Below are 72089 nucleotides of genomic sequence, written 5' to 3' on the forward strand. Positions count from 1 at the left end.
CTTCAAGTCTTCTATCTTTACCATGGCTAACTCTATAGATATTCTCTTGATTTTGGAATCTTCAACTTAAGTTCCACTTTGATGACTTCAAGCTCCATGCCATCATGCTTTAATCCACTAACTTTGACATTTACAGAAAATTCTTAGATGACATTGGGGGCATTAGTATAAACAACTAATGTAAAGAGTCAAATTGTGTTTGTTTTCATCAAAACAGGAATTGAGAAAGTGATCAAGGTTGAACCGTTGGGCTAACAATCTCCACCTTAATTTATGTTTTTTTCCGAACAATTCTGATAAAAAAAATTTCAACATTAAGTCAAAATCATTAAATTTCTCTTCCCCTTTGGCACCAACAAAAATATGGGGTAAGCGATATTTTTAATTAAAAATTGATTTCTCAAAATGAGGTTCAAGATCAAATGAGTATCCAATATTAAAGCTCCCCGTAAATCAAAATTTGAAGTAAAATCTAGCTTCTCCGTTTTTTTATTGAAAATCATAATATTATAGGGGTTTTCTAATTTGCCCCTAATTTCCAAGGGATTTTTATATAATATTCCTTTACGGTTGGAAACTTGGGCTGTGTCACTTTTTCTAGAATGATTTTCAATTTTATATTTCTATTTAATAACAGTTTATTTATCAAATTTAGTTTTAAACCCTAAATCTAGTTGGATATTTAAGATATGCTTAAATTAATGTTTTTGGAACCCATATTTTATTGGGTCCAATTTCATTTGTTTCAAAGAATAATTTCTTTGCTTTTCACATGAAACTATTATCATGAATTTTTTTATTTGTAGTATAATTAAATTGATAATGCCCTATTTTTCCACAATAATTATATTGAATGGAAGGGCTAGCATGATAATCAAAAAATACATTTTAAAGTAGGGAAGTGATACATCCGCCCCTTTTGATTACCAGGGACACCCACAACCAATGTATCAATGACTAAATTGGAGTTGATGTACTTGACGACATAAGAATTCAATGGGCCTGATTGCCACATACACCAGCGCTGGGTGTCCCTAGTAATCAAAAGGAGCTGATATATCACTTCCCTTTAAAGTATTTGTTATATGAATACCTTGTTTTCCTAAGAATTGTGTGCACATTTTGTTCTACACTAATGAATTTATCAAGATAATTTTAAATCTTTATTCATAGAGGCTAATATTTAATTTTCTTTTCTTAGGTTTTGAATTTGGTTAATAAAATCATTACTTTCAAATCTGAAAACTTTGTTTGCCTTAATAAATTCATCATTTTTAGATATAATGCATTATTTTCTTCTTTTAATAGATTGATCAAATCATCATTTCTTGAGATATTCAATTCATAACCTGAATTCAATTTTTAATTTTTTTTATTCAACACATTAATTTGTTGAATATAATCAATATTCAACCCATTATTTCCTTCTATCAAAGTTTTGTATTCCTTTTTCAATATTTCATTTTCTTGAATGAGCAATTCATAGTTAGAAGAGAACTTTTCATCATTTTTCGAACTAATTGAATAATAGTCATTTTCAAATTTTCAAACTCTTCTGAAATATTAGCAAGAGATTTTTTAATAGTTTTGTTTTTGAAAATTTGTTTTTCTAATGCTTCAAATAACCCATCATATGAGACTTCATCGTCATCATGAGATGTACTAGTGATATCATTTCCACGTAATCTCACAAAACAAACATATTCATCATAAATATCTTCAAGTTTAGTCGAAACTTCCTTAATATTACAAATAGATATTCTATTAAATTCATTGAGGGACAAGACACAACACAAGGCGTTCATAGCCTTGGAGTGGGGTGACCAATTTTTTATCTTCATTATTCCACTTCATCTTGAATTTTTATAGTTAAAAATAACCTTCTTCAATTATATCCCAAATGTCATAATATATGGATATGAGATCTTTTTATCCCATAGCAAACGTTTGGTAACAAAAATACATGAAGATGCATGTTTGAAACCTAATATAAATCTCAAATATCGTTGCTCAATCTTTGTATAACAATCATTTGACAATAAAAATTCAAACTTGTAGTCATTGCTGATAATCGATTATCTGCGAATGCCTTATGTTATTTTTGATTTATTGCCAGATTTTCTCGATCAGCGTGCTTTTTTCTCCCAAAATAATCTATAAAATAAAAGAAAATCTAGCCTTAAAGAAAAATGGCAAGCAAAAGCCTCCCTTTTTTTAAAGTCAAAGGAGAAATTATATGGTGTAAGGGCTTACAGCATTAAAGCCTTTGTACGGTGGAAGTACCATCCTTGATACTGTTGGATCACATATCAAGGGCGGTGCCCCTACTGTATTGTTGTAAGCCCTTACACCATATAAAATCTCGTCAAAAAGAATAAAAAGAACATAAGTAGAAATGAAAAAGAAGGAAGAAAAAAAAAGGGAAATGATTTCAGCACAAACATGCTTTGATAACATGGGCTCATGTATCTTATATTCTAGTATCTAAGAGCTGTAAAAGGGTTACTACGTTCCCAATAAGCACCTAAGAGACAATTATATAGTTGTTGTGTAATCATTTCGTCCCCAAAAAAACACAAAGGTTAAATCAAAAGAAGTGAGACAAAAGGGTCACAAAATAGAAAAGGACCTTTTTCTGTGAAACCCATATGTTTGTTTATCTCTCGTGGGAAAGGGGAACAAAAAAGAGAGGCTTTTTTTGGAATCAGAAACCACCTCTCTCAGTGACTCAGTCTTTCATACTGAAACAAAAATCCCTACCCCGATTTTCCTCCTTTAAAATTTCAGTAGCACAAGACAACCCATAATCAAAATCCCAGGTATTTTTCCAGGAGAGATCATGGAATCTAATTCTAACTAAGTGGTGTATTGAAGTAGCATTTGTTAATGGCGTAGAGGGGATCTCTTTTTTGTCATTCTCGGTTGGATTAAAGGGAAAGGGGAGAATTGTTAGTAGAGATGGAGGTGGTAGAGATTGGAACCAATTTTTCGGCCGATTTCAAGCTTCCCTCTGACACACGAGGTAAGTATCGGATTCTTGCGGAATTGAAGAGTTTGGAACAGGAAATCAAATTCTTAGAGGTTAGTTCTATCATTTTGATTCTCTTCTCTTCTCTCTTTTGTTAATTTTAGTTTCTCTGATTATTCTCTGTTTCTAGTGTTTGAATTTATTGTAGTTGATAATTGGTTTCTGCTTACATCCATTTGATTCCAGGAGCATGAAAGTGATTTTTTTCTTGTCGTTTTCGATTTTGAAGTGGTCTTAGGTTTTGTTTTTCTGATAGATATAGTGAGAAATTGCAACTTGATTAGGGCTTTCACAAAGTGTTGTACTTCAGGTAAACTGATAAAATCACCAATTGGAATGTACCCACTTCAGAGTTTTGAAATCTGGGACTTTGTAGTGAGGCTATAATGAATTTGGTGACTTGGGATTTTGGGGACCTCGGGTTTGAGTGATGCAAAGTATATATGTATGTATTTGTAGAGTAGAACATGTTAGAGGTAATTAGGTCAAGCAAAGAGTGCTTGAAGCATTACACCCAAGGTATCTAGTTTGGAATACCAAATTTGTTGCCTCCGGCCCCTATATATAGCGATACACTAGGGTTATTGACTGGTTAATGGACTCTAGCCCAAGTAGGCCCACTACACCGGTCCATTATCTTATTGGGCTGATATTAGAACATATATGGGTTATATTATATACCCAACAGAACATGACTATCTTGGGTTTGGCAAATGGAGTCTTGTACTTTTATGGGAGGTAGGTAGGGATGGACTCTTGAACACCTCATTGCATATGTGAGGTTGGGGATGGGACATTGTTTGCTTTCATCCAAATGCTGGGTTTTCTGAAGAATTTTTATCTGTGCATGATACCTTTGGTGATTTCTGGGACTATCGACCCTCTAATGTGGAGTCATGCTTCCTTTTAGAGCCTTGCAATTTCTTTGGATCAAGTTAGCTCTTATGGATGTCTTGATAAAAGGGATGAGATCAAAGTAGGGTTTAGGAGTATTGGGGAGGTATATAAATTGTTCTTATGATGTATTTGGCTAGTTTTATGCTCTGAGAAAAAGTATGTTCCATCTTTTGATCAACACATTGTGGTGTGATGCCCCAAATCCAAATGACGTGATGCTAGTAAACATATGAACAAGTACGTATTTAGAATATTATCCTGGAGTTACTGCAAGCAGGGTACATGTCTTCCATCGTTGTGTATCACCAGAATACATGTGTAGAGTGGTTACTTGAGGGTCATGTCATACAAATTTTTCATGGGTTTTGGAGGAATTAGCAATTTATCAAAGAAAAAGAGAACATCATGGATTTTACATAGATATAGAAGACATGCCATCTAAAATCTTGGATCCAAACTCATGAGATTTCATGAAAAGGACTTGCAAGAAATAACGATCAGTACGTAGTGTCTAATCTTTGGATCCAAACTCATGAGGATTTATGTAGAGGAATTGCAAGAATTAAGGCTGAATCATTGATGACTAAACCTGACTGAAATAGTGCTGGATTTTGATGATAAATGCATCCCTAGTTTTTTATTGCGGGGTTTTTTTTTTTTTCCAAATGAGCACCCTCAACATGATCTTCTCCTTTACACGATCAAGACAAACCATGGCGTTGTAGATTACAGTTAAACTTATGGATTAAATGCCAATTGGTTGGAGGAAATTTGCTAAAAACCATTGGATACATACTTTCTTGGTTTATATTCTCTAGCTCGATGTCAGCAGATTGGATACATGTTTCTCTTTTTTCTTGTTGGTTGGTGTTCAAATCCTCTAGAAGCAAAATCTTAAGACACAGCATGCAATTGTATGCCTAATATGTAATAAATGCTTCTATAAGTACTTGAGTTTGGACTTGAATTATATGCTGGTGCATGTTCTTGATGTTGGATGCTTGTATAGAGATGATCAATAATGAATATAGCTAATGTCCCGCTAGCATGACTGCATTAGATTGTAGAATTGATATAATTGTTGAGGAAGCATGAGAGCCTAAACAGCGTTGAAATGAATATGATATAGGAATAGTTTCTAATCATGGGGTTTATTAAGATGAATATGATATAGGAATAGTTTCTAATCATGGGGTTTATTAAGATGAGCTCTAGAACCTATCATTCTTTTTTACAAGAGACTCGGATACTAGTCCAAACTAGAACACATTGTATCCTCTTGTTATGATAAGCACATTAAGTCGGATGGCCTGCTAATTAGTGGCCCACCATTTCTTTCCATTTTGATTGAGGAAATTGGGTATCTTGGTGAAACTCAAGGTCGAAAGTATTTCCATAACCAATGGGAGGGACAAGCATTAGATAAACGACTTCCATTATGTTTGAGCTAGTGCACATAAAATATTTGATGGATAAGATTGGAATTGAGATTTATCAGTGATGGAGATGTTCTATTGGCTCCGTTTCTTTCGACGTAAAAATGGATGTAAAATTTGTTTTATGTTCATTTTTACAACATAAAACAAAATTTACGCCCATTTTTACATCGAAAGAAACGGACCCATTATGAAAAAATTTCCTTGCAGTACTTCCATATTCTTCCACATGGATAAACAGCATTTCAAGTAGATTGTCACCTTTTAAGAGAAATTTTATAGATGAGGTTAAAGTTCATTAAATATATTGACATTGAAAGTCCATATCAGCTAGCAATTGTATATTCCCATTCTTGGAAAGCAAATCTTTAAGATGTTTAATTTCAGTGTGTGATGACTGATAGATTTTCTAAACTTGAGGTGATGGATAGAGTTGTTAAGCTATATATATATATATATATATATATATATATATATATATATATATATAATGTTTATCTTCATAATCATCATGTAGGTAATATCAGTGGCTTTGCAATTTTGTTTCCTATTTTATGTTGCATCGCATGTCAATACTAAGCTAAGAGAGCTTATGTTGTCCTTGTGTAGTTGAGATGCCATCATGAGTGTTGAAGATTGTGGTAAGATTCAATGTATAGCTCCAACAATTAGTTATGATATCTTGGGACCTCCTCTTTCTTGAGTTGGGAATCACCTGATGGCTGGCTAGGAAAGGAATACAAGAAGGGTCCCTATTCAAAAGGCTTACGTGATTGGGTAGAGTGGATTGTGATGCTTCCATAAGCCATTGGCTTGTGGGACTCTTAAATGATATGGGACTCATACTTGTGTTGGACCATGAATGTTGTGATTATTGGTATGATTTTGTACCCCGAATTTAGCAAAATTAATACACATGTTGTTCGCTTTCTAATGAAAGGTGAATTCACTTTCTTTTTGAACACTAACAAAAGCTTCACCAAAAACCGAAAGGTACAAATTAGTAAGCCAAGGACGAGTGTTCCCGGATTTCATAGAAACTCACACATTACGACCTGCATGGTCCTATCTTTATGATGAGGACCATCCACGATAGGAAGAAGACAGCCCAAGGAACAATTGTCAATTCCAAGTCAAGTGGGACCCGCATGGCATCGCCAACCCCAACCAGCTCCAATGTGAAGCCGCAAGAGGAGGGGTAAATTTTCTCTTTTTAACAAATTGACTTTGGTCAAACAGTCAAAAGCTAGCATATTCTCTCTTTTAGTCATAGGTGGGGGCTCACTTGAGTTGCTGGGTATCTGGTTTCGATTTTTGGTTTGTTTATTTGTGTTAAGAGTCAAGTCTAGCTAGGTTTTTACTTTGGGTTTATTTCTGTTTTAAATAAAGAGTACTTAGATGATTTTTATTTTGTAGATGCTGCTACCTATTCCTTACCTTTTACCTTTTCTCGAGTTTGGTTGACAGGGAGTCTGTTGACCGCATTTTGCATTGCAATTTTATATGAGAGATTTGGTGTTTCATTTTCAGTCTTTTTGATGTGAGTTGGGTTTTTCATAGTCTGACAGAGTCATCTGGAATTCATTTCTTTTGCTACACTTTCTAATTTGGAAGCGCAGAAACAATAAGGATATTAAATGGAAATATGAGAATGTGCGTAGCATCCACTGGCATATTTTCTCCATTGTTACCCTGTGGGTGGCTGCCCTTGCCATCTTTAGTGGCTTTTCGATGACCTTATTCAATAGATTTTGGTAGGAGATCCTGTCAGCAATTGTAATTTGGATCACCTGAAACCTAGATGGATTCCTACTCTTGGGAATTTTGACGACTCAATTTTGGGTAGGCTTTTCTGAAGCTCTGACAATGAGGTTAGATGAGTGTTCTTTGGCAATATTGGTTACTTAGACAGATTCCAATGAGGATGAGGTCCAGGTATTGTTGCTGAGGGGATTCGTCTTGTTGAATTATCTCTGCTGGATCCTCTTTTAATGAAAGATGATTTCAACGTGATTCATTGGGTTAGAGATGGTGGCAGATATTCTTGCAGGTTTGTCGATGCCATTGAAAAGATTTTTAACACTGTTTAGGATCATTGGATGATTTTTCAACACATACACTGGCTGGCCAATGGCGAGGCCGATCTTCTTGCTTGATGTGTGTGTGTGTGTGTGCGCGCGTGGTGGTGGTGGTGGTGGTAGTGGTGGGGGAGTGTTAACCATGAGGTTTTTGAGACTTTTGATCACATTCTCCCATGCTGGCTCTTGTTGCTTGATTTTTAGTTTTTTTGTTTCCGTTTTTCTCCTATGGATTTGTATTTTGACCACCTCAATCATGTTTTCTTGGCATCTTTTAATATATCTTCACCACAATTTTAAAAAACAATGCAGCATGACTAAATGTGTGAAAAGTTATTTTTTCGTAGATGTACAAAATTTAAACACTCCCCCTCAAGCCGAACTATCTCTGAAGATGTACAACTTTTCGGAGAAATGGGCTATCTCACCTCTTCCTACTTCAACAAAATTGAAGTCAACTTCATTTATTTCATTATGGCATGAAACACTTTATTTTTTTCGTAGTTTAATTGCACTTTGATTATCACAATATTGCTTTGCATGTCCCGTTGGAAACATATGTATCTCCTGAAATAATTTTCTGACCCAAATCATCTCTGCAATAGCAAAAACCATGGCTCTATACTTTCTGCACTAGGTCCTACAACTGTGGTTTGCTTCTTACTGCTCCCTGCAATCCAACAATCATTCCTTAGGGCTCAATATCTTGTAACTAATGTCTTAGTGTCAGGATCTCCTAATATCCAATCAATTTTACTTCTTTCTTTGAACCAAGACCATCTAACAGACAAATTAAAGGTTTCATTTGAGAAATCTCATGATTCTTTTTGCAACTTGTAAATGTTTTTGCCTTTAAGCATGTGAAAAATAAGGCACTTGATTCACTGTATAGGTGATGTTTGGCCATGTAAAAATCAAGTAACAAAAAGCTTGAACCATACTACTGTACATCTGAGGATTTGCTATATTTTCTCCATCTCTTCTATTATCATTCTTATTATAGAGTGCATTTATTGCAATAGGCTTGCAGTTGGACATGAAATCCGTATAGAAGATCCATCGCATACTATTTTGGGGTGAAGATCATCCCTTTCTTTGTCCACCCTCTACTTCAAACCAAGAAAGTAGTAAAGTTCTCCCAACTCCTTCATGTTGAAATTTTGTTTAAGACTACTATTCAGCTTATCGGTTTCTGAATTATCAATCTTAGTATTGATGATGTCATTAACATGTACTAGTGTGACAATCATACCTAATTCAGTCTTTAAAATAATGAAGTATCACATACAGTTCTTTTGTACACTCTTATCCGAAGAGCTTGTTTTAGCTTGTCAAACCTAGGTCTAGAAGCTTCATTCAGCCCATAAATGGCTTTCTTAAGTGATGCAGATAATAGGCCTAAATTAAATAAGTGGCATATTTGCCAATTAGTACTTTTATTGGGGATATTTTAGTCATTTATTGTTTAGAGTTCTTATTTTAGTAGGCTTCTTTAAGAGTTCATGTTTAGGTAGGTTACTAATTGTTATTTGCCTATTTATAGGCCTTCTTTACAGCTTTTGAAAAGAGAACTTTTGATGATTAATAATGATTGATTGGCTTCTCCCCCTAATGGTTTCTTCTCCTCCCTCTAATTTCGTCTCTTCTTTTCTCTCTTCTTCTATTCTCTTCTCTCCCTAAATTCGTCTCCTCTTCAGGTTATTTTCGTCTATTCTTTCCCTATTCTTCCATTTCTCTCCCCTTTCGTCTATTTCTCTCCCCTTTTCTCAACTTTTCTTCAGGTGCTGCATCAATTTCGTATCAAAGCCAAAGATCCAAGTCTCCTAAGATCAAAGACTCAACTTCCGATCACGCCACAAAATCTTCATCTTCAACCTTCATTCTTCGCTTAGAAACCAACTACTTTTATTTTTTCCATTGCAGCAAAACACCCTCTCCAGCCCGCACAATATCAGGTCCTGGTTCAGCCACAACAACCCAGCTAATAGATCTTCGTTAACTCCTTTTATCTCATCCGAGACTTCCCTTTTTGCGGCTTTGGCTAGCCACCTTAAATTACCCGATTGAATTGCCCAGATTTTTTTGGGTTGCCATTGCAAAACCTAAATTGATCCTCACCCATCCATAATCAATCCCCTCCACCTTTAAGCCCATCAGATCCCCTGTCTTTAAACCAGTTTCAACAGCAGCCATCAAGATAATCCAAACCCACTTCCATCACTATTTTGTTTCTTGCAAAATCATTCAATAGTGAGTCCCAAACCCATTCTCAGAGAACCCAAACCTATTCTTAGTCCTTTCCAAACCCACTTGTATCTCCCTGCACCCAAAACAGCCACCATGTTCCAGCTCACACTCATCCAAAAAAAACCAGCTGCAACCTGCCCTGCAAAACAGCCCATAAAACCCCAAAACAGATCCAACAAAACTATTCCCTCCCATCTCCTACCTTGAAACTCTAACTCAAAGAGCCACCAGCCCTTTTCATACCTCTCATCCTTCACCTTTCTTTTCCAATAGCAGCCCCTTGCTACCCGTACCAAACTCTGGAAGTTTCGCCAGATCCGGATTGCCATTTCGTGCAACCTTTCTATTTCTCTGGAAGGAGTCGTGAGGAGAAGGAAACATGAGTCTCCTAGAGATTTTGCTATCACTTTGTTATTAGCAAGTTACCATGACTAAAAGTAAGTGTTTCTTACCTATTTTTGGAGGCTACGAGAGTCTGTATGTTGAGAGGAGAAAGTAAAGCTAAAGTTACTTTATCTAAGTAACTTTCTCAACAAGTTACTTACAGTAAAAGGCAAAGGTATATTCCCCCACTCACTCTTTCCTCCTTGGGCACCCCACCTCATTTTGGTTTTTCTTTTAGTGCTTCCGGTGACTGAGTCAGTCACGTGACTGAATCTCAGAGAATTAAAAAAAAAAAAAGTAAGCTATCTTTCGACCCCCCTCTTTTTCCCTTGGACCACCCACTTGCATATAGTAGACTTCTATATTTCCACCCCCCTCTTTCACCTCAGGCAACCCCTCCAAAAAAAATAAAAAAATTAAAAAAAAAGAAAAAGAAAAAGAAAATCTTTTCTTTTCTCTCTCTCACCCTACCTTCTCTCTCTACCCATCTCCATTTCTCACTCCTCACCCGAGCCTTTTCTGCTCAAAATTGGGTTTCACCATCAACTCGAAAGTTGTTCGTGACAACTTTTAGAGCACATCAAGCCTATTTTCAGCAGCGAACAACAGTCTTCTGCATCGTTTCAGGAGCAATCCAAGCCGTTGATCGCGCCCCTTGTTCCGATCATTAGCTTTCACTCATCCGATTTCAGATCCGCGACAGACATTGTGCTTCTTTCGACATGCCAAACAGATCAGACAATTGATTTCAGTTTTCGCCATAGATCCCTATGGCTTCGTCAGCTGTTCCATATTGTGATAGATATGATCCTCGATATTCTTCTGCACCACAGGTTCCATATTTCTACGGTTATGATGACTGCACCTATACCTATGGAGATGTCGAGGATGTGTGTTTAGACTGGATCTAGGCACTTAATGCATATCATAGGTACTGTGGTTATGATCGTCAAATAACAATTCGCAAAGTCATGGATACAGTGTGCCGCGAAGCCAATTCGAAATGGAATTTCTTCATTAACGAGCGCAGTGAGTTTTGTAAGCCTCCATTTCGTCGATGAGAGGATGTTCGTTATGAGTTTACATACCACTATCAGAATCAACAGAGATTGAAACGTGAGCGAGCAGCGTATGACCAAAGATTGATGCGTGAAGAAGCTGCTCTACGAGAAGAAGCAACTCACCGTGAATGACAAGCCGCAGCAGGTCGTGCACGCGACGCTGAAATTGCAGCCGAAAATCGATATTTCGAGCGTCGCATGCGCGAGTCATATTTGCAGAGCCGCTTCACTACTTCATCCTTCCCATCTAACGTTGTTGCTATTCTTACGGAGCCCGATGCTAATATTGATGAGATCATCGATGTTGAGCCTTTGATTCCATCAGATTCATATTTAGAATCTGCGATGGACGATCGAGAGCCAGAGACTCCGTTGATTTCTGAGGTCGACATCATTGAGCATGACGATTCCGGGATTTCTGCTGCACCGATTGCCGAGCATCCAGCGAACCAGCTTCATTCTTCTGAGTCAGATATTGTGGCAGATCCACGTGAGGCTGATCCATTGCCTGAATCCGAGCCGAGTGACCTGACTGTTGAGCCATTACTTAAGATGGATGTTCTAGAGCATATTGTTGAGGATTGCACTATTTTTGAGCCGATTGATCAGATTGTTGATCTTTGTGCTGACACCAAGGAGCTTGTTACGCAGATTGATCAGGAGGATTGCCCATCTGATATCACTATACCGGATACGATTCTAGCAGATGACTTTGTTGTTGATTCCATTGCACCCGATGTGATATCAGTAGATGATGACCTGGACCTTCTTGAGGCTAGTTATGGATTGGTACTGCCCATTGCTGTTATGCCGATCCCACCGATTCAGGAGGAGTACGTTGCCATTTTCCCCGCTACATTACTTGTCAGGAGAGGTTTGCGCATTTATGGTTCTACATCGGCGATTTCTTCCCTCACTCTGTCGGCATTTCAAACACTTCTCACAGTTGTTACGAGCATTACACATCAGGAGTGTCGCCGAAAGATTGCGACTCATGCTGCTTGAGTGGGTCGTCTACGTATTTGATCCAGGCGGACTAGAACTCGAGGGCGAGTTCTTTTTCAACTGGGGGAGAATGATGCAGGGCCTAAATTAAACAAGTGGCATTTTTGCCAATTAGTACTTTTATTAGGGATATTTTAGTCATTTATTGTTTAGAGTTCTTATTTTAGCAGGCTTCTTTAAGAGTTCATGTTTAGGTAGGTTACTAATTGTTATTTGCCTATTTATAGGCCTTCTTTACAGCTTTTGAAAAGAGAACTTTTGATGATTAATAAAGATTGATTGGCTTCTCCCCCTCAAGGTTTCTTCTCCTCCCTCTAATTTCGTCTCTTCGTCTATTCTCTTCTCTCCCTAAATTCGTCTCCTCTTCAGGTTATTTTCGTCTCTTCTTTCCCTATTCTTCAATTTCTCTCCCCTTTCGTCTATTTCTCTTCACTTTTCTCAACTTTTCTTCACGGTGCTGCATCATTAAGCCCGCACACTATTTTCTCAAATCCTTTTAGCTGCTCCATGTAGAATTCTTCCTTGAGATATGCTCTGAACTCCGGTTTACCTTGCCTTTTGCCTGACGGCTCTTCCTTCCCTTCCTCTCCTCTCATCCGCCCTAGAGACCGCTTATTTCTCCACATGGTCCCAGTTTTCTAATGAATTGTTGTCTGATCCTTGATGTTTGAATTCCCTAGAATGTAATGAAGCTCCTATGCACGCCCTAGCTTTGCCTCCAGTTCTTCCAGCTTGTCTCCCATGGTGGCCTTGAGAGTGCACATGTACTGCTGATTCTGATTAACCATCCCTTTGATGGACAGGTTTCCTCCATTCCTCTCCTTTCCCCCACTTTGCGTCAACATCATACAATCCAATGTGCATATGAAATGCTCTCTTATTACAGTATTAGGACTTTCAAAATGCTTGTCTCAAGTCTGCCTTCTATGTTAGCTATCACATAATTGTCATCACTTGGAATGATGTGCTCCTCTCTGTGGAATCCAATAGAAGTGCAGATTATTTAAACAGAGGCTTCCTCTTCCTTGGGATTAAAAAAATGAAGCTGAAGTTGCAAATGAAGAGGGTTCCATGCATCAGTTGTCATTGCAAGGCCACTGGTTCCAACCAGTTGATCTCATGTCTCTGATCTTCTAGACTAGACTAGACCTACATGTCTCATTTTTAATTAATATGGATGAAGGTAGGTCACTTGTTGCAACCAGTTGATTTCATGTATATGACCTTGTAGCACTCCCTGTGCTCCCTCGTCTTGTGAGCAGAAAATTTAACTAACATAACTGTGTGTTCAGGTGTGTACTAGTAGTAGGCTGCAATCAGAGCTACTGAGCTACAAGTTTTGGAGTAACTTTAGATTTGTGTGTGGTCGAATAGTGATACATATAAATTGTGATCTGATTTTTTCATCAAAGCTTTCACTCATGCGGAATTACAATAACACAACTGTGTGCCAGCCAGAATGTTTTACTGCTTAAATACGTGCCCCAAAAAAATCGCGTCTCTCTCTCTCTCTCTCTCTCTCTCTCTCTCTCTCTCACACACACACACACACACACACATACAGACACACACACACACTTGAGGCCAGTCACCAGTCATTCTGAACTTTAGTTTATAGTTGTTGAACTATTTTTCTTAAAAGAAAAAAAAAACTGTAAGCTCGTTCTAGAATTTACACGAGACTCATTACTTGAAATAAACGTGTATGCAGGACGAACTGGAAAAACTGGAGAAATCAGAAAGAGTGTCAGCCGCATGTGAAAAGTATGTAGCCAAATTTGGTAGAGCATACCATCAATTTTTTCTACACTAGAGATGGCTTGACCATAGTTAGCAAAACTTCGATTTAAATTGAAAATATGCATCTTGTTTGTACTTCGTTTCAAATGTTTAACAGCAAAAAAAAGACGTGTTAAATTCGTTTTTTGGCAATCTTTTCAACTTACTCCGCTATATTCGTAAATGACAAAAAAAAAATTAACCTGTTAAACGCATTTTTTTCATGTTTTGATTACACATTTACACGAGCATTTTTTTACTATTATTTTTTAAACCAATACCCTATTAAACATGAATTTTTTTTTTTCATTTCTGCCTTGTTACGTTTTGCTAGTGGCTTGACATTGATTATAACTATACAGTATAAATTCATTTTTAGGGACTAAATTTCATTTTGTATCACCAGATTGCTGCTTAAGGTAGAATCCAGACCAGACCCACTACTCCCAGTGTATTTACTCTCTCTCTCTCTCTCTCTCTCTCTCTCTCTCTCTCTCTCTCTCTCTCATATAGATCATATATGAAAAACATTATATTATACCCATAAAAAAATGAAAAACATTATATTTTTTTTTAACGAGAACTTATGTGATGCTTAACCGTGAGATTATAAAGGCGCAGAGAGAGAACCATCTCTCCCTTGGTTTTTAATTCAAGAGAAAGCCTTTTTTTTAACCTTTCCTTGGTTCAAAAACCAAGGCAGCAGGTTTTGTCTCTTACCGCCCTTTACATTCTCACGGTCAGGCATCATATAATTTCTCTTTTTTAACAAGTCTGCTAATTATTCCTTTTTGCTGTTTTGGCAGAACGAATGGCCCAGTAAATCCCTCCTGGGATCGATGGTTCGAAGGGCCCCAAGAGTTGCAGGGTTGCAGATGCTGGATTCTCTGATATTCACTACAATTCCAAACTTCAGCCCTTAACCATTTATATCCAATTTTCACTCTTAACCGTTTATATCCAAAGGGTTGGGGAAATATTTACTTTGACTTCTCTAACATTTATACAAGCAAAAAATGTATCAGAAAATGCTCCAATTGTTTCAGGCCAATGTAAAATTCAAATGTGATATCAATCTGCTCTGATCCGGGGAAAACCCATATGATGCTTGGCCCTCTATTTCTTATCTCATCCTCCAACAAACACACACACACACACAAAAAGAAAAAAAGAAAAGCCCCCACTGTTCAATCACTCGATTTCTCGTCAGTTCTCTCGTCAAGTTGTGGCCTTATCGATAACTCGCTGGGCTATCCAACCCAAAGTATCATACAAACCATCACCTGTAAGAGCACAACAGGACTGGATGTGCCAATCGTGGTTCGCCATGGAGTGAAAGCGCATCTGTGATCTCGGCTGGGGACATAGTGCCCTTAATATCCTGGTTGTTTGCAAATACTAGAATGACAGTGTGCTCCAGATCTTCGTGTGGAAGTAGTCTGAAGAGTTCATCTTTCATCATGTTGATCCTGGCTCGATCAGTGCTGTCGATCACTGCGATGACAGCACGAGTCCCATGATAATATGTTGCCCACGAGGTTCTTAGTCGATCTTGCCCTCCCAGATCCCAAACCTAAACAGAGAGATTAGGTACATGCATGTTACGCGAGGATTTTCTAGATACCAGAAAAGGAAAAAACTGCGTACATGCTGTCTGATCTGTGAAACTAGGAAGCTTAGCTTATGCAAGTATAATCTAAGCTAAACATAGCAAACAAATCAATGTCATTGAGTAAACACACCAAATCAAATCAAGTAATTAACTGATAAAAATTATAAGGGAGATGATTTTTTCGCCCCCAGTGTAGGATAATGCACGCCCCCCCCCCCCCCCCCCCCCCCGCTTTCAATGTGAATTTGGGGTAGACTATTAACATTTTTTGACGTCAAACCACGTTAGAAGTGGGGCGCATTATCCTACAGGGGCGGCGAAAAACTCATCGCCCAAATTATAAATTTACAGGAATATATGCAAGTGAGTACGCATAACACAGACCACAAAGAAAATGAGATACACTAGTTGCGAGGAATGATGAGATGACCTCACATCTAGAGATTCTCTCGCGCTGGCTGAGCTGCTATATAGTCTTGGAACTGATAACTCGATTGACTTTCAAAGAATATGTGATTTGGGAGTAAGGTTTCAAGTTCCACTGTGTGTTTCGGTTGTGACGGAAATGAAAACGTTAGTTTCAGAGGATTTTAAAGTGGATATCCATTAAACCATAGAAACAAATAGAAACTATTCAAATGATGGATATTTAAGATGAACGTGGTTTACGGGTGATTGCATGCCTCCGTAGGGATTAGTCCTGCCCTAAATGGGGTGGGGATACCCTATGTCATCAACCCCCCCAAAAAAAAAAAATCCAAAAAATGCTACCATTCAAAGAAAAAAAAAAAAAAAAAAATAGATATATATATATATATATATGCTAAAATAAGCACAAATATATACTAAATAAATCATCGCATAAACAAAAGGAATACCCAAATTTAACATCGAACATTTAGAAGAGTTGGAGGCAAAGCCATTCCAAAAAAAAAGATTAGGAGAATGCAATGAAAAAGCTTGTGCAAGGCTTTTCCTTCCAATTCATGTGAACATCCATGATGATCATATCGAGAAAAGCCAGAATTGGTGAAGGGACACCCACCAGCCAACCTCCAACTAAACCCATCAGTTTACATGGAAACCCAGACATTCTACGGAGATACAGAAATTGACACCAAACTTCTATAGCCACTTCAATGAGTAAGACTGGCCTGCAGCCCCCACCCACCTGTGCATGAGCACAGATTTATAAACCTGAATTTCTATGGAGGGGCACAACATGTGAACAAGAGTCTTACCTGCAAATGTTGCCTAGCAGGATGCATTTTACTGTTGGGCAACGGGGCTCTTCCCCACACTAAAGCACAAGAGAGCTTTTCTCCTTATGTTCACGCACTAAAGAAAGATCTAGAGGATATCTCTCCTTGCTTATCCCATTTCCAAATTCTTTTATCTTGTGGAGTACACCCTGTACGAAATAAACTTGTTCGAGTGATTTCCGTTCCTTTCATATTGTTTTGAAGTTTTAAGAGCTTCTTTTGATACCTCAAAAATTATTTGTATATAATCTTAGATGCACATGGTTTTGAAATTAAATGTTATGCGCAAATAAATGTTAAAATGGTTTTTTAAATGATGGTATTCAAAGAGGCCTCAATATCCATTCGGAAATAAGATGAATTTAAATTAGGGCCCGTTTGGATACCTCATGTTGAGGGAGACAGAGAGGGAAGGGTGTAATTCCTGCTAGAGGAGAGAGGTTGAGGAGCAAAGAGGGCAAAGGAAACTGCTAGATTTGTGGATTTCCAATTACTTATTTCCACAGCATACTTGGAAATCTGACTTTTTTCACTGCCAGTTGCTACTTTGGAAATCAAAATCTTCTCGGTATATATCCAAACGGGCCCTTAATATATTTGCAAATACGAACTGATTTTGAAGGAAACCAAAGAGCTCCTAAAGTCTCCATCTTATTGAAAAACTTCCTCCATAATCATCCCTTCCAGAGTAACCCCCCATGGCGAGGGAAATGATACTAACACCACGTCCCCACATCATATATCGTGAGGTTTCATGTAAGAAATATAAAGAAAACCAGTAATTAATGCAATGTGGAAACCAACAAGCCCAGTGGCAGGGCCGACGAAAGGCCACGCATCGGGCCATCCACTGTAGAATGTACGTTAACATGAAAGGGAGGATTTGACATTGAAGAGTGCTGTGGTAATTGATGTAGCAGAAAAGCATGTAGAATGCCACAAGAAAAGTAGGCAGACTAGAAGATCGACTGAACAGTAGAAAATGAAGAGAACCATTCTAACTGACTCAGCAGAAGAGGATGTATAGAACATAAGAAGAAAGTTTGCTGACTGCTGGAAAGTCCAAATGCAGCAAGATGAGATTTAAAAGTTAAATTGATCCCTCACTTCGCAAGCTCTGGAGAGTCTAAAGGAAAAACACTTATTTGATCATGTTAATTCTTAAAACAATTTATTCCCAACCTTCATAGGAGACTTCCAATGATCAGAGAAACATAATGCCTCATCAACCGAGCAAAGCACTGAATCGAACATGTTAGCAACCCCCTCCCCCCCCACACACACCCACACACCCACACACACACCCCACCATGTTTTAATTGTCCAAAATCTATTTGTAAATGGGGATCTGAAAACTTCTTCTCGTCCATAAATATTTTCTACACAACCAGCATCTTTTATGGCAAACTTATATATGAATTCTACACTTCATTTTCAGACTCAATAATTGACCAAAGTCAGCATTCCATGTAGTGGAATGATATTTCCAACCCCACTTTTCTCCATGCCACCCCTTTTTTTTCATTTCTTAGGCCCTTCTTCTTCGGAGGTGAATTTGGAATGGAGAGTCTGGCCGTTCAATCATGCATACTCTAGCTGCTATACTTGCCTACTTGCTTCAGAAGGAAGACAGAGTGTTCCAATTCGAGAAAAAGAGTTTGATCCAATCCGATTTTTCTCTCGCGGGGTTTTCTTACTCTTTCAGCTATACTTGCCTTGCTTTCGAGTAAAGCTTGACTTTATCTGCAGTGCTTCACGCCCCACCACAGCCCTGTTCTTCACCTCGCTGAATTTGGTTGACAATCCATCTTCTTCACTGTTTCACTAACCAATCATTGTGTGAATCATCGCCTTGATGCTTTACTTAATCTCTCGAGTACAGTCCATGTGCTATTTTTCTTCTCTACCATGAAAAATCAATTGATTTAATGCACGCATCACTAACCAATCATTGTGTAATGTGTCAGAAGAATCTGTGACTGTAAAACAATCATTCCCAGCTTAATAAAATGTCCAGTGACCATTGAAACGTAATGTCTCCTCAACTAGGAAAAGCACTTATTTGATCATGTTGATTCTTAAAACAATTATTCCCAACCTTCGTAGGAGACTTCCAATGATCAGAGAAACATAATGCCTCATCAACCGAGCAAAGCACTGAATCGAACATGTTAGCCCCTTCTCATCCATAAATATTTTCTACACAACCAGCATCTTTTCTTGCAAACTTATATATGAATTCTACACTTCATTTTCAGACTCAATAATTGACCAAAGTCAGCATTCCATGTAGTGGAATGATATTTCCATCCCCACTTTTCTCCATGCCACCCCTCTTTTTTCATTTCTTAGGCCCTTCTTCTTCGGATGTGAATTTGGAATGGAGAGTCTGGCCGTTCCATCATGCATGCCCTAGTTGCTATACCTCTACTTGCTTGAGAAGGAAGACAGAGTGTTCCAATCCGAGAAGAAGAGTTTGATCCAATCCGATTTTTCTCTCGCGGGGTTTTCTTACTCTTTCAGCTATACTTGCCTTGCTTTAGAGCAAAGCTTGACTTTATCAGCGGTGCTTCACTCCGCACCACAGCCCTGTTCTTCACCTCACTGAATTTGGTTGACAATCCATCTTCTTCACTCTTTCACTAACCAATCATTGTGTGAATCATCGCCTTGATGCTTTACTTAATCTCCCGAGTACAGTCCATGTGCCATTTTTCTTCTCTACCATGAAAAATCAATTGATTTAATGCACGCATCACTAACCAATCATTGTGTGAATCATCGCCTTGATGCTTTACTTAATCTCTCGAGTACAGTCCATGTGCCATTTTTCTTCTCTACCATGAAAAATCAATTGATTTAATGCACGTATCGCTCTTTTCCTTTGTCCTTCCCTCCAAGTTTAGCCCCGTCACTGGTGGTCACTCCCGATCCAAAGTCGAGCAGCTCAATTCTGAGATTGTGGCACCCCATCAAGCAGCTCTTCAACAGGAAGCACATCAATAAAGCTCAAAAAGGAATCAAGAGGGATAAATGGAAAGGTGCTAATGCAGCTGTTGGGGAGTGATGGTGCTAATGCACATTAATAAAGCTCAAAAAGTAATCAAGAGGGACAAAATGGAAAGGTGCTAATGCAGCTGTTGGGTAGTGATGGTGCAACAACCTGTTGTTAATAAAGTGTATGGAATGAAATGGAAGACTTCCACTCGTGCTGCTTGTGCTTCTGCTCGCGCATCAGATCCAGCTGCTCGTGAATTAGATCCAGGACCTGCTGTTCGACCATGTCCAGGTCATGTTGTTTGACCAGATGATGCTCGCCCAAGCCTTTCTTCTGCCCGTTATCAACAGCTGGAAGCAGATGGGGCACACGCAATACGACGTTACCAGTTAGAGTGGCCTCTAATTTGTGTTAGGAGTCTGATATTTAGAAGGGTTATACCAGTAATAGGTTTTAAACTTAATAAAGAGTTTGTTTTAGAAAGTCCATGTTGACTTGGACTCATAGTCGCTGGAAATGCATTGGGCTGGTGAGAAACACGTTTTTTGTTTCACCGAAAAAGTATTTAGGAAACGTGAAAAAAAAAATTGAGGAACATTTCCAAAATGCATGAGAAACTTACGTAAAATATGTGTGAAGTGCATGAGAAACATATAGGGAACAAGTAGACAACAAATATTAAATGTGTGTGTGAACCGCATTCAAAATGTTTTGTAGCAATCACATTCAAAAAATGGTGCAATAGATATTAAAAAGGAAAACAATAATAAAGTATGTGCAGCTGCACAGATAAGCTTACCTGTGCATGGCTCACAAACCATAGGGGGGCACTTTTTTTTTTTTTTTTAGGGGGGGGGCAGGGGCGATGCCACATGAGAGGAAAGGGGGGCAATTGCCCCCCTTAATTTTTTGGAAAAAAAAAATATACCTTCATGTTTTAATATTTTTTTTATCTTTACCCCTTTTTTTAAAAAATATGCCCCCCTTTCCAATCATCCCTAAGATAGAAAATAAGTTTAAAAATTTAATTTTATCATTTTTATCTCCTTTTTTTGTGCAAAATTTACTATAATTTTTGCCCCCTTGTGCAAAATTTCAGATAGAAATTTTTTCTATCTTAATTTTAAGATAGATAAAAAAATTACTATAATTTTTGCCCCCCTTGTGCAAAATTTCTGGCATCGCCCCTGGGGGGGTGTTCAAAGCATTCATTTGGAAGGCCCTTCCATGGATAGGGTGTGTACCAAAAATCAGCCCTATAGGATCATCCTAGTTCTGCCATTTGTGGAGGGAAAATAGGCAGAAACATGGACACACAGTGTCTATCCATTTTCCCCTCCAACTTTCATTGGGTTAGGATGATCCTATAGGGCTGATTTTTGGTACACACTCTATCCATGGAAGGGCCTTCCAATTGAATGTTTTGGATCCCCAAAAAATGTGCCTCTCCCTCCCCTACTATGGTTTGTGAGCCATGCACAGATAGCTTATCTGTGCAACTGGTTTGTGTGCAGCTGCACAGATAAGCTATCTGTTCATGGCCGCACAAACCATGGGGGGCCACATTTTTTGAGGGGTCCAAAGCATTCATTTGGAAGGCCCTTCCATGGGTAGGGTGTGTGCCAAAAATCAGCCCTATAGGATCATCCTAGCCCTGCCATTTGTGGAGGGGAAAATGGGCAGAAACATGGACACACAGTGTCTGTCCATTTTCCCCTCCAACTTTGATTGGGTTAGGATGATCCTATATGGCTGATTTTTGGTACACACCCTATCCATGGATGGGCCTTCCAATTGAATGTTTTGGATCCCCCAAAAATGTGCTCCCCTCACTACTATGGTTTGTGAGCCATGCACAGATAGTTTATCTGTGCAACTGGTTTGTGTTCAGCTGCACAGATAAGCTATCTGTTCATGGCCGCACAAACCATGGGGGGCCATATTTTTTTAGGGATCCAAAGCATTCATTTGGAAGGCCCTTCCATGGATAGGGTGTGTACCAAAAATCAGCCCTTAAGGATCATCCTAACCCAATCAGAGTTGGAGGGGAAATGGACAGACACTATTTCTGCCCATTTTTTCCCTCCACAAATGGCATGTTTAGGATGATCCTTAAGGGCTGATTTTTGGTACACACCCTATCCATGGAAGGGCCTTCCAAATGAATGCTTTGGATCCAATGTGGCCCCCCATTTGTGAAGGGAAAAAATGGGCAGAAATAGTGTCTGTCCATTTTCCCCTCCAACTTTGATTGGGTTATGATGATCCTATAGGGCTGATTTTTGGTACACACCCTATCCATGGAAGGGCCTTCCAAATGAATGCTTTGGACCCCCCAAAAAATGTGGCCTCCACTATGGTTTGTGCAACCATGCACAGATAGCTTATCTGTGCAGTCAATGTTTAAAAGGCGATTTTGGCAAACATTCCCATCTATCAGCTCTCTATGTTTAAATGTACGGTGAGTATTATTAAGAGTTTCAAACAAATTCAAAGGAAGTTTTTGTGGGGAGGATTAGAGGCGAAGCGTAGCATCTCTCTTGTTAAGTGGGAAGAGGTATGCAAACACGTCAAAGCGGGAGGTCTAAGGATAAGAAAGATAAAAGAAGTGAAACAGACGCTCATGGGAAAATGGTTGTGGTGATTTAGGGAGGAGATAGAGAAGCTATGGGCTAAAGTAATTGTAAGTAAATACGGGTTTGAAGCAGAGCATTGGGAGGCAACATATGGGTTTGGTCACTCGGGAATGATTGTGTGGCGAGATATTATGCGATATAAGCACATCGGGTTAGATTTTGGTTCAACAAGTGTTGCTCCATGATTCCTTTAAAAGATCTCTTTCCAGACTTGTTTGTAGTGTCTGCAAGAGGGATTAGTTAAGAATTTCTTTGAGAGAAGGGAGGATCGGGTGGAGTGGTTCCGATTTTTAGAAGGAACTTCTTTGATAGAGAGTTGCGGTCAGTGGCTAGGCTTTTCGAAATTCTAGAGGGTTGCTACATAAAGAGAAGTGGTTCAAATAAAAGGGTATGGATCTAGGACTCTTCGGGGAAGTTCTCCGTAAAATCATCTACCTCCACCTTGTGTCTTGTCATGTTGTTGGTATTTCCAAGCTTTCCCCCAGAGTGTGTGTGCTTGGATGGGCTGCGCTTGTTGAGCGGATTTAGACAGTGGATTTCTTGCGAGAGCGAAACATGTTGAACATTGACCATTGATGCCTCTGTCTAGAGTCGGAGGAGACTGTGGATCATTTGTTGATGCATTGCAAGATAGCTCGAGAAATTTGTAGCGGTATTTTGGGTAGATTCGGCATGGCTTGGATGTTCCGTTTGCATCTTATCGATTTATTGGATTGTTGGCGGCTAATTGCTCTAACTATCTCTTGGGTAAAGACGATATCTAGTTTCAAGTTTGTGTCAGCCTTTGACCGTTGGTACGGGTGGAGGGAGGTTTGCTTCGGTTCTGAATCGCACCCCTCAATTGTACAAGGGTGGGAACCGCCGGCTCAAGATTTCTTAAAGCTTAACTTTGATGGGTCTAGTTTTGGAAATCCCAGTCCGGCAGGGATTGGGGGTGTACTTAGAGATGACTCGGAACTTGTGAAGTGGGCATTTGCAGGTCCTTTAAGCATTGCTGACTCTGGTGAGGTGGAGGTCTGGGAGGCTCACCAAGGTTTCAAATAAAGTGGTTGTGAAAGGTGACTCCCTCAATGTGATCTAACGGTTGTGCGATTCTCAAGCTTTCCCGTGGCGCTTTGCTCAATTCTTCGATGAAATCCATAACCTAGTGGGTAATTCGACCATTTTCCCCCATGTTAGAAGACCCGCCAACAGGGTAGAGGACAATTTAGCTAGTGGGGTTGGTGGGGGGGGGGTGTTCCATTTGGAGGCTCTGGAGCAAGACGATGTTCTTCCGCCTTGAATTATTTTCTATTTTTGCATGGCTTGTGATTATGTTGTTATCCTGTACATTTCCAATATTTTCCATCTTTGCTTCCGTTGTATTTAACCATCTTGGTCTTTCTCTTTTAATGAATTCTTTACCATTAAAAAAAAACAAAAATATATATAGTAATAAAAAAATAAGTAAAAATTATGCTAAAAAGTAAAATATGTAAAGAAGGAAAATGTTTGGCAAAAATCAGTCTAGGGGTGTCAATGGATCCAGACGGTCCGATGGATCGTCCGAATCCGAACGTTAATGAACGGGATCTAAACATATGAATAGGATCCATGGGCATATTTCGGAGCATCAAATCTGGGATCCGAGAAATTTTGGATTGTGTATGGGCACCATTGGATAGTCACGATCCGAAATGGTTTACAAAAATACCCTCCATATTTTGTTAGTGCTAACCGTTCTATGAAGGGTATTTTGGTCAAAACCTCTCTTATCACTTAATGAATCATATGGGAATGCGATTTCACTCATTTCAGTCGTTTCATTTCATACTTTCACAAAGGAAAAGAGAGACGGGTTTTGTTCTTTATGCATCATATTCTTTGATAATAATTATAAATTATATTTGTGTATGCAATTTTGCTTAGTTTTATGGTTTACAAGCATTATTGTACACATAGATTAAACATAGATAAATTTTTAATTTATGTGAAGAAAATGCATAGAGACATACTAATAGTGGACTGCCATTCTATATCTTTAAAAAAAAAAAAAATTGTTTACTTAGCTTAGCGGGACATAATAGGACACTCCGATGGACACTCCGAATTAAAATGGATCGTGATCATGAATTGGAAAGTAGGATCCGAAGAACAATCCGACTCCGACTCGACCGATAAGGAATTTGAATGGATCGTGACTGTGACATAGGTGGATCCGACCCAAAGTGGATCCGTTGACACCCTAGAAATCACATTCAAAACATTGTCAACACATATTAAAAAGCAAAACAATAATGCATATAGTAATAAAAATAAAAATAAGTAAAAAATTATACTCTTGGGCAAGTCGGCAATGACGTGGAGGAGTTTCAAAACTATGGCCACGATATCCTAATTTTTCATCCGAGGAACCAGAACTCTGTTATGGCCTCTTCTTACCTCTAGAACAATCCCGAAAGTTGCTTTTATAAACTAATTAGAAGTCCCAACTTTAAGCGAGAAAATTATGTCCTAAAACAGCCTCAATAGAATTTCCAATTTGGATTTAAAAAAAAAAAATTAGCACTATAAAAGTCATAAAAATGTCCAGTAATCCTAATAATAGGTAATATTCATAATAAGAAACTATCATTCTTTCCAAATATCAACCCAAACACTGTGTTAATGACTTCTAAAATTTTGAAAGGAAAAAAATCACTAATAGACTTCCAAAGTTAAGATGAATGGACTCGACAATTTTTAACCCAAACAAAGCCTTCAAGAATCTAGACACCAGTTGATGTCAGCTATGCAGTCGACTTCAGATATTGTTTTTCTCAACGCTTCTTCATCTGTTCTTCACTAGCATATCTCAGAGCTATTGGATCAGCACCTGCATAAGATTGGGAGATTTTCTTCTTTCGGACATCAACATACCATCTCTTAGTCCACAACTATAGGATCTACTTTTAAATGATAAATGTTTATAGGATATATGGACTAGTGTTCCATCAATTCTCTCCCCATTTGGAGAGAATTAGACCCTAGTTAATTCATGGCCCTGAAAGACCATTTTTGGATAATGTGAAAACACTTAAACCGAATGCGGCATTAATAAAATTATTAAGAACAGAGAATGATACCTTTCTTTGCAACCATGAATGTAAGCCCAAAAATCCTTGTTCATGCAATCAAAGTCTTGGTGGAAATTTGATCTTGCATAGCTTAAAATGCAATCAAAGTCTTATCTTGCTTTGTTATTTGATTTAAATAAATCTAATTCTTGAAATCCCAAGTCCTCGATGTTGTCATTATTGGAATAGACTTCATCCCCTTTCTGATCTCCGTGAAAACAATTTAATCAAAGATGGATTTGTCCGAATTTCCTGAGAGATCGGCTCCATCATTAATGCTCATTTTAGACGGTTTCTTTTCCACACTCCAACTGATCAACTTCATCTTTAAGATATGTAATCCTATCCATCAAAGCCTTCCAATAAGTACTCATAACCTGTATCATTTTCACTGTCTAGATCTTGAGTGATCTTTCCCCCAAATGTTCTGTCGTATTTGTTCTCTTTTATAATTCATGCTTGATTAAAAAACAAAAATAAAACCTTCCTATCAAAGTCCAGTCTCCCACTCTTTGGTCTTCTTTCCATGTCTAATTGTTTGAAAACAGAAGAAGAAACAAAGGTATTGCCATCTGAAATACAGCCATCCAAAGATCGTAGAATCGAAATTGACATACGAACAAACTGATTGGCTATTTAAAGTCTTACCCATTAGGTTTAAATATTCATTGAAAGCTATTCTGACATCTCACCTACCCTAGTTCAAAACATCTACCACCTAAAGGCATCAGAACAGAAGAAAAGAAAACCTTGATCAATTCAAAATTAAAATTCCGTAGCACTGCAGCAAGTTACAAAACCAATCCATCTATTGTTGAGTTTAAAACATAATTGTAAGGCTATGTTTCTTTCGAAATAAAATGGGTGTAAAATGGCTATGTTTCTTTCGAAATAAAATGGGTGTAAAACAAATTTTACACCCATTTTGACACTTAAAAATGGGCCTAAAATTTGTTTTATGCTTATTTTATGTCGAAAGAAACAAAGCCTAAGTGTAAAAGCAATGTATCAGATTCATGGACAAAGAATATCATAAAATTCACCCATTGCAAATTAAAATTCAACAAGTCTCACCTCAAACTGAATGTTCTTGTAAACGAGCTCTTCGACATTGCTCCCGACAGTTGGATGTGTCGTTATAACCTCCCCGAGGTGCAATTTATAAAGCGTAGTTGTCGTCCCAGCATTATCCAATCCAACTACCACAATCTTGTACTCTTTCGCGGGGAACAACATAAACCAAAATCTTGATATAAACGCCCCCATCTCTACCAGATCGAGCAACAAGGCTACAATCTAGATTGTAAACATCCATGAAAAACTCATTAGAAAGAATGAAACAAAAAGAATAAGAAAATCAGAACACAAAAAAAAAAAACCCCTCAGTCCAAGAAAGCATGATTTCAAATTTGGGCCGAAATTTGTCGGTTTCAGTTGAATGCCAAACTAAATTCACATTGAATTGGAAATTTACAAGATTTCGCCAACGAAATTTCATGAAATTCTGAAAGTTTGGCGTTTTCGCAAGGGGTACAAACTATATACAAGATTTCCACCGAAATTTTTAAGAGCCACCTAATTTTACAAGTTTTCGGCCGAAATTTCCACCAAAACCGAAATATTTTGACTTCCAAGAAGGCCGAAACTGAAATTCACTAAGAAAAATACGTCGTGTTCAAGAAAATAACGGCAAGATCAGTGAAGAATGCAAATCGGAATGAAAGATAAAAATCTCCTAATTCATACAAAAATAAGAAAACCAGAATAGAAAGATGACGCAGGGTCGACACAACGCTCTGATACCAAATGATGCAGGGGGAGTAGCGGAAGCGGAAACTGGGGTACTAAATTATGTAGGTTAGTTAAAAATATCAAGGGATGGGTTTTCTAATCAAGGAAGGTAGGTGGTTTAATAAAGCTATGGGCTGTTTGGGGTGGCAATATCAAAAGGTGGTAAGCTGGTTGGGAGCCTAAAACTAAGAAAAAAAAAGTGATGCAAAGGGCGGCCAGGATGGGGGTGTTGAATTGGCGCAAGTTTTAAGGGGATTTGAAGAGATTCGGGTGAGAGGAAAACAAGAGTCGAAGCTACTTTTGTGGGCTCCTAAAACTAAAGAATTGAGAGTGGTGAATTAGGTAATGGATGGTTTTAGAAAGGTTAAAAAAAGGTGTAAAATCGGTGATAGATTCAAGGGGCTGTTGGGCGTCAAAACAAGGGGTTTTAAATTGCTGAAAATAAGAAGATGGAAGTGAGATTTTGGGAATGATAATCTAACCTATAGCAGATGATTGATAGTGCAACAGCAGCAACTCGGGACCAGGATTAATTTGTGAAGATCTCTTTCAACAAAATTGAATTTCCATTAATCAGAAGCTTTAAATAATTTACAATGGTGGAGTATTTAAAGGGACTTTTTCCTAATCCTACTGAAACTCAAATTTTCATCCACTTTGGACGTCCAACTCCTAATAAAACTCTAGCTCAATCTACTAGCTATATCTTTTAAAATCCTAGAGTATCTTTAAAACTTCCTAAAACTTCTCCTCTAAAAGAAATTCGTTCATTCGAGACTTTTGGCCACTTAAAAATCCTACCAAAACTCAAACACAACCTAATTTTTGGCCAATAAAAAAATTGTAGAAACCTTATTCAGCCAAAACGTAAAAAAGCCCAAAAATCCAGAAGATGAAATAAGAAAGAGGGAGAAAGATAGTGGAAGGAAAACGGTGTCGGTTTTAACGGAAAATTTATTCTCTGCTGTTGGTGACTTGGTGCTACTGTGGCTTGTGGTCGTGGATCAGATGGCGCCCTCCCTGGCCTTTCTCTCTTTTAATTTTTATGTTTGGAAGGCTAGATTCAGGCGCCCTTACAAAAAAAGCGGCAAAGGCGCCCCATTAGTCAAATTCCATTAAAGACAGTTATGATGTTGGATCAGATGGCGCCCTCCCTGGTCTCTCTCTCATTTTTTTTTGTTTGGAATGCTAGATTCACATGCGCCCTAAGAAAAGAAAGGGGCAAAGGCGCCCCATTAGTCACATTCCATTAAAGACAGTTATGAACTTATGATCTTAATATTATCTGACATCTTTAAATGAAATTTCACCAATGAAGGCACCCTTTGCCCATTTTTTGGCAAGTACTATTGTGAGTCTAGCACTCTTCCTTTTGACTTGTAAACACTCACTCAGCCATTAGGTTTTGCCGTCCCATATATTTGGATGTAGGTTTATTTTTGAGAAAAGTACGGAATGAGTGTGATACTTTCGAGAAATTACAGATTTCGGGTACTTCTGAAAACTAGCATCAAATACGAGTGATTCTTCAAAATTGGGTGGTAAAAAGACCCTGATACTCTTTTGACATGATCAGAGTCCTCGTATGTTGCCCTTCCTGATGGATGAGAACATCAATCATTTTCTTTAAAAATTTTAAAGAATGAGAACGACAATGCAGGGGGGAGTGAAAATATCATCAAAAAGCGTTAAAGTTGGCCCACTTTTCATGTCAAATCATGTACGTCTCTTTTGGCTTAGAACGGAGATGTTATTGAACATTTTATTTTTTCCCACGTCTCTTTTGGCTTAGAACACTTCCGGATTCTTGAGTACACCGCCGGAATATCAAGTACTCCACCGGATTCAAGAGACACCCATTGTTCAAATATATCAAGTACACCGCCGGTATATCGAGTACATTGCCGGATTTTCTGGGTTCAAACATGTGTTCCAAACGTATCGAGTACGCTGTCAGAATATCAAATACGCCGCCAGATTCTAGAGAACGCCGTCGGAATATCAAGGGGTACACCAGCGGTAATAGGGTGTAAGTAGAAATAGAGTGTATGCCGGCAGAAATAATGGGTACGCCGGTGGAATCATACAGAGAGGCGGTATTATTAGAAGACGCCACTGTTCCATAATGATGTCCACGTGTCGTGGATCTGACCGTCTATGCATATTGGAGACGGCCAAGATTTAAACGAAGCCAAGGGACTCAAGGTTCAAAGAAAGATTTCAAATCCAAACCAAACCGGCTCGGTATAGAGGCGTCAGCTTTCCAAAAAGTTTTTCAACACGTGTCAAGCATCCATCCGTTTCTAGTTATTTCTGACGGCCAAGATAGAAACGAACCGGGTACCGAAGGTTTTGTCGGTTCAAATACACATTTAGATGAACCAATAGAAGCCTTGTGAAGCGTGCAATTTAATGGGCAGTAATGAAAAAGGAGATTTTTGTTGATGTCAGAAGGGTATCAGGGTCATTTTTCCACCCGTATTTGATGCTAGTTTTCAAGAGTACCCAAAATCCGAAATTTCTCAAAACTATCACACTCATTCCATACTTTTCTCTTTTTTTTTATGAAAACAATTCTTTACAAAATAAGTTTTCTATGATTTGGATAACTTGAATAATGTTGACCATAAATTTCTTCAGCCAATGAGGAGTTGACACAGGACACTTAAAAAAGAGTTAAATGTGGTAGGGCAAAAGGGTAATTTCACTACCAAGCCCTTTCAGAAACTGCGAACCACATTAGTGGGAATTCTAGGAAACCTCTCTTTCCTGAAAAAAATGCCTTAAATATAAACTTGGAAGGAGATATTCTAAGAAATGAGCCTAATAAGAAAAGAGCCCCAGAGAGGCAACATTCTTTAAAGGCTCTAGAATCTAGTCTATGTAAGGAAGACAAACTTTGAGGTATCTATGAGAGATCTCATAATCACATATTCTCTATTTCTCTCCGAGCTCACTTCAGCTCGTACAATGCTTGTCGTGTTTGACTTAGGTATTGGAGAGTCGTTCCGGAGTCCAATTCCGGACTTTTTTTTATGCATTTCTGTGCTCGCAGGTCATTTCTCTAAAGCCAACTCAGTGCGGGTCTTCTATTGGGAGTTAGTCCGGATTTCAACAGTAATATATTGGCACCATCCGTGGAAAGTGAAAGAGAAAGACCTAAGCATGGCACCGAGGAAGATCAACCACGATACCATGCATTAAGACTCGCACTCCAAGTGCGAGGCACGATCTGTTTCAAGACACGGTTTCCAAAATTGGCCTCAGCCTGCTGACAGTCGTCCAATAGCCTCTCATTCAGCCCATCATCAAGAGGTCTTAGGAACTGTGGACTAAGTCAATGACTTAGCTAGGCAAGTTGCAATGACTGACTTGATTAAAAGTTGGCAAAGAAGAATACTAGAAAGCCATTGGAGCAAGGAGATCCAAGACCACACCTCCTCTAGGGGGAGCAAAAATAGCGGACCATACTTCGTCTAAAGTCCCGACAAGTTAGTTCGACCAAGTCAGACCCCAGCTTGACCAAAAGAGCTGGCCTTAAAGAATGCTGATGTGCACAGGAAGATCGAGCAAATGAACAAGAAGATCAACACAATAACAAAGGAGAAAAATTCCGTGGAGGAACTTCGGGTGGTAAGCGAGCCACCCCTCACGAAGGAAATCATAATGGCTCTCTTATCGGTATGAAGGAACAACAAATCCTGTTTGCCACTTGGAGACCTTCAACACTGTGATGAGCCCTTAGAATGATTGACGAAGATGAGGGGCTATATTCCTATGCAGAAGAGCAAGAGGGCCTCCACTGGGAAAATTACATTCTTTTTTTTTGACTTGATTGGATTGCATGCCAACTCGTATATTAGCGACCCGAAAAGGCTAAAGACCTATTCATTTATGGACCTACCGGCTCCCAGCTAAAACTTTTCTTTGAATTTATAAAAAGGGTACTTCTTATCTATTCGATTGGAAAGAACTTCTCTGGGGTAGACGACCACTACGATTTGTGGACATTTGAAAAAGAAAAGGAGCCTACGAGTCGATGTCAAATTCGAAGATTTCTTATGTCGGCAACTCAAGAAATCATAGAAGAACTTTCTCTACACATGACTACTGCATGGAGTTCTCGACGTAGTCATGTGTAGAGCCTTTCCAGCCACACTCAAGAAGGATGCCTAAGTTTGGTACAATAAACTTTGCCTAGGCTCCATTAGCTCCTTCGACCAACTTAGTTGCTAGGTCGCGAGTCACTTTTTTAGTAGCTGAAGGCACCAAAAGACCTCAGCCACATTAATGGAGATCAAACATGAGAGAGACGAATCCTTCAGTGACTACATCGACCACTTCAACAGCGAAGCCTTGGAAGTGCAGAGCCTGGACCAGTCAATGGCCATCGTCACGGTGGTGAATGCCATGAAAGCTTCATGGTTCAGCTTCTCCTTGTCAAAGATGTCACGGCAGACTATCCGAGCCATTGACACGGGCAAAAGAATACATCGATGCCAAGGAGACCATGTCAGCTCGGAAAGAGACAAACGAGAGCCGACCTAACGACAAGTAGAAGAACCGGGAAGAGCAGAGGTCCACCGCTGAAGCTGAACACATCGTTGCATACTATATAACAAAGGAGGTAGTATGACTACAGAAGTTCCTGGATGAACTTGGAGTTATTCCCTCTACTAAGAGGCCCATTGGGTTGTATTATGACAACTGTGGAGCCACAGCTCAAGCAAAGGATCTAAGGTCTCACCCGAAGTCAAAGCACGTTCTTCAAAAGTATCGGGTGATACGTGAGATCATCAGTTGAGAAGTAGCCGTTACCTAAATAGCTTCAGCGGACCAGGTGGCAGCTCCCTTGATCATGTCCCTAATGTGTTTGAGAAATACCTAGAGGAAATGGGTCTTGGATGTGTACATAACTGGCTTTGAGTGCAAGTGGGAGATTGTTAGAGAATATGCCAAAAAATCAAGTCATTGAATAATGCATATGAATAATTTATGAACTTCATAATAGTTAATGGGTACATAAAAGGTATGTGTAATGTGTTTTTCACATTGACACATGTTTGTCCTTAGCATCAAAGTAGGAATATCATGCCCATGGATTCACAGATCCTATGGGGCAGGGAGATATGATATTCCAGGTCTTTGTAGACCTTCAAAGCTCCCAGTTGGGTTTGAGAATGGACATCTCTTCTTGTACAGAACCAGCATCAATATATGCATTGGGTTGCCTTATCTCGGCCACTGGGCTAGTGGACCCTAAGCAAGCAGAATGGGTGCAGTGAATGGTTTATGCACTAAACGAGATCATATTTTAGAATAGCTTGTGGACAATAAATAAGGATAAGGCTATTCTACCCAGACATGACACTTTATATATTCTTAGATTTGAGGGGTCATATTCGTCTGTGGGCTTGCTCCATGGATTTGGTCTTCCTGATAATGGTTCTGGTTTCAGGATCACCTTCGAGTAGTACTAGATTATAGGGTAACCCATGAGGTCAATAGAGATGCCCGACATGGAATCCTCCACCTCTAAATAAGCTTGGCCAGGCAATTTTATAAATTCTTTATCAAACGGTTTTCAAAATATATATGACATACATTATGTTTTCAAAAGAATTCGAAAATGCATTTGTAGGCTTAGTCATGTGGAATGAACGGTATACCTTGGTGCTGGCCAAGGGGGTGGTAAGTGTCCACCCCCAGTGGGGGCCCAGCCCAGTCTGTGAGGATATAGAGGAAGGACGAACACATAGGATGTGATTAGGGGTATTTGAATGATCTGGCGGTCATCTTCAGGGCAATGTCCTGGTGGAGGCCACTTACCTAAGTCCGACTTAGGTGTATATACCATAGTAGTGGTGTATGGAGATTAATTAAATTAATTAATTAATTCTCATTGGAAGATGAAGTTTCTAATTTTGAAACTCTCATTTGGATAATTTCCAAATTAATCAATGTGATTAATTAATGGAGAAGGGAAACTAGAAATCTCTATTTTTGAACTTTCCGTATTTACATTTTTAAGGGAAATATGTTTCTTTTGGTTAAAATTCTCTTCAAAGAATAATATTGATTAAATAAGGAAACTAATTAGGAGATATTTTTTAGGATGATTGCAGGTCCAAATTGAGTTGGCTCCGAACTCGAACTCTCCATGTATTGTTGAGAGGAAGGGAGAATCAGGGCTTAGACATTTTTCTCTCCCTCTCCCTCAGTCCCTCTTTCCCCAAGTCTCTCTCTCTCTCTCTCTCTCTAAGAAGCTTTATTTTTCCTCATTCAAAAGAACAAAAGTTCTGCTAAGAATCTTGCATACTCCAAGCAATTAAAGAGGGGACATCACCCTGACTTCTAAGTCGTACATTCTTGGTAAGTGTCGAAGTCAAGTGAGAAGTAGATCAAGCAAAGATTACCAATCGAGTAATCATTTGGTATATTTTCTAATCCCTATTGTATTTTATTTTGATCCCCATCGAAATCTAGTAACTAGGGCTGCTAGAATTTGACAAGGGATGCAAAAATTTTGTTACATGTATATTCCGAGGCCTTCTGCTATGATTGTATCCCTTGATCGAACCAATATTAACTAACACTTTCTGCATCAGGATCAGGACAAAAAAATTGGGCTCTTGCCAGAATATAGCGTTGTGGACCTAAAAAGGGTTCTGGGCCTACAAAACTCTTCTAGGCTATGATTGAAAAAAGCCCTACAAGTGGCGGGGACATTTTTAAGCCCGGCCCAAATGGGCTTTACACGACATTGGGCTGAACAGTAATGGGCCATGCCCAAAATCGGGGCTGCCAAACAAAGTCCAAAAATAATCCCCTTGTGCACTTCTTCAGAAACAGAGAAGAGAGGGCTTTTTTAGAAGAGATATAGTCAAATTCTTTGCAAAAGCTTGCAGCCCCTCCACATTACTGGTTACTGACGGAAATTTATCAAATTAAGAAAAGCACCAAAAGTTTTTCACATGGGTATTGCTAGTTGTCCGCTAGCATAAGGCTGACAATGTATTTGACAACAGCCCCACCATGATGTCCGCCACTTTCTCGCAGCTAGTGGTGGCCAATTTTTTTTTTCCTCTTCTTATGCATATTGATGTAATCAAAAGAGAAAATCAACCAAGTAAATTTCGATTCATGGCAAATACATACATACATACAATCAACACAAATTTTACTCCCCGATTCTTTCATACCACTTGCTACATTTGATTATAAGTTCAATCACTTACATGAACCTAGAGCAAACATCATATACAAATGCAATAACTGAAAGGCGGAAGCTAGATCTCAGCAAACCTTCTCGAAATCAAAACAAGAATATGACAGTTGGTCTTAAGATTCTTCCTCTGCTATTGTACGATGAGATAAGGACAAAGGTTCTTCTAAAGAGAGCTACCAGAATAGAACTTTGGGACCCAACTCCAAGATGTTAAGATATAGGTAGTCAGCCAATCACATGAAAACCTAATTAGGGTTAAACCATGTTTCTTAATTAAAACTGGAAGATGGGACTTAAAGAACTGTAACTTGATTAGTGTTAATTGATGGGGCACTAAAACTCGGGTACTTGCTATTTGGAAACCCAGTTCGCTAAAACTCGGGTACTCGCTGCTTGGTTCGCCATGGCTCGTCTCCACAAATATCGGGAGCCCACTCCTGGTCCGGAACCAGCCCGGATGCAAAAACCAACGCCTCTTGGAAACCCAGTTCACTAAAACTTGGGTACTCTGGAAACCCAGTTCACTGAAACTCGGGTACTTGCTATTTGGAAACCCAGTTCGCTAAAACTCGGGTACTCGCTGTTTGGTTCGCCACGACTCGTCTCTGCAAAGATCGGGAGCCCACTCCTGGTCCGGAACCAGCCCGGATGCAAAAACCAACGCCGCTTGGAAACCCAGTTCACTAAAACTTGGGTACTCTGGAAACCCTATAAAAACAGCCACCTGTAACAGGTCGACACCTGTCCAGGGGTATTATTGTAATTACCTCAGAGTAGGTGAACTCAAACCTATAGCAGGCCGCCACCTGTCCTGGAGTAGGTGAACTTAAACCTATAGCAGGCCGCCACCTGTCCAGGGGTGGGTAATCCCACGTCACCAATTTTCCCCTATAAAAGGGGATTCAATGTTCAAACCAATGGGTAATGCAATACCCTCTTCTCTCCCACTCTTAAAATTCGCTCTGCACTCTTGCACATACTGACTTGAGTGTCAAAGGGCCTGTCCGGAGTAACACCCCGGGTTGGTCTTCTGACCTCGTTTGCTCCTTGCACAGGACTCAGCTCCTTAGCTCCTTCACTTCAGCTCCTCGGGTCCTCCAGCCCAGCCCTGACGTCACTGCAGTACATGTTATCGATTTTCGGCCTAACATTAATATAATATAAAACTTATAACGTATTTTGGACCAACTTGAGGGCATTAGTTTAGGATGTAGAAAGGAGAAGAGATATTGTTGTATATATTGTATTGTAAGAATCATATTTTAATTATTATCTTGAATCATAAAAGGGAAGACCTTTTGTTTTAACTCATTGAAAAATTAAGGGAAGTGATATTTAGTCCCCTTTTGATTACTAGGGACACCCAGCGCCAGTGTATCAATGACTAAAGGGGGGCTAATGTTAACGTCAGAAGAATCCAGTGGGTTTGATTGCCACGTACATTGGCGCTGAGTGTCCGTGGTGATCAAAAGGGGCGTAAATATCACTTCCCAAAATTAAGGGGGAGGGATTGTCGCCATCATTGTTGAGCACTAGTTTCTGTTGCCAGTAATGGCAAGAATGAGAGTCCCTACCTTTCGTCCTTTCTTCAAATTCTTCCTCTCTTTCCCCATATTTTATCAAACCTCTCCATTGTTGTAGTAATGTCTTGTATACTAAATTGCACCTCCCGAGAAAAATGGAAGGGAAATGATATCCCCCCCCAGATGAAATCTCCCCTTTAAAGTTATCTTTTAACTTAATTTCAAAGGTAAGAAAAAATGTTAAAGGTCGTGAATTTATCATAGTGAACCATTCTCATGGAAATCGTTAAAGGGGGAGATTTATCCATCAAAGGGGAGGGGGATATCATTTCCCAAAATGGAAACATAAGGGAAGAGAAAAAGATGGGGAAATGATATCAGCACAACCATATTTTGAAATTTTCATAAACCATCTTGTCATTTAGTATTTAAAGAGCTGTCCAAAGGTTAAACATTTCCCAAAATGCTCCCAAGAGCCAATTAAAGAAGAAGGGTTTGTGCAAATATCAAAATATGGTTGTGCTAATAGCATTTCCCAAAGGATATTATCTTAAGTAAAATATGCAATTAGAAAACTAAGAAGTTGATCAGCCACGAATTGGTAGGTTAGGATCATCTGAATAGATTTCATTATGATGAATGACACATCCATAGCAAGGCCTCACAGATAAATGGTTTGGAACATTGAATAAGTGGGCCCCAGTTATACTTCTACCCACTCATGTATGTTGCAAAATGATAAATTCGGCCCTTTTCTTTACATGGGACGGCCAACTGCAGTGTACGTCGCAATCAGGCCTGTTGAATCCTTCCCGCTTGAAGTACATCAGCCCCTCTGCAGTCATAGATACACTGAAGCTGACTGTCCCAAGTAAAAACAAGAGGTGGATATATCACTTCCCAAGTTGAAAAAAAATACAGGCATGCATCACAATAGGAAAGGGAAAGAATGCCTCATGCACCACAACATAAAAAGTGGGTTAATTGCTAGCAAAACGGGATTACTTTTGGGAAAAAGAAAGAAACCCTCATGTTGTGACACATGCGGTCAAAGATAAGTAAGTGAGCTTGAATCCGCACAAAATGCCAAAAAAAAAAAAAAAAAAAACATAGTGGAAATGACCAAATAAAAGCTTCTTTACATTAAAACGAATTCCTATTTTGGAAGTGTTTTCCATATAATTTAAAAAGAATTCATAAAAGCTTCTTTACATTAACTTTCTCTTATTCTTTTTGGTGGTTTTTTCACGGTGGGAATATATGTTAGTGTATTTTCAAAATAAAAGGCCTTGAAAATGTATTTCCATTAAAAGGTGCTTCTGTTTGGTAAAAATGGTTGCTTTTTTGAGAAGAGAGAAAACGGTGCTTGTAAAAGATAGTCCTACATTGGATTAGAAAAAAGTTGGAGAAGAGTTTAAATAGCTTTTCCCTCTTCTCTCTTTTGTTTTCATAGACTATTGGTTTTAGCCATTGAGTTGATCCGCGGGACGGTGCGTTGCACCATTCGCACACGCGCACGAACTAGCGGTGGGGCCACTGCTATAGGGCGCTTTTTAAGTCGCCCTTTGCACTTCGCAACTAGCGGTCACTCCAGGATTGATCTGGACCGTAAGTCGCAAACCCGCTCTAAAGAAGTGCCCTGTAGTAAGAGTGTGTTTTCAACAGAAAAGACACCAGTAACTCTATAAAAAGAAAACATACTAACCATTGCATATATAATTCGAAATCCACTTGTGGGACTTGAAATTTGATAAATTCAAAAGCCACAAACTCTCTTAAAAAGCCTTTCATCGGGCTTCATTGTATCTTGGAGGCAAATTCGTGGTACCCCTTGCACACTTACTGGTGGGGCCGAATAAAGCGACATCGCGCCTTGAAGCATCTCTTTTTCTTCTCTATTTCTCCCCATCTCCCCACCTGTTTTTCAAAAAATATAGACAAAAAAATTGAATAATAAATTAGAATCATTGACCAAATTAGACTCATTTTCGTTTGTCAAAACCCGGTAGTGGTTTTATCGATGGATTTCTGCTAGTCAGAATATTCTGAAGTATAATGTTGTGTTGGTAAACCTTTTACTGGCGGATATGGCTTAGACAAAACTAATATCCACCTTGAAAATTTCTGAATTTAAAATCGAATGATGGAAAATAGTGAAAGAATAGAATACCTCATGGGGAAGGTTGGCCGACCAACAATAGAGAGATCATTGTTAGGGATAGTATGGTTAAAAAATTAAGCTTAGATAACAACTTCAAAATATTAGTGATATATCGGTGTTAGTGATTTTTTCTAATACAATGCGTGTGGAGCTTATTGACATGGTGATGGGGTATGAAAAATAGCAGCCTGTTAGCTGTCGACACGTGGCCCGATGATGGCCCACCGCAGATTCCTCGTCAGCAGGGGTAGTTTGGTAATTACCGCAGAGTAGGTGAACTCGAACCTATAGCTGGCCGACACCTGTCCTGTGATAATAACTCCCCAACTACCCCAGGTTTCCCTCTATAAAAGGGCTTCCAAAGCTCATAAAAAAGGGTAATAACTTCTTCTCAACCACTCTTAAAAACTAGCTCTGCACTCTTGCTCATACTGACTTGAGTGTCGAAGGGCCTGTCCGGAGTAACACTCCGGGTTGGTCTTCTGACCTCGTTTGCTCTTGCGCAGGGCTCAACTCCTTCACTTCGGTTCCTCAGGACTCAGCTCCTTCACTTCGGCTCCTCGGGTCCTCCAGCTCAGCTCCTACGACACTGCCGTATCTGTTACCGATTTTAGGCCTAACAGATTGGCGCCATCCGTGGGACTCAAACTAAAAGTTGTTCAAATCCCTTTACAAAATGGCAGGACGGAGGAATGCTCGGGTACCAACTGCACGGACTACTTGCGCCGTGCTACCTCGCAGGACTCGGAGTGAGCGAATCGCCTCACAGGTGGTGGCTACTTCTGCTACAGCCGAACATAGCCCGGCTCGTTCGGACCACCTCAATCCTACTCCCACTTCGGATCAAATTCAAGCTCTTTTCCAATAGATGACCACTCTTGTCGGTCAATACCAGCAACTACTCCAAGCGCCTCCCCAACATCCTCCAGAAGCTCCACGACTTGTACAGGAAAGGTCGAATATCCACAGGGGAGAGTCAATGCGCCATGGTGAAGACCGGACTCACCACTCCACCAAGCGAGTCCATCACTCCAAAACCAGGCACGCCCATACAGAGCCTCACCATCGCCGAAGGTCGCGGTCCAGCTCAAGCATCGAGCCCATGAAAACCACGCACCGCAAGAAAAATCCCGGCCTCGTCGAAGGAGTCCGGAAAGTCAGTCCGGCTCTGCGGCGAGCCCGTCAGTGGAGAGAAACAGGTCACTGGACCGGCTAGACCATAGAGCTGATCCAATGTTACGAAGGATAGAAGAAATGGACCACCGAATAGAAGAGCTGGCGCAGGTCAGAGCCGGCCTGCTTCGAGGGCGTTCTCAAGCAGAACGCCGTTCACCAACGATGTCATGGGCGCCTCAGCGCCCAGGAGGTTTAAAATGCCAACTGTCCCGCAATACGACGGGACCACTGACCCTGTGGACAACTTGGAGATGTTCAGAACAATGATGCTCCTCCACGGCGCATCCGACGGCTTCCTCTGCAGAGCATTCCCGACCACACTGACTGGTGCGGCCCAGGACTGGTACTCCAGGATCAAAGCGAACTCCATCAGCAACTTTGAAGATCTTGGGGACGATCTAGTCCGCCACTTCATGAGCAGCCAGAGGCCAAGGAAAACAACAGCATTCTTGATGGCCTTACGGCAGGAGGATAATGAACCTCTGAAGGCATTCGTCAGCCGTTTCAACAGGGAGGCACTTCAAGTGCCAAATCTAGATCCCTTAGCCGCCACAAACGCGCTCCTCGCAGGTGCTAGATCTAACGATTTCAGCCGGGCAGTGGCCTGTCGGAACCCGCACTCACTGGCAGATCTGATGACCGGAGCAGAGGAGTATATAGCAGTTGAAGAGACGCTGGCGGCCTTGGACTCAAATCGGAGGAGAACCTATGAAGACAAGAACCCTACCAAGCAGTGTAGGGAGGATAAGGCCCTCAGAAGAGAGAGTTCCCCCTAGAAGAGGGAAGAGAACTTTACCCCCCTCAACACCTCCAGGAGAAGCATACTGGCCGCAATCGAGGGAGAAGAATTCGTAAGATGGCAAACTAGAATGATCTCCAAGGGAAATAAAAGACACAAGTCGAAGTACTGTCAGTTCCACAGGGACCACGAGCACGACACAGACGAGTGCTGGCAGCTCAAGGGAGAAATCGAGCTGCTGATTGGCTGGGGATACTTGAAAAAGTATGTCATAAGTGACGGCCACAGAAGAGAGCGCAGAGGGAAGAGTCCCCAGGGCCGGAGCCCTCGACGGTCACAGCCGCCCCCTAACCGGGGTCAATCTCCTCCGCCATCCAGTCCACAACCAGAGGTACACCGATCCCAGCCAAGGAGAGTCATCGGCACCATTATGGGCGGACCAGCCGCAGGGGGCACATCATCTGCTGTTCGAAAAGCATATGCATGCCGAGTCAACGCCGTGCAAACATGCAGCAAGAAGATGAAGACGGAGAATGAGATCTCATTTTCAGATGCGGATCTCGACAACTTGATATTGCCACACGACGACGCCCTGGTCCTGACAATGCTCGTGGCGAACTGAGAGCTGAAGAAAATTCTTGTTGACAATGGGAGTTCGGCCGATTTCCTCTACTATCATGCTTTCGAGAGAATGATGATCGGAGACGATCGTTTGAGGCCGGCAAACTCCGATCTGTTCGGTTTCTCGGGGGAAGTCGTGAAAATGGAAGGACAGATTGAACTCCCAGTCCTCGTCGGAGAGCCGCCCTATCAAGCCTTCGCGATTGTCAACTTCCAGGTAGTGAGGGCCACTTCGGTCTATAACACTATCTTGGGACGACCCGGGCAGAACTTATTCCGCGCAGTCGCTTCAGCGTATCACCAGAAAATGAAGTTCAGAACGCCAAACAGCGTGGGTGAGGTCAGAGGAGATCAACAGCAGCCCAGGGAGTGCTATGCCATGACACTCAAAAGGCAAAGATGCATCGGAATCCTTGCCGATTGAACTACTTGATCTGAGAGACGAAGCACAGGTGACTGAACCCGCCGAAGACCTCAGAAAATACTATTAGTAGTAGACCACCCGGCGTGAAAGCGACTTTGTAAATATATGTTGAATGTGAATGATAGAAACTCTTTTGTAGATCTCCTTGCACTACTTGGAAACCCAGTTCGCTAAAACGAGGGTACTCGCTGCTCGGAAACCCAGTTCGCTAAAATTAGTGTACTTGCTGCTCAGAAACCCAGTTCACTAGAACTTGGGTACTCGCTGCTTGGTTCGCCCCGGCTCGTCTCCACAAAGACCGGGAGCGCACTCCTGGTCAGGAACGGACCCGCGCAAAAAAACCAAACCGTCTTGGAAAGCCAGTTCGCTAAAACTATGGTACTCGCTGCTCGGAAACCCAGTTCGATAAAACTAGGGTACTCGCTGCTTGGAAACCCAGTTCGCTAAAACTAGGGTACTCGCTGCTCGGAAACCCAGTTCGCTAAAACTAGGGTACTCGCTGCTCAGAAACCCAGTTCACTAAAACTTGGATACTCGCTGCTTGGTTCGCCCCGGTTCGTCTCCACAAAGACCGAGAGCACACTCCTGGTCGGGAACGGGCCCGTGCAAAAAAACCAAACCGTCTTGGAAACTGTGGACCCCGATCCGAGAGAGAGGTGAGGGACGAGCCCCCAGCGGCCTCTAAGATCATCCACGTGTGAAGGAGAGCTCTACCAAGGAACTCTCGAAACGGATGCCACCCTCATAGCATAGCACGAGTGGCGATATAAAAGAGATACCTTTCGATTTGGGAACAAGTCCGGATTCGAAACGTACCTAAACAAACTCAGAGTCGCCATCCACGGTATACGGCCATGGATCCTTTAAATAAAAATATGCTCTGTATACCATGGATAACCAGAAATATATATGGGTTCGTGCCTGATTACGAATGGAGAAGGTCTGAGAGCACCCCCAATTCGTCCGAGTGCAAGCACTTGGTCTCTTATGCCATTTATTATTAAATTTAAAGAGTTTCGGGCAAAAATCATATGAAATAGGAACAATTCTCAGGAATCGTCTACCTAAGCATGCATTTCCTGAGGATAAAGAAATAAACATACACAAAATGAAATGAAAAAAATGTGTCACCTAAGCAAAGCTAGGTTATAAGTGACATGCCTAATGGGGGTCTAAGTTCTGGTGGACATACACATGCAAGCTACAGCTAAAGGTATAGTATCAGTACAAGAAAGTAAGAAAACACATCAAAACATAAAACACAAATCAATCCTATATATGACAGGACAAGACAAATCCTAAGTCTAATGCGACTTGACTCGGACCAAGATGGCCGTCCATCCTAGCTGCTCTACGTATCCCGGCCTCAGGAATAATCGGAGTCAACGTAGTTCGATGCCTTATTCTAAACTACGATGCCTAACCATCTAGAACCGCTATCCTAAACTCGATCCACTAGACTCGACTGATTTTTAAAGCTTTTCGTACCATTGCTTAAGTTCAAGTGAATTGTAATTTTTAGGACTCCCTATATGCCCTAACTAATGCAAGTTAGTTAGCCTTAAGCTAATGCAGGTTGGCCCTACATCCTATGTGTATCTAGGCTGTGCAACCTAAGGAAAACCATGGGCTGACTATATGCTTCCTAGTCTAGCCACCGGTTTGACTAAATGTCTAACCGATCGACTCGAGGTCTCCTAACTCTAGGGACACTCACACGACAGGACACACCATATCAAACAAATCAAGACAGCCCCCTAACTCTAAAACACCTAAAATAACTAGGACAGACTCCTAACTCTAGGGGAAGATCTTTTTAAAAGGTTTTGAAGAATTTTTGTAATTTTGAAAATTTTGAAATGTTTATTTTTAAAGGTTTGGCTGGACTTGGGATGTGGATCCCAAGCTGCACTACGTACCTCATGAAAGAGGATCAAGCCAACGTAGTTCGAAAACGAACTCTCCTAATTATCACTAAAACTTTAACATTTTCAAATATTTTTAAATTTTTAAGGTTTTCAAATATCACAATATTTTTGGACCTTTAAATGATTACAATGCTTTAGATCTTAAAATGTTTTCACTATTAAAGGGAACATGCAAGCACAACTACAAACTAGGGCAAAGCCCTAAATCTAAAGGGAAAACCCCAAACAAACAATTAGTATCTCAAAGAGACGAACCATAACAAGTAAACAAGTGCCCCAAGAATAGAGAAAACGATCTAAAATTCCAAGTAAGCAACTCTCTAATAAGACTATGCTAATCTCAAACAAAGAAGAATGACAACAACTCTAAAAGAGAAACTCTTAGCTACCAACACTAAAGAAATGGCGCAAATGAGTCAATGACTCTCTAATAACGCTACTAAAATGAGAGAAGTAAATAAGTCAAAAACTTGCTAGAAGAGAGGCTCTAACATGAGGCTAGGTAAGTCTCCTAATGGGAAAACTCTCTTAATGAGACAAGGCTTGTCTCCAAATAAGGGGTATAAGTTGGGATACAACTTAGAGAGGGTTTTATAAATGAGGCCAAGCATGCCTCCTATGGGTTAACTTTCAAATGTGACCAAAGTAAACTCCCTAAAGGATAACTCTAAACATTTTGATCATAATGTAATGTATAACACTAAAGAACATGTAACAGGTCAATATTACAAATCACAATATTAAGATAATTTCCATCTTCCTCAAAGGACAATTAGCATAATACATAATAACTACAGAATTTTCACTTAGAGAGCACATAATACAGAATACTAATATATAAGATTTCAAAGTTATAAATTCATGAAGCTAATAACAAAACTTTAGAATTTTTTTCTTCTTGTACACAATAACAGGCAATTTATACCTTCTTTTCCTAAATAATGAGTTTGCATGCTCTGTAAAAAAAATTTAAAAAAAATAAAAAATTAACTCCAATTTTCCCCTTCTTTCAAACATGTCCTCCTCCATGCTATTGTCTTTACCTGACTATTATTCTGTTAACTGTAGACATTAAGTGCTAACTTTTTTCTTTTTTTTTTTGGAACCAAAGAAATGCTCAGTCAAGCAACAATTTACAATATATAAAAAACCCCAAGATTTCTCAAACGTACTAACTTTCTACCATGCTTTATGTGAATGGTGACCAGGGAATTTTTCAAATCACTCTATAGGTATCATAAGGCTTCTACTTATGATGACAATATATGAAATAAAATCATATGCAACAAGGCAAATGATGATACCAAAAAGGAAAACAAGAATCCACATAAACATTTCTATGGCTATAGTGATACCAATCCCATCTGGATCATTATTGTAACCCCAACTATTACTCCATTTCTTTCCTCCTTTTCCTTCATCTACTAATGAACTGTAGTTATTTGAAGCAAAAGAGATTATGATACATGAAGAGATACTAATAAATCTATCATTTGAATTTTTGTTGACAGAAATACACAACAGAAAGCATGAGCATTCACGATAGCAACAACATCACCATATGCCCAAACTTTTAAACTTCTAAGCAGTAAAACTCCATGGACTAAACTACAAGTGAATAAGCTGATTTTGTAACATAGAAAACAGGGCTGAATTACAAGTGAAGAGGGCTGAAAGTTGAATAGGGGTAGTTAATTTGCAGGTTATGTTGTAGCCGGTGAGGCTAAAATTCAAGGGACAGCTAGTAGAGTTTTGGGTGATGAAGATGGACTGGGGAAGAGAGCAAAACAGGCAACAGATGGCTCTTGGGCAAACGAGCAGCAGCTAGCTCTTCTTTGAATGATAATCATTTAATATATAACATTGAACATATGCCAGTACAAGGCTGATATTTATCTCAAAACAAATAATCCACAAAGAGTGCTCAAGCATTTCTTTAAAATTATGAACTACATGACCGGCTATCCATCATGAAAATTTCACAAGATTTCAACGTTTAAAATCATGGCGCTGTTATCAAAACAAAACAGTATTACATATGTGAATAAAACATATTGATTTTCACATTATTTAATTTGGATAGTAATGGACTGAAATTTCCCACAAGAGGTGAACAAGTAAAGAACCCCAAAGAAAATATAGTGGCAAGCGCACTCATGAGGACAAAACTGTAAGATCAACGAGACTTTTCAACTCAAGGTAAGGTAAAAAAAAACGTGGAGATATATATATGTATAAATGTTTTCTCTCTCATTTTTTTTTTTACTTGAAAGCCCAACACAATCAAATAAGTATTAACAATCAAAATTTAAGAAATTTGCAACCTTGTGCTATGGGGATAGCACTGAAGCACCTTCTTGAAATTGAAATCTTGAGGAAAACCCCACTAGAAAAGTTAAATATATAATCTACTTTAATTAAATGACCACACCAAAGACTGTGAACTCCCAATAATATTCATAGTTAAATGTCAGCTCCTTCATCATTGGATTCCATATACCTAATTCTTATACCATACGTATAGTAATCTTAGAGAACATGATATTCATACAAGAGCTATGAGCTCTAGACTAATGACTAACCTGCTATATATATATATATATATATATATGAGGAAAGTTAAAGGGTGTGAAAACTTGCAGGGACAGCAGCTATATATTTTAGACCCAACCAAAATCAGAATTTGAGAATATGCCCCTGACAAAATAACCTGAGACTTAATGGATGAACAAATAATAGTGAAATCTTAAATGCTCATGGTTATGCATTGTATAGGTAAAACAAAAGAAAATGTCCTAGTCCTGTTTGGAATACGCAATATGTAATCCATGATTCCCTCACACAGTTCATTACAGTACAAATGAGGATACCAAGGATTCTAAATTCCAATTTTCATTTGAATCTAAATTTTTGATCTCCTCAGTCATATGAATAGAAGGATTTAAACAAATGAGTTCTTTCTTTTTAGAAAAAGCTCAAACAACAACTAAGAATCCAAAAATAAATAAAAATATTCAGCCATATAAATATATTAGCACACAATCACACCACCACACACATTCACGTAGATTTACTCTAAGAAATCTAAAGAAGAGCCAAGGGAAGAGCTAGTCTATCATTAAATTCTTTGACCCTATCATTTACATAAACGAAAGTTACAAGAATATCTTACGTTTCAGAACTAAACCTGTCATATACATCATTCAAATGCATACATTAAAAGACCTAATCAAATTTAAAACAAATCAAACAGGTAAGTCTCAACTTTTTACTCTTTAAATGAGACTTTTAAAGATGATACATTTTAGAAATCTCAACTTGTCCCACATATAGTTTGACTCTCGTTTTTAAATTCCCAAAGATAATTATAAACAAGGGATGCTTCAGAAATGAAATTTTATCTTTGAGCTTTCAAAACCTATGAATCTGATACACAATAAGCAACCAATTGAACTTCCCGAAAGCCAAACTCATCCATCCATGAAGACTATCTAAACGATAAGAATATAGCAAATCAGCCTTAATAATAAAAAATCGCTAAATACGCAATAAGCTGTAAAAAAAATTGAATATATCCATAAAATCTTTCTTTTATATTCAATTAGCAATAATTATTAATTATAGAACAACACAGGGGCTGTTTTGTGATTGGAATTGTGCAAAGCAAAAGTTGAAGTGAGTGAAAACTATGCTCAAACAGGGATTAAAGTGAGTAAAATCTGTGCTCATAACAGGGGTTACAATGAGTAAAATCTGTGCTCAAACAGGGGTTACAATGAGTAAAATCTGTGCTCAAACAGGGGCTAAAACTAATGAGAGTTGACCATTAGCAAAGGTGTGCTAATTCATCCTCTGGCATTTCATTGTTCTACCTAGATAATTTTAATGAACACAAGACTTTCAAGCAAGGAATCAAAACAAATTGCAAACTACATTTTTATCATGATCTACATAATTTCCTAAAGGGTAACCAAGACTTTAACCATTCAATAATACAATTTGTGAAACTTTAACAAATGATCCTTTTGTTCATCATTACTGAATAAAGAAAATAATTCAAGTGTGCCCTGTTATAATAAAAGATACCAACAAAATGAAAATCCTTTTGTTATCATTACACAGTTACACAACCCAATCCAAATTTTAATCTTGGGCTTTTGAATAAGGATTCTCAATCTTGCATCTCAAATAAAAGCAAAGGTTTGAAACCAATAGGTTATCATGTGCATACTAAACAATTACAACGAGCTGATCTTTACCATGAATTCCTTTAAAAATTATAGTAGCACAAAAATCACAAACTTTCCTGCTCTAAAAAAACTGAGGATATTTCTTGAAACATTCTTCATGTGACTCATCTTTTATTTATTATTTAAAGAAATACTGCTATTATTCTCTAAATATTATAAATAAAATAATAGACTTAAATAACAACACACATAGCAAGGTTCTATATCACTATAAGCTAATATTCCTTTCAATTTTAATGTAAAACAGTTAGATCAAAATATTATCTATAGCTCATTTTTCTCAAACCCATCAAAAAAACAAATGGACAACTGAGCTATACTCTATTCTACTATGTATTAGTCACAACATGACATAATTTCCCTACTAAGAAATTAGCGAGATGAATATCATGAAAAATTCAGCAGCTTTTATAACATTAAATGGACATTTGAATTTAACAAGACGTCAAGGAACAATTTTCTTGCAATTGAATCCTACTATCAAATTCGTACACCTGTCATTTTTAATTTGAGTTTCATTTCACATACAGACTTCATCATTCAAACACATACATATCCATGTTTGACATTTTCATCATTTTACAAATATAAACAATGATTTTCAAACATCCATGTACTATTACAATCATGACATTCCTTATAACCATGTCTAACAGGTCACACAACCAAAAAGAAGCAGGTTTAACTTGTGCAATCATCAGGACCACTTACATTACCATCAAAGCTGAGCTTATAATAGATTCAAAATAAAATACAATTCAAACAACATCATACTTGTCAATAATAGAACTCTAATGAGAGACCAAGACAGTTTCCAAAGATATCCTCTCCTAAAACTCCATTCCAAATATTTTTATGTTTGAATAACTACCAAAATTCCAGAGTATCCCCAGTATCCATCAAGATGTGGAATTATATGCCTTTATAACAGTTCAAGATCTTTGAATATCATATATCTATTAGATAGCCCTTAGATATATCACAAATCCATGTTTAGCCGTTAATTAACAACAGAGTATCATAACTATAGATTGAATTTACAAAATGTCGACTAGAAAAATACAACAATAGCTTTTGCTCTCATTACAATCATTCCTTAAAATTACAGACATATAAATCATTGCACATCACAAATAGTCAAGAAGCAATCATTTAGGACAAAAATTATCACATAAACATGAGCAATCGTCCATAAAAAATAAATAAAGCAGGATGCAATCTGAACAAGTATAAAAACTTACCTTATCCTTCAGCTTAGGTTCTCTTCTCTTTTAACTCAACCTGTCTTTGTGGTACCCGGATCCCACGAGAGGGGCGTGGGGCGCGAGCCGCCGCGCACTCTCTCTTGGTCTCTCGTATCCACGCGATTGGCGTGTGCATTTTAATGTTGATTTGAATTAATCTTTCCTGTGAACTTGGGATCACTAAGGCAATCCGAATTCCACACGAAAGAGAATGACAGAGTCGCCACCTAGATGTGGGATCTAGGACCCATAATTAACCAGAAATCTAGACTCGCTACCTGGTTACGAGAATGGAAGGTATGGGGAGTTATCCGCCACATGCACCATTCCTGCCCGATAATCGGTCTTCGATTCCAAAAGCTAACTCCTTTAAATTTATTTTAAATGGCTCATTCAACTCTATGTTAATGTGCGAACTAAGTGACATGCATCCTATGATCTAATTTCAATGTGAATCCTAAATGTGTATCTTGATTTATTAATTTGTCTGGATTCAATCTAAGTGAAAGTTCTCCTAGAATTCTAATTTCATGAAAAATCCTAAGTGATTTGATTAAGCATTTACAAGAAAATTAATATACAAAACACCACAATTTGTTTGTGGTGCCGACTCGCGGGTGGTATGCCATCAGACATCCAAACTGCCTACGTACCCAAGCCTCACTGGGATCAGAGTCGACGTAGTTCGGTGCACCTAAGCTAAGTTACATATGCCTAACTCAACTAAGACACCGACCTAGACGGGATTGACTGTTTCAACAGTTTTAAGAGAAGTTATTTAATTCAAGTTGAGGATTTTATTATCTTAGGATTTCATCGAAGATGCTATATGATTCTTATCTAAATGCAAGTTGTCCCTTAGACTAATGCAGGTTAGCCTACATCCTAGTTTACTAGGCTTGTCCTATGGAAAAGATCGGGTGACTAGTGTAACTAAACCTATGGCACGGTTGCTATACATAGCAAACGTCCGTGATGAGGCTGGACTCCTGACTCTAGGACTCCCTAAAACCTAGGACTCCCTAAAACTTAGGACACGACACGACACGACACCAGTGTTCCTAAATTGGGCTCTAAGGGTTCCTAAAGGAATTTTGAATCCACCGGCTCTTGGGAATCTCGAATTCTTTTGGGTTTGTGGAAACTTTTAGAGTTTTCTTGAAGCTTTTATTATCTGAAGGTATTTAGTGTGTTTGGTAGCTTTTAAAGTTGTTTATTTAGAAGGTTTTAGTTTCATTTGAAATTTTAGTGGTCTTTTGGTTAATGGCTTTTAACGGATTTTTATCAGTGGATTTTAAATGGGTGAATTTTAGTTTTGTTAATTTTAGGTTGGATGTACTTTAGATTAATGTCTTTCGATTTTGGTTTGGAAAATGACGTTAACACAACCAAGTTTTGACAATTGCACAAATTCGACAAACCATTGACCATTAAAAGATCTGACAAATGCAGCCCACTAAAACTGTCGTAACTCTTTAACCGCTTGGCCAAATTCAACGTACAAACATGCGTTGGAAAGATCTTTTATAGGGCTACAACTTTGTAGTTCTCCATTGTTTGTAAATCTGTGATTTAGAGGTTCGAATTTGTGTTGCAAACAAAAGGACAGCAACATTAAACTGGAAATGCCTAAAGGTGTGCCGCAACCATTTTGGACTTAACTTTTTAACCGCTCGCTGTCTGATCTAGCACGAATACTCGTTGGAAACGGCACGAAAATATCTACGACTTTGTAGTTAACCATTTCCCACGATTCTGTTGTTTAGAGGTCGAAAAATCTGTTTAAAGTCTAACAGCTAGCACTATGACGGGAATGATATTGGCACCCCCATGTTTTCTTTTGATAGTTCTTATTTTTTTAGTGATTAAAAGACGGTGAATATGAAAAATGGCTTGAATGGGCCTGAGATTAGATTCAAATGGGATGTTTGAAAAAGGGGTTGTTTTTATCTACTTGGCAAGGTGGGGTATGGATATTGGGTTCTTGAGATTGAGTGGGGGCTGTTGTTATCAAATTGGAGTGGGGGCTGTTGTTATCAATTGAAAGATGGAGGTTTTGTAAGCCAAATTAAATGGGTTTTGATAATTCATGTAAAATTCAAGTTTTCTTTCTTGTAAATGTTCAAAATTTTTAATGAATTGTTTTCCCAAAAGAAATCTAAATTCCCTAACAAGCCAATGATTTCAACATCCCATTGCAAATAGGTTCTAATGACCCTAACACATTAATCATATTTAGCATAAGTGAGAACATGACCAAGGCCAAACTAGTACAAAATTAAACATGACATCAACCAAAATATACGCAAAACAACACTCAATCCTACAAATATAGAAAAGAAAATAAAATTCCAAAAGACATACCTTTTTGTAGACGATATTCCATGCAAACTTATGGAGAAGAGGGATTTGGTCTAGAGAGAGGGCTTGAATTTTCTAAGAGAGGGGTTCTCTCCTCTTTTCTTTTTTTTTCCTCCTTTTCTTTGGTAAGATGAGAGGGTATTTATAGGAGAATGGGATAGGAGGTTAGGTGAGGTTAGGTGAGGTTAGGTAAGGTTAGGTGAGGTTAGGTGATGTTAGGTGAGGTTAGGTGAGGTTAGGTGAGGTTTGGATGGTTATGATGGGAGGAGAGGTTAGGTGAGGTTAGGTGAGGTTTGAATGGTTAGGATGAGAGGAGAGGTTAGGTGGTTTTGGATGGTTAGACCCAGGTCATGATCTGCCATTGATCTAACGATTTACGGAAATCGGGTCTCGGAATGGAATCAGGGTCCGGGCTATGAAGTGACCCTAGCTTATTTTGTCCCGATTGATGATCCGTAAAGTCAGATCAAGATATTAATGACCTAAAACATATAAATCAATGATAGAGGGGGTTCTCACATGGATTTAACACACTAATTTATTTGTTGATTAAAACAAAACAAAATGGGGTGTCTACAGATGCCCCTCTTTGGTAGAGATGACGTAGTCATTGAATACCAAAGTTAAAAATGACAGAACCATTTTGCGTAGTTTTAATCGACAAAGGACTCTCTAGACACAACGCACCTTAACATAATGCAAAACCTTAGATGAAACCCTAGAACTTGAATAATAATAAAAACTCGATGCGGCGCCGTTCACAAACGGGCAATTAGAGAATGAGATATCATTTTCGAATGGATTCTGAAGGAAAAGGACAAAGATCGCTCTCAAACAGTTTTTAGAAGGAGATGAGACGCCGCTCACAAGCGGGTTCAACGAGGATAAGAAGCATTCCCAAATGGACTTGGATAATGAGGCACCGTTCACAAACGGCCTCAAGGAGGATAGAAAACCATTCACAAATGGACTCGAGAAAAGAGGCACCGTTCACAAACGGGCTCAAGGAGAAGACAAGACCATTCACAAATGGACTCGAGAAATGAGGCACCGTTCACAAACGGGCTCAAGGAGGACGATACCATTCACAAATGGATTCGAGAAAAGAGGCACCGTTCACAAACGGGCTCAAGGAGAAGACAAGACCATTCACAAATGGACTCGAGAAATGAGGCACCGTTCACAAACGGGCTCAAGGAGGACGATACCATTCACAAATGGATTCGAGAAAAGAGGCACCATTCACAAACGGGCTCAAGGATAAGACAAGACCATTCACAAATGGACTCGAGAAATGAGGCACCATTCACAAACAGGCTCAAGGAGAAGACGAGACCATTCACAAATGGACTCGAGAAATGAGGCACCGTTCACAAACGGGCTCAAGGAGAAGACGAGACCATTCACAAATGGATTCGAGAAATGAGGCACCGTTCACAAACGGGCTCAAGGAGAAGACAAGACCATTCACAAATGGATTCGAGAAATGAGGCACCGTTCACAAACGGGCTCAAGGAGAAGACAAGACCATTCACAAATGGACTCGAGAAATGAGGCACCGTTCACAAACGGGCTCAAAGAGGACACGAGACCATTCACAAATGGACTCAGAAAATGAGGCACCGTTCACAAACGGGCTCAAGGAGAAGATGAGACCATTCACAAATGGACTCAGAGAATGAGACACCTGTTCACAAACGGGTTCGAAGAGAAGACGAGACCATTCACAAATGGACTCGAGAAATGAGGCACCGTTCACAAACGGGCTCGAAGAATTTAGGGATTTTTTTATGAACTTGAATTTGACGTAGGAATGGATTTTTATTTTTATTTTTTAATTAAGGATTTGGATTTGAAAAAATTTTTTATTTTTGGAAAATGAGGTACCGTCCGCAAACGGGCTCAAGGAGAAGATGAGACCATTCACAAATGGCCTCGAGAAAAGAGGCACCGTTCACAAACGGGCTCAAAGAGGACATGAGACCATTCACAAATGGACTCAGAGAATGAGAAACATGTTCACAAACGGGTTCAAGGAGAAGACGAGACCATCCCCAAATGGCCTCGAGAAAAGAGGCACCGTTCACAAACGGGCTCAAAGAGGGCATGAGATTTTTCATGAACTTGAATTTGACGTAAGATTGGATTTGTTTGAATCGGGGATTGGTTTTGATGAATTTTTTATTTTTGGGAAATGAGGTACCGTCCGCAAACGGGCTCAAGGAGAAGACGAGACCATTCACAAACGGCCTCGAGAAATGAGGCACCTTTCACAGAAGGGCTCAAAGAGGACATGAGATTTTTCATGAACTTGAATTTGACGTAAGATTGGATTTGTTTGAATCGGGGATTGGATTTGATGAATTTTTATTTTTGGAAAATGAGGTACCGTCCGCAAACGGGCTCAAGGAGAAGACGAGACCATTCACAAATGGGCTCGAGAAATGAGGCACCGTTCACAAACGGGCTCGACGACACAAGATAGCTTTGATTGATGAATTCAACAATGAAAAATTTAGAGATTTTTATGAATTTGAATTTGACGTAGGATTGGATTTTTTGAATTGGGGATTGGATTTGATGAATTTTTGATTTTTTGAGAAATGAGGCACCGTCCACAAACGGGCTCAAGGAGGACATGAGACCATTCATAAATGAACTCAGAAAATGAGGCACCGTTCACAAATGGGCTCAAGGAGAAGACGAAACCATTCACAAATGGACTCGAGAGATGAGGCACCGTTCACAAACGGGCTCAAGGAGAAGACGAGGCCATTTGCAAATGGGCTCGAGAAAAGAGGTACCGTTCACAAACGGGCTCGAAGAATTTAGAGATTTTCCATGAACTTGAATTTGACGTAAGATTGGATTTGATGAATTTTTTATTTTTTTGAACTCAATGAAATCGGGGATATTATGGATCGTGCCCGACAAAGATGTTGGAAACTAGGACTTTGACGAATGATGAAACGGCAAACCTTTGGAACGAAGAACCATTACTAGCAAGAATGGATTAGGAACATTTTTATGAAACTTCAACAAGATTTTTCTCAAAGAGACTGCTGGTCTTGTCTTCTGGGGATTTTGATAACTGAAACCTTGAACAAGACATTTGAGATTGGTAATTTAGAACAACGACTCTCTTGGATATTAACATGGAAAAGCGGGATCTGCTTCTTGACAGGTGTTTAGATAAACATTTCTTGACCAGGATAACTAACCGGAAGGGAATTATGAATTTGAATGGTTCATCTTTCTGAGAAATTGGCTCAACCACCATTGCATCTGAGGTTCTTCCAAGCTTAAGGTGCCTTCCTGGGGTATGATCTTTTTACGGAAGCTGGGCTTTCTGATGTTTCTACTTCTGAATTTTTCTGAGCTGATCTTCTTTGAAATGAAGTTGTTTGACTAAATTCTCGAGCTCTTTCAGGTATAATTGCAGGGAGCTGCCTAGGCCTGGCCTCCTTCACCAAGACAGTTACATCATTTGGACATAGGAACGACAATTGACTCTTTCTAAAGAGAAAACTTAGATGAAAGGCACTACTCAAAGGATTGAGCAGCCCTGAAGGAGTGAACTTAGAATAATAAAGATTGACTGACTATACTGACAAACATAGTGATGCTTCTGACTTAGTTAATGTTTTGTTTGGTAAGTCTATCCTTTCAAGGAATAGTTTTTCAATTGGTAAACACCGGACTTCTTCCTCGAAACAGTAATGCCTCAAGAATTTAATTACGACCCCTAAGATTGCTTAGCTTCAATGCCCCCAGTTTTGAGGATATCACTTGAATTTGCTTGAACTTCAGTTGATCTTCAGTCTTGATACCGGCTGTTGCCTTCTTATACTGATTCTCTTACCGTGACCAAGTCACCTCTTCAGGGTTTTTAACTTGGCGGACCGCGCTAGCCTTAACTTTTGCCTGAACCACCTTTCTAGGTTTTCGATCCAGCAGGCTATCCCCTTAGCTTTTGCCTAAGCCGCCCTTTCGGGTTTTCAACTTAGCAGGGGAATGATCTTAAATTTTGCCTAGACCGCCCTTTCAGGTTTTCAGTCTAGCAGATCTTCAAACTCCGTTATTTTTCTTATTCATCATCATTTCATTTTTTTATTGTATCTCAGGACCTAGCTCATTAGTTCTGAACACCAGAAGGACTTTTATAGGTAGGATAGGGCTTTTCAAAGAATGGCTTAAGGCTCAACAAAGATTTCGACCGAACCTGTGAACAGGTCGCCTACATATCCCAAGGTAGGAATCAGGTCGTGTGTAGTTCAGGGCGAATGCCCCTAGTTTGAAGATAAATTGTTTGATTTTTTTTTCCTTTTTTCTTTTCTTTCTGGAACAATTAACTTCTCTTCTTTTGGAACTTGTCCCTCTCTTTTTTTTTTTTGAAAGGATTGAATTTCTTTTCCTTTTTGAATCGACCGAACTCGGTTCAACCGAGTTGCCTACGTACCCCAGTATAGGGATCAGGTCTCGCGTAGTTCGGGGCGGATGCCCCTAGTTTGATGGGTTTTCAAGAAAATTTGATTCAGGCTCGAAGGGTTTGCAAACCGGTATTCTTTTGACGTTGGGTTCTGATTTTGGGATTTATTCGGCCAAAGGAGGCCTTCCGATGTTCAAATTGGGAATCGATCTAGGTTACTAGGGTCCCTCTGGTACTGATTATTTATTTATTTTTTCTTTTCTTTTTTTTCACAGAATTTGACGGCATTTCCAGGTAAGAGATAATGGATCTTCTTCTTCCAAGATTCTAATACGTGCTTTTGATTTTCATAGAGTGAAACTTGTTCTTTGACATCCTCCATCTATGGATTCGTACTCTCGATATCTGATGATCACTTTTCATTGTTTGCTCTTGAACTTTTCATCTTGAATTTGTTGGCTTTATGTTATGAATTTGAGAACCAAGGTCATTGATTGGAAATATGAAAGTTGTTTCCACTCTATGCCCCTTGTATAGCATATATCTTCTCACTTTCTTCATTTTCTTTGAGCTTTCCATCTATGTCTTGCCCCTGGTATCGGTTGTAGCTTTTCTAGACAATCTTCTTATTCTTGAAATAATTTTATCAATTCTTCACACTCTTTAGAGGGTAATGTATTTTCAATCGGCATTCACTGAATCAAAGTTTCAGTGCCAGTGTTTATCATTTCAATTTCATCTTTGAAAGGTTGGGATTGGCGCTCCTCCTCTCGTTCAAGTAATTGCTGTGACTCAAGTGGAGTTTCGTCAATTTTGTCCTCATTTGAAGAGGGAGTCTTATTTTAAGATCAGAAGCACACTTAAGAACAGACACAAGTGAACTTTTTGGAACTGACTGAAATTTTATTTAAAGAAAAGCTATTACATCAGACGACCTATCCTGAACATGCTCAGGATTCACAACTCTAAATAAGAAAGGGAAACAGAAGATAACTTGCCTGGACTAGGCATTGACCTTTAACTGTAAGACCGGACTCAACAATTATACTGACCATGATGACTGACTCAACATAAAATAGTAAGTGACTAAAACTTTAACTGCTGCAACTGTTTGGCGTTGAAGGCTCGGCGAAGGCTGGTTCGTTCTGAACATCATCATGGCTGATACTTTCAATTTTGGACAATGATGACTGATTCGCATAGGGAAATGCCCCTAGCTCAAGGATTCTGAGAGTGAACTCTGAAGGACTTAGCAAAATAATCTTGAAAAAGGTAGCCCCTAGAGGAGGAACAGACCAGGGGTACAAGCAAGATTGGATTATCTGGACCAGGCATGATCAGATCCTGAGAACGCATAATCGAAAGATTGTGAGATTCTGCATCTGCCAGTTAGGGGATGGCATGAAGATACGATCGAATCGTATGACAGAAGAACGAAAGGCGCACGATCAAAAGATTAGATGAGATAGCATAAGATTGCTTTCAACGGATAGATCATGAATGACTAATCCTATGAGATCTTTGGAAATGATGGGATTTATATCCTAACCCAAAGGGAATTTTTTTTTTTCACATTTTATCAGTGTTACCTGAAGGCATCAACCTTAATCCTAATCTATCGGAGTGGAGAGAGAATCTCGACTCATGACTTTGTTCGTGTATATAAGGACCGATCGTGACCATTGGAAGATGGACCACGGCCTAATCTAGACACCAATGGGTAGGATATCCTAAACTAGGCTCACACACGTGATGCACATGTGTTCGTATACTACATGCATGTGTAGGTTAATCTAGGGGTAAGGCCAAGAGTTCCCTTAGCGCGAATCCCTGCTCGATATACTGTACCAGTGTCCGGCGTATCAGTACGTGAACAAGAGATCCGTTTACGTACCATAAAGGTACCAGGCTAAGGGTGGAATGCTTCTCTAGCACAGAGGCACCAGGTGATGAAATCCCAGTCAACCATGCTAGATAACACTCCGGGTTCCTAAAATAGGACGTGTGTGCACGTGAGATGCAAGAGTTTAGATGCAAGTGATGTAAGTGTGTGCAATAAGTTCGCGCGATCTATGATGCCTTCAGGTTTTGTTAGATTAAGTTTGAGTAAAATGTGATGAGAAAACAAGACAAACTAATCTGACAAGTATACAAGAGATAGAGTTCTTATGAGCCAGTTAAATTAAATTCAAATGAATTATCTTTTGGAATTTTAATGAAGTTAGGTGATCCCCAGCAGAGTCGCCAGACTGTGGTACCCGGATCCCACGAGAGGGGCGTGGGGCGCGAGCCGCCGCGCACTCTCTCTTGGTCTCTCGTATCCACGCGATTGGCGTGTGCATTTTAATGTTGATTTGAATTAATCTTTCCTGTGAACTTGGGATCACTAAGGCAATCCGAATTCCACACGAAAGAGAATGACAGAGTCGCCACCTAGATGTGGGATCTAGGACCCATAATTAACCAGAAATCTAGACTCGCTACCTGGTTACGAGAATGGAAGGTATGGGGAGTTATCCGCCACATGCACCATTCCTGCCCGATAATCGGTCTTCGATTCCAAAAGCTAACTCCTTTAAATTTATTTTAAATGGCTCATTCAACTCTATGTTAATGTGCGAACTAAGTGACATGCATCCTATGATCTAATTTCAATGTGAATCCTAAATGTGTATCTTGATTTATTAATTTGTCTGGATTCAATCTAAGTGAAAGTTCTCCTAGAATTCTAATTTCATGAAAAATCCTAAGTGATTTGATTAAGCATTTACAAGAAAATTAATATACAAAACACCACAATTTGTTTGTGGTGCCGACTCGCGGGTGGTATGCCATCAGACATCCAAACTGCCTACGTACCCAAGCCTCACTGGGATCAGAGTCGACGTAGTTCGGTGCACCTATGCTAAGTTACATATGCCTAACTCAACTAAGACACCGACCTAGACGGGATTGACTGTTTCAACAGTTTTAAGAGAAGTTATTTAATTCAAGTTGAGGATTTTATTATCTTAGGATTTCATCGAAGATGCTATATGATTCTTATCTAAATGCAAGTTGTCCCTTAGACTAATGCAGGTTAGCCTACATCCTAGTTTACTAGGCTTGTCCTATGGAAAAGATCGGGTGACTAGTGTAACTAAACCTATGGCACGGTTGCTATACATAGCAAACGTCCGTGATGAGGCTGGACTCCTGACTCTAGGACTCCCTAAAACCTAGGACTCCCTAAAACTTAGGACACGACACGACACGACACCAGTGTTCCTAAATTGGGCTCTAAGGGTTCCTAAAGGAATTTTGAATCCACCGGCTCTTGGGAATCTCGAATTCTTTTGGGTTTGTGGAAACTTTTAGAGTTTTCTTGAAGCTTTTATTATCTGAAGGTATTTAGTGTGTTTGGTAGCTTTTAAAGTTGTTTATTTAGAAGGTTTTAGTTTCATTTGAAATTTTAGTGGTCTTTTGGTTAATGGCTTTTAACGGATTTTTATCAGTGGATTTTAAATGGGTGAATTTTAGTTTTGTTAATTTTAGGTTGGATGTACTTTAGATTAATGTCTTTCGATTTTGGTTTGGAAAATGACGTTAACACAACCAAGTTTTGACAATTGCACAAATTCGACAAACCATTGACCATTAAAAGATCTGACAAATGCAGCCCACTAAAACTGTCGTAACTCTTTAACCGCTTGGCCAAATTCAACGTACAAACATGCGTTGGAAAGATCTTTTATAGGGCTACAACTTTGTAGTTCTCCATTGTTTGTAAATCTGTGATTTAGAGGTTCGAATTTGTGTTGCAAACAAAAGGACAGCAACATTAAACTGGAAATGCCTAAAGGTGTGCCGCAACCATTTTGGACTTAACTTTTTAACCGCTCGCTGTCTGATCTAGCACGAATACTCGTTGGAAACGGCACGAAAATATCTACGACTTTGTAGTTAACCATTTCCCACGATTCTGTTGTTTAGAGGTCGAAAAATCTGTTTAAAGTCTAACAGCTAGCACTATGACGGGAATGATATTGGCACCCCCATGTTTTCTTTTGATAGTTCTTATTTTTTTAGTGATTAAAAGACGGTGAATATGAAAAATGGCTTGAATGGGCCTGAGATTAGATTCAAATGGGATGTTTGAAAAAGGGGTTGTTTTTATCTACTTGGCAAGGTGGGGTATGGATATTGGGTTCTTGAGATTGAGTGGGGGCTGTTGTTATCAAATTGGAGTGGGGGCTGTTGTTATCAATTGAAAGATGGAGGTTTTGTAAGCCAAATTAAATGGGTTTTGATAATTCATGTAAAATTCAAGTTTTCTTTCTTGTAAATGTTCAAAATTTTTAATGAATTGTTTTCCCAAAAGAAATCTAAATTCCCTAACAAGCCAATGATTTCAACATCCCATTGCAAATAGGTTCTAATGACCCTAACACATTAATCATATTTAGCATAAGTGAGAACATGACCAAGGCCAAACTAGTACAAAATTAAACATGACATCAACCAAAATATACGCAAAACAACACTCAATCCTACAAATATAGAAAAGAAAATAAAATTCCAAAAGACATACCTTTTTGTAGACGATATTCCATGCAAACTTATGGAGAAGAGGGATTTGGTCTAGAGAGAGGGCTTGAATTTTCTAAGAGAGGGGTTCTCTCCTCTTTTCTTTTTTTTTCCTCCTTTTCTTTGGTAAGATGAGAGGGTATTTATAGGAGAATGGGATAGGAGGTTAGGTGAGGTTAGGTGAGGTTAGGTAAGGTTAGGTGAGGTTAGGTGATGTTAGGTGAGGTTAGGTGAGGTTAGGTGAGGTTTGGATGGTTATGATGGGAGGAGAGGTTAGGTGAGGTTAGGTGAGGTTTGAATGGTTAGGATGAGAGGAGAGGTTAGGTGGTTTTGGATGGTTAGACCCAGGTCATGATCTGCCATTGATCTAACGATTTACGGAAATCGGGTCTCGGAATGGAATCAGGGTCCGGGCTATGAAGTGACCCTAGCTTATTTTGTCCCGATTGATGATCCGTAAAGTCAGATCAAGATATTAATGACCTAAAACATATAAATCAATGATAGAGGGGGTTCTCACATGGATTTAACACACTAATTTATTTGTTGATTAAAACAAAACAAAATGGGGTGTCTACAGTCTTCTACTAATGTTCAAATCTGAGATTTTTTTTTTACTCCAAATTTGGGCTCTTTTCTTTCAATTCTTCCTTCTTCACTTCAAATTATCCTTTCACTACAGATCTGTATCTTTAGAAGAACAATCAGATGCAAGTTTTTCTTAATAGGAAAAAAGAAATCGACAGATCTGAAGTTTAAAGGCTCTAAGCTAAGGTTTAAAGCTAAAGAGATAGCAAGTCTAGGGTTTTAAGAATAGAAATGAAAAATAAACGAACAAATTGCAGAAAGAAAATAAAAGAGATTCAAGGCCAAGGCTTAGCCGGAGATTTGACAGAGCTTGCCGGAGAACGAACAGAGAAGAAGGATGATCGGTGATTAAGGTTTGTAATTGGGGAAAAATAGAATGTTTTATACAAGGAGATCAACACAGCAACTTGGAGGAGAATTAACGTCCAAGACTTGACCGAAAGATTGCAAAATATGTCCGTAAAACTCGAATTTTCCGACAATTTTATCGGAGAAGAAAGCTAGATCTGGTATGATAAGCACAATAACAGTGGAAATAGCCGGCCGGAGTTTGATCAAAGCTCAAGCGAGATCAATCGGAGAAGAAGGAAAGGGAAGAAATTAGGGTTTAAAAAATGGTGAAAAACATGGAAATAGACAGATCTAGTGAATAACAGAGGAGAAAGTGAAATTCGGAGAAGATCGGAGCTCGGCCGGAAGCTTGCTGTTGCGGAGATCGGCCGGAGTACAGCCGGAGAAGAAGAAAAATGGGGTTAGGGAATTTGGGGAGAAAATTTCTCTCGGATCTCTCTCTCTCTCGATTTTTCTACGAAAAAATGAACAGTTCTCTCCTTTTCTTTTCGTTGATTTTTCTTATATATTAAAATAAAAGCTGTTGATATTAGCACACCCGAAATTGATGAACGCACAGAAATTGATTGGCGCGCCAATATTTGATGGGCGCGCGAATCGTGTGCGGCCCGGACGGGATCATGCACCCCCTATGTACAAAAATGATACCTTTATTTCTTTTTGCCCCATGGACACCCCCTTCTTTGATTAACTCAAACCCCCCCATATACCTATACTATGACGCTTTCGAGGCTCGTTCGCTAGGCAAACGCGCTCGGATTTTGATGAAATTTTGAGGGGACCTCGGTAGGATCTTACCCTAGCTTAGGGTGAATTTTGGGACCCTAATTCATTCATTTGATGGGGTTTTGCATAAAATTGGAAGGTTTAGGGCACGGTCAAAATGGGGTGTCTACAGAAACCCAGTTCGCTAAAACTAGGGTACTCGCTGCTCGGAAACCAGTTCGCTAAAACTAGGGTACTCGCTGCTCGGAAACCCAGTTCGCTAAAACTAGGGTACTCGCTGCTCAGAAACCCAGTTCACTAAAACTTGGGTACTCGCTGCTTGGTTCGCCCCGGCTCGTCTCCACAAAGACCGGGAGTGCACTCCTGGTCGAGAACGGGCTGGCGCAAAAAAACCAAACCGTCTCAGGAACCCAGTTCACTAAAACTTGGGTACTCGCTGCTTGGTTCACCCCGGCTCGTCTCCACAAAGACCGGGAGCGTACTCCTAGTCAGGAACGGGCCCGGGCAGAAAACCAATCCCTTGCAAAAACCCAAGTTCAATAAAACTTGGTCGTCCTAAGCCGTTCAGAACATCTCCAACCAGACTGGATATAACGCGTGGGTAAAACTTAACCTGAAGAAGGGTAAGTTGTAGCTCATCTGTTTTTCAGCCGACCTCAGATGGACGACCTGAAATGGCTGACCTGAATCAGTTTCTAGTTCATCTGGCCCCAGCCGACCAGGACTAGGCATGATTTGCTACAGGACAAAACTCTGGTCATCTAAAGCCGACCAGGACTCGGCGTGATTCGTTACAAGGCAAAATTGAATTTTGTCTTTTAGCAGATTGCGCTATATTCTGGTCATCTCAAGCCGACCAGGATATAGCACAATGCGCTACAGGACAAAACTCTGGTCATCTGAAGCCGACCAGGACTCGACGTGATTCGCTATAGGACAAAATTCTGGTCATCTCAAGCCGACCAGGATATAGCGCAATGCGCTACAGGACAAAACTCTGGTCATCTGAAGCCGACCAGGACTCGACGTGATTCGCTACAGGACAAAATTATGGTCATCTCAAGCCGACCAGGATATAGCTTGATTCACTAAAAGACAAAATTCAGTCCGGCCCCAGCCGACCAGGATATAGCGCAATGCGCTACAGGACAAAAATCTGGTCATCTCAAGCCGACCAGAATATGACGCGTCCGCTAGATGACAAAAATCAGATTTTCCAGGCCGAACAGACGGCTTGGCCGCACTGAATATGACGCGTCCGCTAGATGACAAAAATCAGATTTTTCAGACTGGACAGACGGCTTGGCCGCACTGATTTTCCGGGCCGGACAGACGGCTTGACCGCACTGATTTTCCGGGCCGGACAGACGACTTGGCCGCACAGATTTTCCAGGCCGCACAGATGGCTTGGCCGCATTGATTTTCCGGGCCGGACAGACGGCTTGGCCGCACTGAATATGACGCGTCCGCTAGATGACAGAAATCAGATTTCCCAGGCCGGACAGACGGCTTAGCCGCACTGAATATGACGTGTTCGCTAGATGACAAAAATCAGATTTTCAAGGCCGGACAGACGGCTTGACCGCATTGATTTTCCGGGCCGGACAGACGGCTTGGCCACACTGAATATGACGCGTCCGCTAGATGACAAAAATCAGATTTTCCAGGCGAGACAGACGGCTTGGCCGCACTGATTTTTCGGGCCGGACAGACGGCTTGGCCGCACTGAATAGGACGCGTCCGCTAGATGACAAAAATCAGATTTCCCAGGCCGGACAGATGGCTTGGCCGCACTGATTTTCCGGGCCGGACAGACGAATTGGCCAAACTGATTTTCCGGGCTGGACAGACGGCTTGGCCGCACAGATTTTTCGGGCCGGACAGACAGCTTGGCCGGACAAAATTTCCGGACTGACGAAATTTCCGAACTGATTTTCTGGCCGGACTGACAAAATTTCCGGACTAATTTCCAGGCCGGACTGGCAGATTTTCCGGACTGATTTCCAAGCCGGACTGACAAAATTTCCGGACTGATTTCCTGGCCGAACAGGCAGATTTTTCGGACTGATTTCCGGGCCGGACAAATAGATTTTCCGGACTGATTTCCAAGCCGGACTGACAAAATTTCCGGACTGATTTCCAGGCCGGACAAGCATATTTTCCGGACTGATTTCCAGGCCGGACAGACAAATTTTCCGGACTGATTTCTGTAAGCCCAAGGATCTATTCTCCAATCTTGTTTTGATGATTCTAAACGTAATTGATTGTGTTTTTGAATACTAATCAATTTGCTTTGAAGTGTTGTGTTTAAGATAGGATTGATCATTGAAGAAACCAACACTCAACTTGGTCATGCTTGAAGATGTACCAAACAAGACTTAAAGGAGCTAAGTGGAGCTCACATCATCACTCAAGCAAGCATCCAAAGATGGAAGATCAATTGAAGACCAAAGCTAAAGAGGAATTGAAGGTTGCATAGGTATAATTGTACATCCCTTCTCTTTAGATTTTCAAGTCAAGGCAAAACGTTTTCAAAGTGTTTTCAAATTGTTTTTCAAAGAACACTTAAGAACTTAAAATGGATTAGTGAATGGTTATGTGGTGGACAACATGTTGGGACCCTCATAAACATTCCAAAATAATCATAGGAGTTGAGTTCCAAAAGCTAAAAATCAAACAAGCAATAAAAATCAAAAACTGCAGATTTTTAGGTTTCTCGGAACTCCGAGAAAAGGTCCAGTAGCGTCTGGACATTTTCTCAGAACTCCGAGAAATTTTCTCGGAACTCCGAGAAATGGTCCAGTAGAAAAATTCCATTTTCTGGCCGTTCTCTCGGAACTCCGAGAATATTTCTCGGAACTCCGAGAACCTTGCGACAGCTCAAAATATAGCCGTTGGGATTTGAATTAATTTGTGAAAATTGATATCTACACCCCCAAACGGTCATATTCTTTGGAGAGGCTATATATACAATATCTAGAGGATTCATTTCCTCTCTCTTGATTTTTGAAAAACCCTCTTAAGCACTCAAGCTAACTTGCAACCCTTTCAAGCTTAAGATTTTTGGTTTTTCCCAAACTTGCCTTTCACTTGTGAATCTATTGAGTTTGGATATTTTAGAGCTATCACTTGCAAATCTTTGTTGAAGAGCAATCAATGAACTACAAAGGGCATCAAGCTTTCAAGAAGAAGCCAAGCTATCAATCTTTCATATCTTGTATAGGTGGCTAGGGCATTCCGTTTTTAATTCCCTAGAGAGCAACCGCTTAGAACTCGGCGGAGAAGGAGAGTCTTTGTAAAGGTGTAAGGGCATCCTTGTTTAATATCCCTTGGAATTGTAACCGCCTCGGAGCCGGGCATTGTGGAGGTCTCCAATAGTGGAATCCCTCAAGTGCGACCTTGAGTAGAGTGGAGTAGGCCGTTGGCCGAACCACTATATATCGGTTTGTCATTTCTCACTCTTGCATTTCCATTATTGTTTGGTTTGGCATTTCATTTTGTTTTTCAATTATATTTGCACTAACCAAATATTTAATTAAGTGAAGAAAATTCCAATTAGGGTTCATAGGTAATTTTCAAAAGGCCTAATTTTGAGTTAAATTCAATTCACCCCCCCTCTTGATTATTTCAATTGGTATCAGAGCCAGGTTTCTAATTTTTAGAAAACCCTAACCGGTCTAGAGTAAAGATTCTAAAATGGCAAACTACCCTCAACACCATAAAGGTTATTCAAACACTAGGCCACCCTATTTTGATGGAACAAACTATGGTTTTTGGAAAACCAAAATGAAAATCTTTTTAACCCAAAACTATCAAATGTGGAGAGCAATTAATAATGAATACATCTTACCCACAAGAAATTTAAATGATTGGACCGAAGCCGAACAACAAGCTTCGAATTATAATGCCAAAGCCATGAATTCTCTTATTTGTGCTCTATCTCCCGGAGAATTCAATAGAGTATCAAATTTGAATTCGGCTAAGGAAATTTGGGACACTTTAGAAGTCACCCATGAGGGAACCAATCAAGTAAAAGAATCTAAAATGAACCATCTTTTTCGGCAATACGAACTCTTTCAAATGACACCCGATGAAACAATTGCCGACATGTACACTAGATTCACCAATCTTGTAAATGGATTAAGGGGTCTTGGAAAACAATTTTCCAATAGAGATTTAGTGACTAAAATCCTTAGGTCCCTACCTTTGTCTTGGGAATCCAAAACCTCCACAATCACCGAAGCCAAGGACATGAACACATTGAACCTAGATGAACTAATAGGGTCCTTGATCACCCATGAAATGATTTTCAAAACAAAAGCACCCGAAATCGAAACTAAAATCAAAAAAGGAAAAGGAATTGCTTTTGCTTGTAATGTAGGTGAAAATGAAGATGCAAAAGAAGACATGGAAGATGAAGTTGCCCTCCTAACAAGAAGGATCAAATTCTTGCAAAGGAACATGGGAGGGATGAAAAATAGAAGGACAAACCCTCCATTCAAGAAGAAAGAAGAACTCGGTGATGGATCTTCTCAACCACGATGTTACGGTTGCAAGAAGCTTGGACACATTCGCCCGGATTGTCCACTCAACAATGAACCAACTTCAAACAACCGCTTCAAGAGAAGAGATGGCAAGAAAGGAATGACCACCACATGGGATGAGGAAATTGATAGCGAAGGCGAACAAAATGATGGCGAAGATTGCTTGATAGCAAGGAACGTATGCTTCATGGCCTCAACAAACGACAACAATGAGGTAAACACTTTAAATGATGTTATTGTCTTAAAAGAAGTTCTAGATTTCTTACAAAATGCAAATGATGAACTTGAAATTCAATTTGATAAAATTGCATCACTTGAAAATTCTCTTGCTAACATGACAAAAGAATTTGGTTGGTTAAAAAAGGATCATGAATTTTTAGATGATGAAAATGAAAAATGCAAAGTAAAAATTCATGAGCTAAATGCTACCATTAAGACTTTGAATGAAAATCGACAAAATCTTTCTGTTGAAAATAACAAACTAAAGCATGAAAACGGTAAACTATCTTTTGAATATGATGAACTCAAGAAACTCTTTGAAAAATTTGAAAATAGTTCATTAAAATTGGATTGGCTTGTTAATATTCAAAGAATGTCAAGTGATAAAAGTGGACTTGGACACAAATAGAATACTACCATATCTAACTATAAAAACAAACTTGAAAAGGCTTCTTCTAGTGGTACCAAAATTTGTTTTTATTGTGGTCTAGAAGGTCATTACAAGGTTGATTGCTTACATGCTAAACAAGATAAAATCAAATTGAACTCTAAAGTAAAAACAAATGAACATAGCAAGATTAGGAGGATTTGGGTACCTAAGGGATCTCACTTGCCTATTCATATGTAGGTATGCCTTAAAAGCCATAACAAGAAGAACACATGGTACCTTGATAGTGGATGCTCTAGACATATGACCGGAGACCTTACTCAATTCGCATCCCTATCACTCAAGGATGGTGGAGACGTTACCTTTGGAGATGATAAGAAAGGAAAAGTCAAAGGTGAAGGCACCATAGGTAACTCTACCTCTCCCAGACATGAAGTACTCTTTGTTGATGGCTTGTCCCATAATCTTATTAGCATTAGTCAACTATGTGATAATGGTTTTGAAGTTGTCTTCAATCCTGATAAATGCATTGTTAAAAATAAGATAAATGGAGAAGTAAAATTCACAGGTTCTAGAGACAATAACATTTACACAATTGGACTAGATGATCTTAGACTTCAAAATGTGACTTGTCTTAATGTCATTAGTGAGGATTCTTGGCTATGGCATAGGAGGTTGGGTCATGCCGGAATGGATCTCATTTCGACCCTCTCCTCAAAAGAAAGTGTTAGAGCTTTGCCTAAGTTAAAATTCATCAAAGATCACATTTGTAGAACTTGTCAATTAGGAAAACAATTGAAAAGCTCATTTGCACCTAAAAATATGATTTCAATTTCCTACCCCTTGGAGCTACTTCATATGGATCTTTTTGGACCAATGAAGACTAGTAGCCTAGGTGGAAAGAGGTACGTGTTTGTAGTTGTGGATGACTACTCACGATTCACATGGGTCATATTTCTAGGACATAAAGATGAAACTTATGAAAACTTTCTTACATTGTGCAATCAAATTCAAAATAAAAAAGGTATTGCCATCTCCCACATTAGAAGTGATCATGGAACGGAATTTGAAAATGTACATTTTGACACTTATTGTAATGAACATGGCATAAAACATAATTTTTCCGCACCTAGAACACCTCAACAAAATGGAGTAGTAGAAAGAAAGAATCGAACTCTCCAAGAAATGGCTAGAACTATGTTGCATGAAAATGATCTCCCTAGATATTTTTGGGCGGAAGCGGTTAGCACCGCTTGCTATATTATAAACAGGGTATATTTAAGGCCAATTTCTAAGAAAACACCTTATGAGCTTTGGAAAAACTTGAAACCAAATATAAGCTATTTTAGAGTGTTTGGATGTAAATGCTTCATTTTAAACATTAAAGAAAATTTACACAAATTTGATAAGAAGTCGGATGATGGAGTATTCTTAGGGTATTCGTCACATAGCAAGGCATATAGAGTATTTAATCGAAGAACCCTAGTTGTAGAAGAATCCATGCATGTGACATTTGATGAAAGAGAGCCAACACCTCAAGAAATGCCACATGATGAGGATGAACCCATTGAACATCTTTTTCCAAAATTGAGTGCTCCTCCTCATGCATCAACAAGTCATACATTACCTAGTGAGGAAGTAGAAAATGAAAATGATGACTCATTGCCTAGGGATAGGAGAACATAGGTAGATCATCCTGAATCCCAAATTTTAGGTGATGCCACATTGCCAGTAAGAACTAGATCATACTATCGTAGTGTGAGTAACAATTTGGCGTTTTTATCCGAATTAGAACCAAAATCCATCAAGGAAGCTGAAAAGGATGAATATTGGTTGATGGCCATGCATTAAGAGCTAAGTCAATTCGAAAGGAACAAAGTGTGGAGGCTAGTGCCTAGACCTAGTAATCATCCAGTCATTAGCACGAGATGGGTGTATAGAAATAAATTGGATGAAAATGGAATTATCACTAGGAATAAAGCTAGGCTTGTAGCCCAAGGGTACAATCAGGAGGAAGGGATAGATTATGATGAGACATTTGCTCCTGTTGCCCGTATGGAGGCTATTAGGATACTTTTGGCATATGCATCTCATAAAGGATTTAAACTATATCAAATGGATGTCAAAAGTGCCTTCCTAAATAGCTATATCCAAGAGGAAGTGTATGTTGAGCAACCTCCAGGTTTTGAAGACTTCAAACATCCAAATCATGTCTTCAGACTTGATAAAGCCTTATATGGATTAAAGTAAGCTCCTAGAGCTTGGTATGAGAGGCTTTGCACTTTCTTAGTTGAAAAAGGATTCGAGATGGGAAAGGTGGATAAAACCTTGTTTATCAAAAGAGAAAATCATGATATCCTCCTTGTCCAAATCTATGTGGATGATACCATCTGTGGCTCAACTAATCAAAAATTGTGTGATGAATTTGCAACCTTAATGAAAAATGAATTTGAAATGAGCATGATGGGAGAGTTAACCTACTTCTTAGGACTCCAAATTAAACAATACAAAAATGGAATATTTTTAAATCAAGAAAAATATACAAAGGAGTTATTAAAGAAGTATGGCATGGATAGCAGTAAGACATCAAGAATTCCCATGAGTACTACTGCTAAGCTAGAAAAAGATGAATTTGGCAAATCTGTGGATCAGAAATTGTATAGGGGTATGATAGGTAGTTTGCTCTATTTGACAGCCAGCAGACCAGACATTATGTTTACTGTCTGTCTCTGTGCTCGATTTCAATCGGATCCTAAAGAATCTCACCTATCAGCAGTTAAGAAAATCTTCAAGTACTTAAGAGGAACCCAAAGTCTAGGACTGTGGTATGAAAGATCATCTTCCTTCACTCTCATCGGATATTCAGATGCAGACTTTGCTGGATGTAGAGTAGATAGGAAAAGCACTAGTGGGACTTGCCAATTCTTGGGTAAATCACTTGTTTCTTGGTTTAGCAAGAAGCAAAATTCAGTAGCTCTGTCCACAACAGAAGCAGAATATGTGGCAGCTGGAGCCTGCTGTGCTCAAGTCCTATGGATGAAAAGCACATTGATGGACTATCAATCAAAATGGAAAATATTCTCATCCAATGTGACAATACTAGTGCTATAAGCTTAACAAAGAACCCCATACAACACTCAAGAACAAAACACATTGAGATTAGGCACCACTTCATCAGAGATCACTCATAAAAAGGGGATATTTGCTTAAAATATATCAACACTGAAGATCAATTAGCGGATATCTTTACAAAACCCCTTAGTGATGATAGAATTTGTTATATCCGAAGTGCCTTAAACATTTGGAGTGCGGATCAAGTCAAAGAAATTGCCAAATAAATACTTTGTGCCTTTCACCAGCTTATCTACATAGTATTTATACATATCATCTCTGTTTGGTAGTATCTGCATGAATGAGATGTCAAATATTAATCTTAAAAATCACTCAATTGATACTCTTAGCCTTCTTAGTTTTCTAAGTTGGAGAGGTATCTTCACTTTAATTAAAAATACCTAACAATTTGACATTTGTCAACATCTTGATCATGAACAGGTATATGTACATTACTTGGCTATATATTTCTATACCATAAGCATTAATTTAGGGGGAGTTATCTCCTCCTAAAATTTTTTTTTACACCCTTTTCTGTCGATGACAAAAGGGGGAGAAGGTTTTAAATTGATTATCTATTCAATTCACCATATGCACCACATGCAAATAATTTGTATCATTTATCTATGTGCATATATTGAGGGGGAGTTCCAGCATTCACTTGCCTATTATGTCACTCCACACACCTCATAATCAATTTTGTTTGTCATCATCAAAAAGGGGGAGATTGTAAGCCCAAGGATCTATTCTCCAATCTTGTTTTGATGATTCTAAACGTAATTGATTGTGTTTTTGAATACTAATCAATTTGCTTTGAAGTGTTGTGTTTAAGATAGGATTGATCATTGAAGAAACCAACACTCAACTTGGTCATGCTTGAAGATGTACCAAACAAGAGTTAAAGGAGCTAAGTGGAGCTCACATCATCACTCAAGCAAGCATCCAAAGATGGAATATCAATTGAAGACCAAAGCTAAAGAGGAATTGAAGGTTGCATAGGTATAATTGTACATCCCTTCTCTTTAGATTTTCAAGTCAAGGCAAAACGTTTTCAAAGTGTTTTCAAATTGTTTTTCAAAGAACACTTAAGAACTTAAAATGGATTAGTGAATGGTTATGTGGTGGACCAACATGTTGGGACCCTCATAAACATTCCAAAATAATCATAGGAGTTGAGTTCCAAAAGCTAAAAATCAAACAAGCAATAAAAATAAAAAACTGCAGATTTTTAGGCTTCTCGGAACTCCGAGATTTTTCTCGGAGCTCCGAGCTCGGAACTCCGAGAAAAGGTCCAGTAGCGTCTAGACATTTTCTCGGAACTCCGAGAAATGGTCCAGTAGAAAAATTCCATTTTCTGGCCGTTCTCTCGGAACTCCGAGAATATTTCTCAGAACTCCGAGATTTCTCGGAACTCCGAGAACCTTGCGACAGCTCAAAATATAGCCGTTGGGATTTGAATTAATTTGTGAAAATTGATATCTACACCCCCAAACGGTCATATTCTTTGGAGAGGCTATATATACAATATCTAGAGGATTCATTTCCTCTCTCTTGATTTTTGAAAAACCCTCTTAAGCACTCAAGCTAACTTGCAACCCTTTCAAGCTTAAGATTTTTGGTTTTTCCCAAACTTGCCTTTCACTTGTGAATCTATTGAGTTTGGATATTTTAGAGCTATCACTTGCAAATCTTTGTTGAAGAGCAATCAAGGAACTACAAAGGGCATCAAGCTTTCAAGAAGAAGCCAAGCTATCAATCTTTCATATCTTGTATAGGTGGCTAGGGCATTCCGTTTTTAATTCCCTAGAGAGCAACCGCTTAGAATTCGGCAGAGAAGGAGAGTCTTTGTAAAGGTGTAAGGGCATCTTTGTTTAATATCCCTTGGAATTGTAACCGCCTCGGAGCCGGGCATCGTGGAGGTCTCCAATAGTGGAATCCCTCAAGTGCGACCTTGAGTAGAGTGGAGTAGGCCGTTGGCCGAACCACTATATATCGGTGTGTCATTTCTCACTCTTGCATTTCCATTATTGTTTGGTTTGGCATTTCATTTTGTTTTTCAATTATATTTGCACTAACCAAATATTTAATTAAGTGAAGAAAATTCCAATTAGGGTTCATAGGTAATTTTCAAAAGGCCTAATTTTGAGTTAAATTCAATTCAGCCCCCCTCTTGATTATTTCAATTTCCAAGCCGGCCTGACAA

General features: G+C 39.3%; 2 protein-coding genes across 2 annotated transcripts; one reads left to right on the top strand and one right to left on the bottom strand.

The window, feature by feature from the left end:
* Positions 1-2490: 2490 nt before the first annotated feature.
* On the top strand, positions 2491-14990 carry LOC143887733 (guanine nucleotide-binding protein subunit gamma 1-like). The gene is made up of 4 exons (XM_077391900.1): positions 2491-3081; positions 13848-13900; positions 14322-14366; positions 14722-14990. Exons 1-4 carry the CDS (start codon positions 2959-2961, stop codon positions 14804-14806), a joined length of 306 nt encoding a protein of 101 aa, XP_077248015.1. The 5' UTR covers positions 2491-2958; the 3' UTR covers positions 14807-14990.
* LOC143887732 (uncharacterized) lies at positions 14839-28335 on the bottom strand. The gene is made up of 3 exons (XM_077391898.1): positions 27792-28335; positions 26593-26814; positions 14839-15488 (listed from the first exon to the last, which is right to left on the bottom strand). The coding sequence occupies exons 2-3, from the start codon at positions 26782-26784 to the stop codon at positions 15195-15197; spliced, it is 486 nt and encodes a 161-aa protein (XP_077248013.1). The 5' UTR covers positions 26785-26814; positions 27792-28335; the 3' UTR covers positions 14839-15194.
* Positions 28336-72089: the final 43754 nt, after the last annotated feature.

Source organism: Tasmannia lanceolata, unplaced genomic scaffold, assembly GCF_043159265.1.
Source record: "Tasmannia lanceolata isolate RefF3 unplaced genomic scaffold, GAP_Taslan_0.1 ptg000012l, whole genome shotgun sequence".
Classification (NCBI taxonomy): Eukaryota; Viridiplantae; Streptophyta; class Magnoliopsida; order Canellales; family Winteraceae; genus Tasmannia; species Tasmannia lanceolata.

Coding starts and splice junctions, on each gene's coding strand:
- LOC143887733 (XM_077391900.1), top strand. CDS start 2,959: ATGGAGGTGGTAGAGATTGGAACCAATTTTTCGGCCGATTTCAAGCTT. Junction 3,082..13,847: donor AGGAAATCAAATTCTTAGAG/GTTAGTTCTATC, acceptor ACGTGTATGCAG/GACGAACTGGAAAAACTGGA. Junction 13,901..14,321: donor GTGTCAGCCGCATGTGAAAA/GTATGTAGCCAA, acceptor TTGTATCACCAG/ATTGCTGCTTAAGGTAGAAT.
- LOC143887732 (XM_077391898.1), bottom strand. CDS start 26,784: ATGGGGGCGTTTATATCAAGATTTTGGTTTATGTTGTTCCCCGCGAAA. Junction 15,489..26,592: donor ACAAGAACATTCAGTTTGAG/GTGAGACTTGTT, acceptor CTCTCTGTTTAG/GTTTGGGATCTGGGAGGGCA.